The 59391-nt window shown below is 44.8% G+C and overlaps 2 protein-coding genes across 2 annotated transcripts; both read left to right on the forward strand.

The window, feature by feature from the left end:
* The first annotated feature begins 1120 nt into the window (after nt 1-1120).
* Nucleotides 1121-15046, forward strand: LOC142785289 (uncharacterized). Its single transcript, XM_075883752.1, has 3 exons — nt 1121-1278; nt 14045-14242; nt 14951-15046. Exons 1-3 carry the CDS (start codon nt 1135-1137, stop codon nt 15044-15046), a joined length of 438 nt encoding a protein of 145 aa, XP_075739867.1. The 5' UTR covers nt 1121-1134.
* Nucleotides 15047-16424: 1378 nt separating this feature from the next.
* Nucleotides 16425-51978, forward strand: LOC119182984 (sphingomyelin phosphodiesterase-like). The gene is made up of 10 exons (XM_075883714.1): nt 16425-16566; nt 17169-17399; nt 22178-22347; nt 29012-29122; nt 32834-32914; nt 34514-34601; nt 40256-40338; nt 42519-42711; nt 48070-48260; nt 51215-51978. The coding sequence occupies exons 1-10, from the start codon at nt 16429-16431 to the stop codon at nt 51321-51323; spliced, it is 1395 nt and encodes a 464-aa protein (XP_075739829.1). The 5' UTR covers nt 16425-16428; the 3' UTR covers nt 51324-51978.
* The last annotated feature ends 7413 nt before the right edge of the window (nt 51979-59391 follow it).

The following is a 59391-nucleotide window of genomic DNA, read 5'->3' on the forward strand; positions in this document are numbered from 1 at the left end:
CAGTGTTCGCTCCACCAGTGTGCATCTGCCGAAATTCGTTTGCTGTTCGCTATTTTACTTTCGTACTTATTGGCAACTTTATTAGAAGTTGAGTCCACAGTTTAGCATACATATATAAAATAAATAAATAAATAAATAAATAAATACATAAATAATATTTTACTTAAACTCATTCTCTGACGGTATATCTGACCCAACATAGGCGTGCCCCGGGGGGGGGGGGGGCAGACAAAAGCATTGCGGCCCTTCTTCACTACAATCGTAACTCTTTGCGTTATTAGTGTGTTCGGTTCATTAAGGCATCAAAAAGGAACGGCTGCTGCAGTATACTTCATACCCCACCTGCCTCTAATGCAGAGAATCCTGTGCACTCTTACGCTATAAAATAGAGCTCCATAGTTCATACAGAAATTTTTCTTAATATTGTTAACGCCGTAAGTGTTCGGCAGATTGTAACAAATCATTTTAGAATGTTATCGGTTCCTTTAATCACATTGCACGCAGGACGAGCTAAACGAGATGGTCTGCTGTGGACTGCACGCGACCACTAGCGATCGTACCGACTGTACCCTCACTCATGTACAAAATAGCCGACCCATTCGATCAGCGGATCAGACCCTCGACAACGAATGGTCCTGCTCACCGCTGTCGTTGTACAGCGAGTGTTTATATTTTAGTCACAGAGGTTCAATTTTAGTTTAGTTTATTACTATAAGTTCGACATTCGCTAACTGATCTAGTGGCTCAGTTACGGCCCCTTCAACGACCGCAGCGGTCTAGTCAACTTCGTGCTTGAATGCTAACGCGTAGGTCAGGTAATCGGATTCCGGCCGCTCTGGGAGAATTTATATAAACACGAAATGTTAGAGACCGATGTGACCAGATTTAGGTGCACGTTAAAAAAAAAGAAAGCACATGTGGTGAAAATTTACGGATCTCACAGCCACGGCATCCCTCGAAATCATACCAGTGTTTGGATATGTGGAAACGAAATGATTTTTATAACATTTACCCTCTGTGATTTTGTTCCTCAGTTAACAACCATTCCACAATAAATAGGTGTCCTGAGAACTACGCTTTCTGAAAAGAAAAATGTTACTCCGTGTCTTTTCCCAGGACATCACGAGGATCACGATGTGGCCGCTGCTGTTGCCACTGCTGGCGGTGTCGATGGCGGCTTCCCTCCCGGTTCTCGACGGGCAGGACGACGACGCACGGGAATGGCACTTTAAGATGAGCCTAACCAAGGTAGCGACGAAGCTCCGGGAATTCGTCCAGGTACGTCGAGAAGAGCTTGAAGTGACACGCTCTAACACCGCTCCGTTAGATGTCCATGTCACCGAAGATACGCTTTTGGCGTTGTTGGCATTGACTGTGAGCGAGAAATCTGGAAAATATGAAGGGCGCTTGAGCTTCGCTTCTAATAGGAAAACGCGACAGCTTAATCGGACAGTCTTCGTATCGCCTCCCCATTCGCTTGCCTGGCTTCGCTTCTCGGTAGACACCTAAACCGTGCTTCGACAAAAACCTGAGTGCAGACGCACGCCGGTTTCTATGTCCATGCATGTGGCGTGACAGAACACGGAAAGTTCCCCCGTGAGGTGAAGCAACCTTGCCGGTCACCTGACCAGCCGCTGAAGAACGTTCGAGATGAGCGTGCCACCACCAACGCCAAATCATATATATGCATAGCTCGCTGATAATAAGTTATAGGCTGCATGCATAGTGGCTGAGCGGCTAAACACATCGCACTACGGCGCGAGGGGTCATTATTTCGAACGCTCACTTAAAATGAATGTTTTTTTTATTTTTTTTATTTGCATCCGCCGCGAATTTTTCCTCACGGACAACGCTCTATTTTGCTCCCAACTAAAGACGCCTCCGGGGTCGGCCAAACTATGAACAAGCAAGGATGTCTTGTGATGACGCCATCACGTGATGTCCCGTTGGGTGGTATGAGCAGGACGTGTGATAAGTTAAAAAGTTTTCGCTGATCTTTGACGTCACAAAGACGTCGCTGGGTGACGTCATCACATGAAATTTTTTTGGGTCACTCGTGTGGACGCTGATGGTCATTTTCAATCTCGGCTTAAGGCATCAACAATTCTCACCACTCCGAAAAAAAAAACGGGTTGGAGGTGAAGTACGCCGTGTTTCGAGAGAGATTTCTCTCATGACGCACTAGATGTGCACACCCTGAAACCGCGCACGTAGGGAAGGGTGTTTCCACCCCAATAACAAGGTCTGAAGACGGCGGCACAGTGAAGCTCACCCAAAGGTGCTTCTCTTTGTTCTTGCTGTTCTTCTCCTTTATCTCTACATGCCCGGCTTCAGTTCCATACGGCGTGTGATAAAGGGTGTTACAGCTACACTATGCTTTGGGCTAACTGCTGTCTTCCTATAATCTATCGGCCCGTTTGAGAGTTGCGTGATGTCTCCATTGTGACACATACTCGTTTTTTATGGTGGACCGTGACTACATAACCCACAGTGACCACAAAAGACGCCGAAAAACCGAGCCCGTAAAGTGCTTCGCACCTTAAAATACGGGGCCCGTGCGAAGCGCGCTGCTAGTCACAGTGAAAGCGGGGGGAGCGGCCTTTCCGGAGCCTTTGTGAATTCTCTTGGGGGCAACTGCTGGAAATACAAACACGTGGCACCCATTACGCCTAAAATCAACGTAGATTTTGTGAAGTCGAGACGCACCGAACACGCCGTTACTTGTTCTGCAGAGGAGAAGCAATGTACCAGCGACACAGGCGTGGCGCGCGCTTCGTTGAGGTGGTGGTTGATGACGAAGAGTTGTGGCTGAGCCCTTTGTAATGGTTTGGATGCTTTAAACAACATGCGAGTTACGCAATTCGCATTGTGTGACGCATGGTCGTTGTTTGACTCTTCTACAAGGCTAAATTACACCTTCGCATTCTTGAAGCAGTGCTAGAAGACATATAGATTAGGAAGGGACAAACTTACGTGACTAGCACTGATTGATTGATTGATTTGTGGGGTTTAACGTCCCAAAACCACCATATGATTATGAGAGACGCCGTAGTGGAGGACTCCGGAAATTTTGACCACCTGGGGTTCTTTAACGTGCACCCAAATCTGAGCACACGGGCCTACGACATTTCCGCCTCCATCGGAAATGCAGCCGCCGCAGCCGGGATGTGAACCCGCGACCTGCGGGTCAGCAGCCGAGTACCTTAGCCACTAGACCACCGCGGCGAGGCACTAGCACTGACTCACAACTAATATTATTTATTTGAAATAAACATGTCAATACTATAAGTATTACTTCATAAAACACGTGCTAAGTAGAGAAGCAAGCTCTTTTTTCCGTTGGTTACCATGATGATTAATTGAAAAACGTGTCGCCCGTTCTTTTCATATGAAAAGCTTATGTCACCTCTCGAGCAACCGTGCATTTGTGTGATGACAAGACCTTCGTACCTGCAAACATGAGTGAAAACCCACACGTGCACGCGTGCAGCATTGCGAGGCGAGATGAGAAGGATCCGATTTCTTCAGCAAACTGGTTACGCTCCTCGATACGCACATTCGAAGATCTTCTGGTTTGCGCCACTTATGAATTCCGGCAAGCAAGAGGAATCTGGCTGGCAACTTTGCACATACAAGGCGCGTTTTCCTCGTCTGTCTTAGTTTTCCTCGTTTTCTTGGATGTTATTTTTAAACATTTTTTACAGTTGAGAGCATCCGCTCGTCCTGTGTGCCTCTACCTGCTTAGTCTACGTCTTTTAGCGCTGCTTCAAAGATGCATTTGTACCAAGCAGTAAAATTTTGTATCTTGTTGTGATATATTACAACTGTCAAAGCTATTTATGCGACGTCGCGTACACCGAATAGGGTGTGTTCCAAAAAAAGCTTTAAGCATCATCGTCGCTCCGGCAGAATACTCGGCTATCACACAGAGGACCAGGCTCGGAATCCCGTTAAGTGCCGCATACATATTTTAATTTTTTGTTTTTTTTATTCCGTGCGATAGTGGTTACGGATACCAGCGGTGGCGGTGGTGGACAGCTACAGCACCCAAAACAGCTCTTGTTGTAATCTCACAACTTTAGCCGTAAAAAAGAAAGAAAAAATCCTATACAGGATTCCAGCAGTGCGAGGAGTAAAGACCGATTTGTCGCAAAGTGCGCAGGCATAATTCATCATCCCCTTCACCAACAGCATGAACAAAACGTGCGTTGGTGCTCGTGTTGCCTTACAGACCCGTAGGTAGGACTTCGGCAATTCGTAAAATGAAGAAAACAAATGTTGCAAATAGGCACTTTGCAACTGCTCTTGCAATAGGCCTACATTGTAGGAGAGTTTAAAGAAGCCATTTCCACATACACGGACATTGGTTTCCTTTTAACATGGCTGAGGTGTTTTCCGAAATTAAGTGCATATGCTCTAATTAGTGCACAATGGAAAAATATTGTTCAGAACAATGACGGATGATAGAACGAAACAGAAAACAAAAAATGTAGTTGACCCCTCAGATATCACAATCGGTATAACACATGAAAGTGAAACGTGTCTTCAGAGAAGTGGTTGAATGTTGATTGTATGTTTATGCATAATGTATACTGGTATTTAGTGAATACAGTACCCATACATGTAGACGTAAGCATGTTAATTCCAGGTGACACATCTCCGTCACAAAAAGCAATGACTCGCGAGCGCGAGACATTTACAGGAGACACCGCACAGCACACGCCCGAGAATCGCGCAAACCCTACAGGAACTACAGGGGTTATCAAATTGTGCAAGCGAAACCAAACGGGTTTTTACCGAATCGTTTCGTGCTATCACGGCCCGCTTCAGAGAAGGGTGCACAATTTACGGGTCGGCGACCGTCCTGTGGATGCGCTGCGCATGCAGCGTCAGATTAGCGAGCGAAGTCGCACTGGTGTGAGAAGGTACGACCATCTTTGTGTGTGTATGCCAGTCACTTATGTCGCGATGGGCTCCACTTAAGAAACGCTAGATGCAGAGTTCTAAGTTTGAGCCGCGAACGCATGAAGACATTCTGCTTCCCCACGGCGTGTCCCTAGCCGCACTGAACTCATAAGCGTGAAGTCAGTAACGTTGTCGGAACTTGGAGAGGAAGCCACGCTCCACTGTGCCCAGTATATACAGACCCAACGCTACCTATCTGCGGTGGTAGGGCACCCTCATGCAAGCGTCTGCTCGAACGCTGGCATCGAGGCGCTGTATTGTAGTTCTGATACTACCTAAGCGTTCTCTGTCGCGGCTGGTTAGCTTCATAACGCAGTACTTCTCTGCTCGTAGGTGGTAGCACCACCCCGACAAACCAAGAGTGCAGGTACAGAGGGAAGGAGTGGAAGTTATAAAGTTCACGTCTGATGTACACTTCACAAATGCGCCTGTAGCGTAGTTTAAGATATATAGACAATAAAGAAACAAAGAAGCCCGTAGCCTAGCTGGTTCTGGGCTCGGCCCATAGAGGCACCAAGCACAATGTAATATATGAAATAAATAAATAAATAAATAAGTAAATAAATAAATAAATAAATAATTAGGAACGAGTGCTACGCGTCTTAACATAACGCAGTATTGTTCTTAGCTGTATGTAGCACGTCAGAATATTTTAGGGCCGAAGACCCTAAAGTCATGGCTCTGTCCACGCATGTTTTTTCGTGACCGGTTCGTAACCACCTAGTTGTATGAATCACTCAGCAGGTGGCGCCAGTATGAGTGACAGGCAGACGGACAGACAGAGAGACCGACGGAAGGATGAACAAACAGAGAGTCAGACATGCATACAGACAGAAAGACAGACAGACATATGAATGGACGGACCGATGGACGGACAGACAGACGGACGGACGCATGAACGGAAATACCTCATTGCCAATGACTGCATTGTGCAGCACATGCTTCCCGAATACTCATTCCGATTCATCCATATATGCAACCTACCACGATCCGAGGGAGGTGCATAGACTTGGTGTTTGCAAACTTCTCACTGCAGCCAGTACAAGAACCTTTCAGCTCCATTACACGGACCATAAAGCCGTAATATTGAAGTGACCTCGCAATCCATCCGCCATGACAACGAAGAAATGAAAAGAACAAACGAAGAAACGAAATAACAAATGATCAAGGACAAAATAAAGTTTGATTTGTATAATATACGCACTGCATTACGTCTTTCTGATGATGTACTTTTCACGGGAGAGTTGCGGTTTGCCGATGATCTCTTCCTCTAGAGCTTCGCCCACTTATAATCATTCATTCCATCGATATGGCGTGATCCCCTTTTAATACCACTACTCCGTCCGTGTGCCGACCTGTTGAGATGTCATCGTAAAGATGACATCTCAAAAAAGAACCCCCCCCCCCTCCTTACAGGGGGTACTTTTCTCTTTTACCTTTATATAGTCACTTATAGAGTGGCATTTACGACGGCGAATTCCCTCCAGGCGAGGCCTCCCATCAAAAGACTAGCGCAGGCCCGACCCTCCAAGCATAGAGATACATAATTCGGACCGCGACTGCATACCTATGATCGACAAAATTCGCATCCTTGGACTCATCATCCAAAGCAATGGCTCCAACTTGGTGATGCTGGAGAGCACACTCTAAGGCAAAAGGGTGTTAAAAGGGTGTGCGGTTCGTCCTTATGGGGACTAATGGGGCTGCCACAACCATTAATCTCTTTCAGGACTAACGGCACTGGGTCCAACAGTTAGTCCCCTCAAGGGACTAACATTTAGTCCACACATATACACCTTAGTGAGTAACCGTTAGACCCACAGTTCACCCCAAAGGACGAACATTTAGTCCTCACATTTGCGCCTTATAGAGCAACTGTTAGTTTCCACATTTACACCCTACCGGGCAACTGTTAGTCCTCACAGTTGCATTTTGCCGACAAACGGTCCATCCACTCAAATAGTCCAATCGAATGAACTTTTTGTCCCCAGTTCACGTTGTTTTTTGTTTATTTTTTGCCAGGCCTAATACTTTTTCGCCTGTTTTTCCTCACAGTGAGCAACAAATTCCACAGAAAAGAACACGCGAAAAAGTAGTAGCCACCTGCTTTCACAGTCACGGCAACAATGAGAGGCAAAAGTGAGACATCGAAATCTTTTATTTTTCTACATACACATGAAGTTTCCCCATTCTTTTAAGTGAATTCATGGTGAAGTGTACAAGTCTAGTCTCGTTGTCAAATCTTGTTCACTCCTTGGGGACGTCCTCCGACGGAAGCGATAGAAGACCGGCATTGCAGACGCCAGCGCACGCAGCCTCCTGCCTGTTGTGTTCCCACGGCAGCACGTACAATAATATAGTAAAAATAGTTAGGCACACGTCAAAGAAGATGAAGATGCACGCATATGACAAGTACGTGCACGTTAATACAAAAACAAGCGTTAAAGCATGACACACAAGTAACTTTATCTTCACATCTCACACAGCTCTTCTGAAGCTGCTCTGACGAAATAGATGGATGACGGGCATCGTAGACACCAGCGCACAGTCTTCAGCACGGTGTGTTCTCACGGCTGCACAATAGGTATGCAAAATAGTGAGTCACACGTGACAGAGGATGAATACAAAGAAATACGTGCAAGGTGAAATGAGAACATATGTGAGATATTACATGCTTATAATTTCACCGTGATGTCACACACCGTCAAAGACTCATTTCGATCCCCGTAGCGCAACAGCTTAGGAGCGGCGCCCGCAGCCACAACTTCGCGAACAACCATGCCGCTAACAAGTCGGCGAGTCCTAAGCGAGCGACGTCGTTCAGCTCTAGCAAACGAACGCGAGACCAAACACGGCACTGAACGCGGAGTGTCTGCCGCCAGCGAACTTCAAACAGAATAGCGAGCGTACGCTTGGCCGCCGCCACGAACAGCGCCGAGCTGGTTTGGAGCTAGCGCCGAAGAAATCGACAGTAATGCGGCCCTTTTCCACAAACTCGAGCGAGTGCAGCGCGCAAACGCGTGTCCGCCGCCGTGGCTAGCGGACGGCTCCGAGCTGCTTGCAACCGAATGGCGGGAAAGCCAACTGTTATGGCGACCAATTTTCAGTGAGTTCTGACGCTAGCGGAAGCCCCGCCAGCCCGTGCTGGGGCACTTACAGCGCGCGACATACTACGACCAAGCTCGTTACGAGAACCCGCAACGGGTTTTCGACGACTTCCTACACAGCGACGACGTCTCAGCCCAATATCGTCAGCACGGAGCTCATCGCGGTGGCGAAGACAGGTGAGCACTCGATGAGCAAGCGTACTGGAGGCTGACGGCAATGGCGGACTGAAGCACAGGTGAACTGAAGACGCCGAAGCTGACTTTCGCGATGTATTTCGAGCGTGCGATATATAACATGACTGAGCCCGTTGCCGGCAAGCGCGATCCGTATCCCACACGCGACAAGTAGAGTAGAATAAAGAATGATAACCTACTTGCCTGAGAATCCAGCGCTGTTTTCTGCCCTGAGTCGGACTGAAGTATGTATCCGACGGGCCTGTTATTTTTTCGGCAGCCATATTGGCCTTCCCAACTGTTGCTGTCGTGTGTTGGTCGTGATTATCTTGAAGCCAGAGATATACAGCGTGGCGTCGTGACCTGTCGAGGCTTGCTCCAGACTTCCTGGGTGCAGCGAAACGCTAAAGCCGCAGCCCATGCTCATCCAGGCGTACACACAAGCACTACGTCGTAATTCTTAGATCATCGAATCCAGGCGGCCGTGGTCGAGCACTCTAAGCGTGACGCTACGCGACCGCTACCGGCAAAATACGGGGAAAGACTGAGCCAGCAGAGGGAGAGAAGGACATGTGTTCTGTGGAGAAGGAGGGGTGGCCACCTTGGCAAGGCTTTTCGCGCTGCCTGCATTGCCCGGGTGGGTCATCCCAGTGGAGACTAAGTGGTTTCGCGCCGCACGCTTCCCTCTGTGGTTGCTCCTCAACGATCTATCCGTTCATCGCGCACGTCTATTGGGCTCCGTTACTCTTTTTTCGGTAAATTTGCCTCAGAGTGTATCACATTCAAGATTCGGAACGCGCTGAGAATGTTTCGGTGCATCATGAATAGGCACAGAATACTGGGCGAGGACAACGCCATCAGAATTGTCCACATTTTTGTTCTCAGTCACATCAAATACGTGGCTGCGATGCTTAACTAGAAAAAAGTAGAACGGCAAAAGCTCGGAGTACATGAACGACGCGCTTTTGAGACAACATTTGGGCCCTCCTATTATGCTTCCACTCCTCTCTTCTTAGAGTAAGCAGTGCATAATTATGAATGGCGCAAAAAAGACGGGACACAACATGACGAGAACACAAAAACGGGCGCCCGTTCTTGTTCTCGTGATTTTGCGTCCCAAGTTTTTTGCACAGTTCATAACTATTAACCCACACCAACTCGCGCAACTGTCAGTGCGACTGAGCGCATAATGTCTTTGCCTAAATAATTGAGACGCAGCTCACGACAAAGCTCGCACGTCTATGCAGAACCAAAGCGGGCGAGTACATTCTTGTCAAGCTTGCTCTGAACATTATAGCGGAAATGAACAGCGTTCAGAAGTTACCTAAAGTCATGCTAAAACCATTAACCTACACCCAGTCCATAATCATGGAAAAAGACTCCCCAGCGCCAGAGCCCTCGCGGCAGATGCCGCAGGATTTCTCAACCAGACAGCTGTCGTGGACGCAGCGCACATACCAGGAAAGCACGCCGACCCGGTCGTAGTAAATGATGGAAGTGGACGAACGCGCAACTCACGCGTTACACCAAGAGGCCGGACGTAGCCTAAGAAGCAGCGATAGCTCTAGCTCCCGCAGACCCGAGCTCCCCAACAATATACAGTGACTATAGAGCAGCCACTTGAGGTTTTGAAAAGGGCGGGATAGACAAGAAGACACTGCGAATTTTAGGCGGAAATAACATCACCGATCACTCAATGGTATGGTTCCCGGCACACATGAACAGCTTAGGAGTCTATACTGCGGATTCTTAACGAAACCACGCACGAGGTGGCGCGATGACTCATTGCCCATGTCACTCGGGCTTCCCTTGCTACACTACACATGGAGTGCAGGGATTAGCTTTTCACTTCAAATGAAATCATGAAGCACTTTTTCTAAGCCAGCGAGAGTTTTCGCTCCCAGAGAAGAAATTAGTGCGCAGCCAGTCGGTCACGTTACGCTAACTCAAGACTAACTCATTCCTCAGCCCCTGGCGAATGAAGTATATCGACCCAGACTACGATGGACAACATATGTGTGAACAGTGTCGTGAACGTCTAGATTTCAACTATATGCTCTGTGGTTGTGCATCGACTGACGTGCCATGAACAAGAAACAGTGGGCCAAAGTGTTCAAAAGTTCTTCTCTAGCAGACCAACTTCGGGCTGTCCAGGAGGCCCTCGAGGCGGCGGAGAGCTTCGAACTCTCTGTACCGACGTGGGAGATGCTCTCTACACCTTGCGTTTAGCCGAGTGTCCTTCAGGACCCCTTTTCGGGTGAGAAAGTTTCACCATCACACCACCACCGCACTAGTGGGTCTGTTTACTTCCAATATTGCCACCTAAACATTTGAAGGTGGCAACAAATTTCGGCGAAGTTTTACGCAGATCAAATTCAGGAACACAAATGAGCTTTTATAGGACAGCGAGTACACTAAAGAATTGTTTTTGCTTCCCGTGAAACATTTTGCTTCTGAGATGTGCATAGGAAACGTAGTGCGCACAGAACAGTGCCTTCAAAATGTGTCGCTTTATTACGTCCTGACTGTTTTTTGAGAAAGTTACTACTCCCGTAATTAGGGTGGTAATCGCCGGGCTAATTGTAACGGCTGACATATCGGACCCCTGAACTGCACCACAAAAGCTTGGAAATTTAGTGTTGGTCCTTGTGTCCTTTTGGTGCGTCAGTAAATCACGACTGTGGTCCAAAAAAACGAGGCAGAAACAAAAGTTGATAACGAAACCAATAAGGCATTTTCACATGAGGCATACCAAACAAAACTTGAACGAGCACACTCGGCAGTTATCCAATACAATATGACACCAATATGAACATACTCAAGTACACGCAGAAGAATTGGCGCAAACAACACCTGCTACGATGCAATCTCGTGCATTAGCTGACCAAGGCATCTATAGACTAAAATTTTCAACTGTATTCAGTTTGAATTCTTGGAAGAAAGCTTGAGTGCTTCTGTTCAAAGAAACACTCGCTCGAAGTTCAGCGCCGGTTGTCGTTCCACTGAGTCCACGGTTTCTCTTCTAGAAAGCTCTCACGTCGTTATCTGACCGCACTTGAATGTATAAACTTCTTCGCTGGAAACATGTCCGCCACTCACGCGCTGCCACTGCAGGTCACGATTTCGTCCACTGGTGGAAAACACACACTCACTGCATCACCTGCTTTGTCTTCGTAGGACAAGTTTCGCACGCTGGCGGAAAACTCCCATTTGATCTGCTGCTTCGCCTTCTCCCACAGTCTGGTTATGTAGGCTCGCCCTGTGTTCTCGAAGTTTCGTCGGTGCGCCACAGAGCCAAAGCTGGAGAAGAGGTGGAACCTTTCTCAAAATCTTCGCGACCCATGGCGCAACCAGGTAGTGGTTGCGCAACGGGTCGCAAAGACCTCACCCCTTCCTTCTCGCCCCTACCTTTTCGATATTTCTAGAGACCACTCGGCGATAGCTTCGAGGAGGTTGGTTGGTGTAGCGGCGGCGCTTTCGAGGGGGAGATGAGGCGCGGGCATGGCGTCTTTTGATGCTTGTTTATTTTTTGCACCGGCTTTAGTCGCGTCTGCCCGGCGTCTCAATTTCACGTAGCCGTTGGGATCTGGTGGTGGTGGTGAAAAACTTCATTTGTGTGAAGGCCAAGGTGTAAAATAACAGTTTAAAAATTGAAAATCAGCGTTGTGGGCGGCCGTCAGGCTGCTCGCAGTGTCGTCCAGGCAGAGCCTAGCCGCGACATCCTCCAGCCAAGTCAGCAGCCGAAAAGGCACGCGCTTTCGTGAGCGCTCGTTTGTGACAGATAGACCTTATGTTAGAGGCACAATGAATGCTGGGGAAATGATCATGCCTTTTTTCCGACATTAATTGCACTTTTGTACATCTGACGTTTCCCACAGCGCAATAAATAACCCCACTGCAAAACTTTGGCCCTCACGTCTCACAGTTGCGGCCTCCCTTGAACGACTCTTGCGTATATCTCTCAAGGATGCAAATGTTTAGGTAGTGTATTTCGTCTGGTCGACGTTCAACTATTTCAGGCATATTAATACGTAGATTCTTACTTATAGCCTGTGGCGCCGCTTTGTGTGTCACCAACCTCACTAGCGCTACTAGCACCACTCTCCTTTCTTTGCCAGATGATTGTTGAATAGATGTTCTTATCTTGTTAGCCACCAACACGTTCTGTTTGCACGCTGGCTTGCTCAGCGTCTCACATGGTGCCAGATGGATTGATATGTGAGGTTTAACGTCCCAAAGCCATTATATGATTATGAGAGACACCATAGTGGAGGGCTCTGGAAATTTTGACTACCTGGGGTTCTTTAACATGCACTCAAATTAGTGCACCCGACGCTACAGCATTTTCGCCTCTATTTAAAATGCAGTCGTCCCAGCCGGCATTCGACCCCATGACCTGCGGGTAAGCAGCCGAACACCTTATCCACTAGACCATCGCGCGGGGCTCTCATATGGTGCCAGAAGCCCGTACGAAGTAGGTCTAGTTTCTTTGGCCTAGCCAGAGGTCTTCACTGAACAGCTACGCACCCGTGCTGTCTTGCCATGGCTACAGCAGTAGCAGGAATACGTATTTGCTGTCAGCACCGAAGTCCCTGGATACGACGCAAGATATTTAGGTATACATAGAATGGAAACTTTGGGAAATCGACTACAAGCTCTATGCCACGGTGTCTGGACTACAAAATAGTAATATGGCGCCGTAAACGGAATTGGCACTATCGACCAGCGCTGTCAACATTGTGTTGAGCTCGAACAGGATAGCAGGTGAATGAAGGGAGCTGCAATGTGAACGCATGTCTTGTATTTCGCCTGCGCCATACTCCTTAAACATGTGAAAATGTAAGTTCCATGCATTGCTGCCGCAGCATGTTGGAACGCTAAGCATCGTTACAGTGCGGCCGTGGTCAATTGCACCAGCTTACACGCGCAAAACGTGTTTCACTTTCACGGCTACGCTCTACTTCGTATGCACCATGCATGGTCGCACTCGAAGCATTCCACCTCGGCAGGCAATCTTGTAACACCTTCCGTTACACCTTGTCTCCTTGGTAAATCATGCGGCCTCCTTCTCTTCCAACCTTTCATGAGGCTCATCCTTTATGCCTCCCATTTCAGGGAATGCCGATGAGAGCACCACAAGGTCCACAAAAACAACTCTGCTAAACACTTACTAGCTGATAACCTGTAGACAAAGACCTCCTCTACTCCTTTCAGTCATGGAATGTACAAATGTACACGCCGAATTCAACGGCACGTCATGCACCATGGGTTGCATCAAATGGCTTGAATTTTGGTGTGCACATTCTTGCAGGCCTCTTGACTCGACAACTGGCGATCATTTAACTATTTTGTGGTGCGTATTGCTGCAGAAAATCACTTTTATAGATGCGCTACCATGTTTCAACGATTGTTCGACGTGACGCGTTCCAGGACCAACGTGAAAAGTATTTTCTATTAGCTCGAAACAAATACACAAAAAATGCGCATGCATTTCGGGCCTATACTGGACTCTCTTTATCCAAGTGGTGAAACTAACTCGTGGCAGAATAAATTGCTAATTATTTTCGTACACAACATTTACAATAAAAAAAAAAACTCACACGAAATAACGCTTGCCTTCATTTTCTTACGTAGAATTCAATACTGAGTTCCTTGGCATTATGCCACGCGAAATTGATACGTTTCTGACAGCAAATCACAATTCGTGACTGAAGGGGCCACCGACGGCTCACAACCAAGTACAACACGCACGCGTTTGACTGCAACAAGCTCATTTGTGTATTTTGTGGTGTTCGCAGGGGGCTTCCCGTCTCTCTACGGACCACCACCACATGCCCAGCTGTGGCATCTGTAGCTGGGCTGCCGGCAGTGTGCTCAAAGATATACGTCGTGGTCTGTCCAAGGACGTGATCGCCGACAACCTGGACCATGAATGTAAGCTGTTTGGTCTCGCCGGCTCAGAACGCGTCTGCGACGGACTCATCAGCAACTTCAAGGTACGCTCCCCTCTCGTATTTTATCACTGCATAAGCCCGCGGAAACCTTTTAAAAAATGTTCTGACATTGGTTCTTGGTGTCCGGCCTAGGGTGAGGTACAATCTTTGAGTTCGTGCGCATTGTTTCACTCGAGAAGTGTTTGGCTTGTTACATTTACTATGAAGAACAATGCCTAAGTGACACAGCAAGAAGCACGAAGCCTACAAAATATTCACCGATTTGTAATCATTGAAGGACGTGAACTGCCGATATATATGCTGTCTTAAGCAATATATGCTCTGCTTCGTGTTGATTTGGTAAACCTAATTCATCCGCAATGAACAGAACTGAACACTTCCCTGGTGAGTTTGTTACACACATGTTTCTCTGAAAAGCTGAAAGAGAAAACAAGAGTGCACTCGTAGCCATTTGCATTCGTTGACGTGGGACAACGCCTCGCATCGGCTACCTTGATTATACCCTCCACCAACTTCGTCTCGAAGGGTTACGCTTATGCATGCCTTAGCACCCCAAAAAGCCATTTGCATTTGTTTCTGGATCTGTATGTATACTGGTATTAATTAGCGCAAGTGAAGGCACTGCAATAATTTTATGACAACCTAAGCCTTCTTTGACGTGCTTAGGCTTTGTAGCTTTGTTGAATGGCGGTGATTTGATACACCATTCATGTTTATCGTATCTTCTATCACAATGCTTTTGATGCACAGAGGGGTCCACTGTTAAAGGAAACACTGGTGCGCATGTCGTCTGCTCGGCGCCACCGCCAGCTGGCTGTGGCCACTCGCTTCGCGCAGGAGCAGTGAGCGCTGTGAGCAGCGCTATTTTGTCTTCTGCTACAGTTGCGGCCACACTCCAGATAACCGCGAAGGAAGCAAGCCATCCCGCGCATTAAAATGGTCTTCAGGCTACATTGCCCGCTAAGATGGCAAGCTGTTGCAAAGGTGAAAGGAGATTAGATTATGTGAAATACTACCTCTCTGATATTTTTGGCGGGGTAAGAAGCATGACTACTTTACGGATGTCGTTTTTCAGCATAGCTATATTAAAATATACGTTTACTTGTGGAGCGCGTATTTAATGTGCACTGATGCAGGTTCGAGTTGCTGCAGTGCACAACTCGATGCGCACTGCAGCAACTCGAATCTGCATCAGTGCGTAAGCTACACAATAAACTTACAAGCGCCTTTAACTGGCGCCCCCAAAAAGCTTTCTCGAAGCTGGCAATTCTTTGTCTAACGCGAATGAAATACGGCAATCCTTCTGATGTGTCAGGTGACATTTATTCGATTATAGATCATTCCCATCATTTTCTTTCTATCTTGGGAGAAAGGAACCATTTTCAAAATTTTGCGACTTCGGCCACGCTTTGCGTTGAGTTGAAGCACGAGCGCAACTGTAGCGGACGACAAACGAGCGCTCACTGCTCCTGCGCAAAACTAAAGTTGCCGCAGCCGGCCAGTTGCCTTTAACTGAGAACCCCTCTGTACCTAATTTTTTCTTGTGCATACCGCCATTGTTTGATGGGTAGGTCACTGCAAATATTAACACTAACCTTTTAGGGGCGAAACTCCTTAGGGTATGGGTCTGTCTGTCCTCCGTTGGTGTATGTAGCCACCGGTGGCACATACCCGCTCTAGAGCCGGTATATGCCACAGGGGATGTTAGGTGGAAGACGGTGGTACTTGGAGTGTTCACTAGATGGACGCATGGACAGACGCAAGGGCGGACGGACCGACAGACTAGCAGATGGACGGATGGGTGGATGGACGCGCGGAGCGAATATGTGCCACAGGGAATGCGAGATGCGAGATGGCGGTACTTGGAGTGTTCCTTAAATGGACACACGAATGGGTGGACAGACAGACTAGAAGGTAGACGGACAGATAGGCGGACGCACAGATAGATGGACGGACGCACGAACGCACGGGCAGACGGATGGACGCATAGACAGACGCATGGAGGTCGCGTGGACGGATGGAAGCAAAAATGAGCGGATAGACGGGAGCACAGACGGGCTAACTGACGCTTCGCCCGACTCGTCATCACTCACTGCGTGGATATGCTGTGGTTTTTTACACCTAATATTTAGTTGTTTGTTCAGCCTGCACTGCCAATTTCTATAGTAAACGAATCTTACGCGATACACAATGAAAATTTGCTAACGCAGGACGAGTTCTTCCACGTCATGAAGAGGACTACACTGAGCGCTCACGAAGTATGCAGCTCAGTACTTGGCCAAGACTGTGGGGACAAAGGGGCGCCCAACTGGACCATCACACTACCCAAGACGAGGAAGCCTAATCCCGTGCCTCCGACACCCCAGGTGCAGTATTCTGGTGCTCGCGAATTTCTAAGTCAAACGTGCACACAGCAGTCGACAGCCATTTACAAAGTATAGCAGGTAAGAATCGCTTCCGGGGTCATCTCCAAAAAGCTGTCTTTATAACCGATGTGGCAGATTCTGCTGTGAACAGCGAGAAAATGGTGCATGGGATACGGGACTCACGGACAGGCATCACAGCAGCTACGTCTTATAGCCGTCATCCTGCGTCCAGTTTTTGTGGTGTGTGCACAGAACGCGTGCGTAACATACAAGCAGAACCGCATGTGAGCTTTGGTACCAATAAGTCCTACAAAGGAGCATCGTGATCTGAAGATGAACGTTACGTTATAAGTTAAGGAGTTTTCAGACGTTTATTTAAGTGGTTTTTGACGTCAAGTTGGAACACCGAAGAAAGACTGATCCGTTAACGGAGAACATCTGCTCATGCAGTTTACGAAGGCTGCTGAACCGAAGGAGCGTGTCGTCACGAAGCCTACCTTCTTTGTAGCAATGCACTAGTACTAGTAATCAAAATACGGGAGTGTTCACTAAGAGCTTGAACTAGAAATTTTTAGGTTGAGTGTTTTGCTCTTCTCGAACAGCGGGATGCTCTGAAGCTGCGCTTTCTGCACGTTACTGACACGCACGTGGACATGCGATACGCGGAGGGCAGCCGAGCCGACTGCCCCGAACCCCTGTGCTGCCGCGAGGACAACGGCAAGGCCCACTGGCTGATCAACGTACCCGCTGGCCACTGGGGCTCTCTGCACAAGTGCGACTTGCCTGCCAGGACGTTCGAGAACATGCTCCAAGAAGTGCGGGATTACCACAAGGTGAGCACTGGGTTCTGTTGTCCTGCTCTGACGATGGCTCACAACCAATGCAGGCGACTGGGTGGGACTATATGTCCGTGAAGTTCTATAGGCACACATTACTGGAATGCATAGTAAGTAATGCAGTGATTAATATGGCTGAATTATAATATTGGCATGCATTAAGAGGTCTTTGAAGCATCGATTTGTTTATCTCTTTATTTCGGTGTTTTTTTTATTTTGCATGCGGAAACATTTTTGGTGATTAAAACACAAAAAGTACTAATGAGCAGATAATATAATTTGAGCAGATACTATAATGATATGAGATATGAGCAGATAATATAATGTTTTTCGAACTGCAATGTCTGGTGTTGAAAATTGTGATAAAATATGGTTTCGTAAGCAGATTTTTATCAGCTAAACATTTACCTGCAGGGGAAAATGAGACGCTCTAAATGTTCCGGATGTAGCAATGTTCATGTGAATAGGGGCATTGTTAGTTTTACAGCAGAAGAAAGGTAGATGCAACTGGTAGGGAAGGCTCTGTAGAAGCCCCCACGTTCAAAAAATGGCGTCTGATCAGCTGCTCATGAGGCTTAGCACCATCTCTGTGAGAAGGGAACACTTCTGGCGGAACAAAAAATAAAGCGGACGTGATGCAATAGCTGGCAAACAAGTGACTTCATTTCGTCTGCGCTAGTACAAACTTTGATCCCAAATTACTTTTCATAGGCCCGTGATCGCTAAGGACTCGAGTTAAGGCAATCACCGGTGAGTCCTCCACGAAGGCGCTTCAAGCCGACGCCAGCTGACTTAATACGGACGCATGACTAGATACTTATGTTTAAGTATACTACCATTCACTTTGCTTCGGTTTTACAAGGAAACTTATTATTCGAACTTTTATTTGGAGTTCATCTCATCCGCCGTAGATGAACTAAAGTAACCAACAGCGTATACCTGTCATACCTGCAGCATTGCTTATTTGCTTCACACATACGAAGGTTGTTTAGCATGCACAACACTTGTGTTCTTCAGTTTTAACAGAAAAAAATGGCACCTAGTAAAGCCAAAATTGTGACATTCCTTATTCTGGTGTCGTTGCTTTGTTATTGAACTCGAAGACTAAAAGTTCTGGCGGACGCGACAATATCCCTAACATATTTTTGCGTCGCTTTACAGAGTCCATTGCGAAATACATAGTCGTCATTCTTCGTGTCTATTTGTTTGAGTGGCATCGCCAGACGACTGATAGTCGGCATGGATTGTTCCTATATTAAAAAAAAAGGTGACCTTCTTGTAGTACAAAATTACTAATATATTTAACATCATCAGGTTGTAAGCTTATTAAGCGCATAATAAATAGCCCACAAACTAAATGAATTCTTGGAAGGATACTCCGTTTTAACAAATCATCAACATGGGTTTCGAGAACAATTTTTCTACTTACCCCGAATTAGTTAGTATCAATCACACTTTTGCAGTTTCTCTTGATACTAATGGCTGAACTGATATAATATTCTTAGATTATAGTAAAGCATTCGACACAGTTACACACGATAAACTAATTGTAAAGCTTCCTGGATCCCAGCCTATCTCCACAACTGCAACCAATATGTTCAGGTGGGAGGAAAATTGTCCGGCTGCCTTCCGGTGACTTCTGGCGTTCCGCAGGGGAGTGTACTCAGCCCCCTCCTGTTTTTGGTCGACATAAATGCCATTGTCAATGTTATTAGCACCCCTGTACAAATCCGCCAATTTACGGACGATCGTGTTTTCTTTAGAGAAGGTATACCTGCGTTAGTGACCAATGCGACCCTAATATTAACTTGGGCAACGTCTCAAAATGATGCGAACATTGGGGAATGCTTTTTAATGCAAATAAGTGTGTGTATCTCCCTCTAACGCACAAAAAATTCCCCTTAGACGACACATACAATTTACTTGAAGCATTTTTGCTTAAAGTAGCCTTCTATAAATACTTTGGTCTAACATTAACGAGTACCTTATCCTGGAATATAAGTAACATTTTTTCCTGCCGTTTTCCGGAAATTATGCCTTCTCCGCCCCAAGCTCAAGACTGCCCCACTTAGAGTCAAACTCCTGTCATACTTTTCTTTAATTAGGCCAAAACTTGAGTACGCATCCAGAGTTTGGGGTCCCCACTCAAAAATTAACATTCAAAACCTAGAAAAAATTGAAAAAAAGTCGTACGATTTGTTTACAGTAAATTTCAGTCAACCAGCTTCCACACTGCACAAAGTGCAAATGGTATTAAATTATTACAAACTCAGAAAAAAAAAACGTCGTCCAGATTTTTTTTATTCCGACATAGTAAACCACAGGCTATCCTTGGACACCGCAGCGTAGGTTTTCCGTTTGTTGAGCAGACCCACCTCGGCACCACTATCTTCATTTCCTAACGCCAATCTTCGCAAAGACTGACCCTTCTCGCTACTCCTATTCCCCACAAACTATAGCTGATTTAAATAAACTAACAGAAGAATTCCCCGAACGCCCGTGACTATTTGTACAGATACTGTTGTTCTTTTTATTACTTCCTTAGAATTTTATCATGACCAAGTTGTTAAATAGCCTTTTTTTATCCCCCCGTCTTACAACCAAGAACATTTTGTAAAAAACACTTTGCAACTTTTTTTTTATTATTGTTATGTATTTTGTTCACCTTGCTTAGGCTTTTTGTTCATAATATTTATAAATCAATGAATCAAAATGACATTTCAGTTTTATTGAATGGTCACAATAACTCAAATTTATTACACTGCACTCAATGCTAATAACCAAAAAAGTCCGCGGACATTACTTGCGTTATGTTTTTCTTTGCATTATGCTTCAATAAATTACCACTACGTGTTCGAATGCAGACATGCAACTTGTAGCGTCATAGATACTTTGGCGATCTGGTCCCCGATAACACGAATATAGTAGGCACTGCGTGCTCATGAAGGAAACCGGGCTGTAGCCCCGCCACGGTGGTCTAGGTACTCGGCTGCTGACCCGCAGGTCGCGGGTTCGAATCCCGGCTGTGGCGGCTGCGTTTCCTATGGAGGCGGAAATGTTGTAGGCCCGTGTACTCAGATTTGGGTGCACGTTAAAGAACCCCAGGTGGTCAAATTTTCCGGAGCCCTCCACTACGGCGTCTCTCATAATCATATGGTGGTTTTGGGACGTTAAACCCAACAAATCAATCAATCAAGGAAATCAGGCTGTAGGAATACTGATGAATAAAAGTCCAGCGAGCACTGTATTCCTAATATTTATCCTTGTTTATTATCTGGAAAACATGGGTCACCGCGCAAGCGTTTGTTGCTACGGTGTTCTTGCACAGCACATCGTCTCCGCAGGCCCCGATAAAAGCACTCGGCAGTAAATGTAATCCGCATCATCCGCTGCCCGTTGGACACTGCACTCAAGACGCTCACCAGCGATAGAGCAGCTCTGTCCCAATATCCTGAACTTATCATGAACTTCACAATGCATCAGCTAACACGGGTATTATTAAAGCGATTGAAATGCAAATGCTGGGTGATTTATGTATCAGCATACATTCGGTTGCTCTCACTAAGAATGAAATCGAGTATCTGGCTTTGACACAATAGATTGTGAGGTTGCGCTGTGGTGTGGTGTTGTACCCCTATAATAAGATGATGATTATCTGGCTGTGACGCAATAGGTTGCGCGATTGTGCTGTGATGAGCTCGCTTCTGCCATGAGTACATATTTCCAGCAATTGCGCTGATAAAATTTTAGTTGAGGTCAGCGCTCTTTTCGGTCATTGTCTCTTCTTCCGTAGTTACACACACACACACACACACACACACACACACACACACACACACACACACACACACACACACACACACACACACACACACACACACACACACACACACACACACACACACACACACACACACACACACACACACACACACACACACACACACACACACACACACACACACACACACACACACACACACACACACACACACACACACACACACACACACACACACACACACACACACACACACACACACACACACACACACACAAAGTAACGCCGGTTATGAAGGTCGGTTAAGGTTTTGCAGTTTTTGTAGCTTCTGAATTTTTAAACATGATTTCCCGCTGCATGAGCATCAAGTTGAGAATAATATGGCATCGAAGCAGCCTAATAGATGTCGCCTTTTCGTAACTCGTTGGTAGAGCGACTGTACTGGTTTCACAGTGAGCCCGCACTGTGGACATATCTGATCTTAGGATACTAATGAACAGCGGCGGACAAAGTTTGCTGATCTAAGCGTTAGATAGCTACGGATTTGATGCTCCATGATAAAGTTTTCCTGCCTTGTCAACTACTATCGTGAATTTAAACACGCATGCTGTTGGGACTGATCTGCGTTGTTATGCTCATCGTAATGATAATGCATGAAGGGATGGCAGGAGCAATCTATAAAATAGTGATAAACCTGTGCTTTGCCATTGTCTGCAAAGGCCTCTACGCTATCCTGAATTCAACGGGCATAAAAAGTTACTACAGTTCAAGATTTTTACATGATAGTATATGGCAAAAGAAAACTAGGAAGAAATAACGGACTGTGAAAAAACAAGCTACAAGAAGAAGGCGTTTTAAGGCACGACAGGATTCATGATCTAGATTCCTCCTTTTAGCATGCTTTTCTTTGTCCCTTGTTACTCGATGGTTTATTCCTCTGCAACGAGCACACGCATGCACGCAAGTCCATCTCAGTTGGATGCGATCGTCGCAGGTGGATTACGTGATATGGACAGGAGACATGGTGCCCCACGACGTCTGGAACACGTCCCGGGAGGGAAACATCGCCCTGGCAAAGTACACAGCCGACACCATCGCCAAGTTCCTGCCCGGCGTGCCAGTCTACCCGGCCGTAGGCAACCACGAGGGTCATCCTGCCAACTGGTGAGCAAGATGCTGTTGGTTTGTCTAACCTCCAGAGGTCATCCCTCGTAATTTGCGCCTTGACCTTAAAAGTAAGAGGCGCGTTGGAGGTGAATTCATTTTATGACATACTAATCGCATTACCTGGTCGTTACTCTGAGATTACTTTTAATCTTCTCAAATTACTCATGCTCAATTTTGAAATACCCAGTTTCTTATTGTTGACAATGTCTAAAGTATGAACGCATACACTCTAAGCCAAAACGGAGCAACAGGGGTATAGGGGTTGCTCCTTTCAGGGAGCAATTGCATTGCCACTCCCATTACTCTCCTAAAAGGAATAACTGCAGAGGGAGGAACCGTTGCTCTCCTTTCAGTTCCTCCTTCGGGGGATGAACAGTTACTCCCTCCAGTTCCTCCCTGCAGACCAACAGTTACTCCCACCAGTTGCTCCCTGCCGACCAACCATTACTCCCACCAGTTGCTCTTCTAAGAGCAACAGTTACTCTTTAGCGTTCCTCCCACGTGTTCGCAGTTACTCTCTGAAAACCAACTGCACATGCTTCCAGTTACTCCTTGGGGAAATGAGTATTTATCTCGAGTATGCTTGTCACACGCTTAACACATGGCGAGAGCTCCTTGGAAGAGCACTGCTTGGGTGCTTCTAACACAAAAAGTGGACAATATTGAAAGGAAAATAAATGCTTTATTGTTCTTTTTATGAGGCGACGTGTGACCACACGTAAAAGTAGACTTCGCCACACCACAGCCAGCACTAAACAAACACCATAATACATCAAAGGTTTTCTGCGTCATCCGTGGAAAAACAATCTTGAATTTCTAGCATAGGGCAGTCTGTGTCATCATTGGTGAGAGAAGGGCAACTTCTCCAATGCTGAAGGACTCAATGTTTCGCAGCTGGTGTTTCCATCAGACTAGCGCAGCACAACGTCACCGCAGGCATATGTGAAGCATCTCATTGCTGCAAGAAAAAAAAATAGAAGTGTGAGGTTAAACATGCCAGAATCAATTCATAACAATGAGTCACACACACTGCAGCAGCGCTTATATTCTAGGATGTCTACTGCAAAACGAAATGTGAAAAAAAGGAAGGTTCGGCCAAACGTTACTTGGCAAGCCATATAAATGCTGATGTGGTAGACGCTCTTCACATGATGTCTTAGACAGCAATATTCTGGAAGAAAATGTGCAGCACCTCAACAAGGCATATTTGTAGTAGTTAAAGATACCCTTAGGTTCAGTTAACTTGTTTCCTATTAACAGCGGAGTGACATTTCTATGAGCCCATTCACCAATGGGCATTCTAAATGAGGTCATGTGTGTGGCAAATGACACGTACCGTCCGCTCATGATAAAATACATATTTAGCTCGTGCACATAGTTGCTCTCAATTCTACTGTTCTATCATACGCTGCTGCGTCTTGAATTGTGCAATACCTGTAGGCACAAGCCAAGCATGCAAAGCCTGCTTGAAAGCAACCATTTGCAGAGGCTACATGATAATCTTCAGTATATTTCTTTGTACCTGACGCAAACGGCTGGACAAAACTATAGACAAAAAATGTAGACCGTGCTACCTTCAAAAAATGCTTTAAATTTAGAAAACTAGGGTGCATTTGTTCACTCGGTTGACGAGTCACAGCCACGAGATATGTAAACGAAGCAATATATCTTAAGGCATGCACAGATATTCTGATTCTTTGTTTGACAGTGTCACAGATAGCTTGCCAAACCATATATATTTGAGAGCAACAAGATGTGAAGCTTTTATTACTTCAACGTCTTGTTGGTTCACAGCCAAACAGGTTACTGCTTGTTAAACAAATTGGAATAAGCACACCATGGTTTCCAAAAAAAAAAGCATTATTAGAAGTTAGCTCCCGGTGTGAATGCCTGCCGATTTATTTTGTACTGCCTTTTACATGTGCCACAAAGACATTCGTTGAGGATGTGCTACCAGTCAAGCCAAGATCGCATACTTGGTCAATGTGATGGAAATACAAACATTAGAAACACTGCCACCTCTAGTAAGAGCATAACACTTCAGTATCTTGGACTAGCAAAGAGGTGCACAAGAAAGTTAAGCCCACTCTTGCGGAACTTTGAACGCGAATATTTCAGAGTGGGGGAGGTCAACATGCTGTGGCACTTTTAAACCCACGAAACATCCGCAGAAAACAGGGTAAAGGCAAGTCAAGAAACGCTGTTATGAAGGCCTGCGCCTGGACAGCTTTGTGAATCTAGGCCCAAGTGTTATGCTTTGTGCAAGCCAAAATCCATGTAAATAGGGAAAGCATACTTTTAGGAGTACCAGCGTAAACAAATCTTGGCAGTTGGCTTTTTAGTACAAACAGCAATCCCTGCAATGAAAACATAAACATTTTATCTTAACGGTAACAGTGTGAGCACACACACGGGCCAGCGGAGCCATGTCGAATTGTCAGTGCCAGTGTAACCACGTGTCACAATGAACTATTCTCTGGCCAACACATGCACAGTTTGCCCCTAAAAAGCGATGCTTTCATATACGTAGTACAAAAAGTCTGCACTTACCAAAATTCACTTGCTTTCTGTACTTTAGCATCGTTGGGAGCATCTTTATCTGCAGTATAACCAAATTTGTGTCATATCCCTGAAAAAAAAGTAAAAGACATGCATCAAATATTGTTTCATTTGGTAGCAGTGAAGTCAGGTTAAGAACAGCCAAGTGGGAATCAGCCTAATTATGTGCATGCGGCAAATCCCAAACGGCGTTATTGAGGTTGTCAAAATTTTCGTCGATTGGTATTAACGTCGATATGTGACTTCAACGGCATGCCAAGTTTTCACAGCGCATAAAGATTTCATGATGCAGAATAATGACAGCGCTAACGAGAACATACAGCATTTATGATTGTCCTTTACAATATTCAGTTTTGCTAAGGTTTTGCATCACTAAAAAAATCTGAAAGATTTGGGTCATTCCTCCTCCAATTGTTCTGTCAATACGTAAACTTCTCGCTTGATGGTGCGCTTATAAAATAGTACGTTCAGCGCAGAGGTGAAGCAAGTGACGCAGTGATGTGGACAGATTTTTGTTTTTTTTTAGGCGTGCGGAGAAGGGGGGGGGGGGGGGTCGGCTTATCTGAATAGGCTGGGCAAGCGAATATGGTCGTCAATTTGGGCTCCCTACGCCCGGCCTAAAAAAATTCTGTGCGCAACCGCCTGGCTATGCCAGTGAAGTGATGCGACAATGATTTGTTCATTTACTGATTTACATACACTTTACATCTCTAAAAAATGCGGCCCAAGGCCCCAACACTCAGCCGTTAACATTACATAAAGCCAATGGTAGAAAAGTGCCAGTATGAATGCAGCTACAACCCCGCCCCAATGTTTTTTCAAGCGAGGTAGTGTTGCGGAAATGAACTTTTAACTGCAAAAGTACACTGGCACTGCAGTGGTGACAGGGGAAGCAAGAGGGTATGCAGGCGGTAATAGAAGTAATTTAGTCCGATACGGCTAGCAATGGATACGGTGAATAAGAGCAAATCATTTCTCTTTCATTAGCGCAACCACTCAACAATGTATTGTAAGAGCATTAAATGTTGCTGGAAATGCCACTCACCTGCACGCTGATGCATGCACAGTCCTTTGTCCGACGAGCGAACAGGCTTGCAGATAGCTGAAGACGTGTTTACGATGTGTTTGTTCCACCCAGCAGCAAAATCCACAACTACTTCGCGCTCCATAAAGATAAATATACACTAACCTTCATCACGAATAAGTAGAAACGCAAATCTGCGACACACACACACGATCAAAACATAGCTCACAAGCCCGCACGTCCATGTGCTCGCCAACCACAGACCATATGAAAATGAGTAAGTATTGCGAACGCGAACCTAGTTGCGCCGAAAAAAAAAAAAGGGTCGAGCAGTAGCAGCACAGGCGTCAGCGCAATAATTTCAGTGTGTTCTCCTAATACAATTATAAAAAAAAAACTGAGGTACACTAAAACTCATAAATAAATATAGAAAGTTGAGTGTAATTTTTATTTAGTGCTAGTCAACATAAACACTGAATAAAAATTACTTTGTAACTTACATCGTTTGCTCCACTAGCGCCACACTTGTCGTGCGGGCGCAGATGGCGCAGATTTGTCATTCTGTCCTCAAACTACACGGTGAAGCGTGCTACTAAGTGTATAGCTGATGAGAAGCGCGTCTGGGTCCGCTTTTTTTTTTTCTTCTCCGATATATCTGGGCGGGGGGGGGGGGGGGGCTCCTTATGCACGTGTTTCGGTGCTTGATCGACTTTGACGCCCTTACTTCGCGGACGAACGGCGTGTCTAGGCTTTTTTTATCGTTGTTTTGCACGTGTTTCGGCGTTCGGTCCGCTTTGACGTGCCAACTCTCCATTCTGCTGCTGCGTGTGTTAGGTATTTGCCGCACTGTATTCTCGGGCCTTCTGTGTTCAGCCAGCGCTGCTATCTTATTATCTACGGAAGCTAAAATGAATAATGAATCACTGTTTTGGTTTGGTGAAGTTTGGCACACAGAACAAACAATAATCTGGCCCATGAATATCAATGTAGGCGGCATGCATATTTGTGTGCGGTGTCCTGCCGGGGAGTAACCGTTGCGTGACGAGAGCATTTACAGCGGTTCCTCCTTCCGTTGCTCCCTTACAAACTTAAGATGAATACAGTTGCTTCCCCATTCTCAAACAAGTCGGCCATCTTGTTCCGCTTGGTCTTTTCGGAGAGTAACAGTCGGTCTGAAGGAGTAAAAACAGCCGTTGCTCCCATTTTGGCCATTTTTGGCTTAGAGTGTACACATGTGCAGAATTTTGAGAAACCACCGATTGAATTCTTTCCTTTACGATGGGACACATGTATAGCCACTTTTTCCACATTGCATAGAAGGCACGCGGAATACACAGAATGTCCACGCTATTTCTAACGCGAGTCTGCATTTTTTCTCTTTTCTCTCTCTCTTTCTCTTTAAAATAGCATGGCGCAATTTATAAGCACGCGACCAAGCGGAGGTTGCTGTTTGAGTACGTCAAGGTATTTTCTCTGTTCTTTTTAAATGCATAAATAGCCATGTATAGTTGCCTACATACTATCAAAGCTGGACGAGAAATGCCAGTGAGAAGGTTGCTAATAAGTTTGGAAAGCATCAGACCAGACATTTCATTACTTACTATATATTGAGTATTCCTGTTTTTCAGCTTACTACAGATTCCCGCGAAATACAACGAATGCCGCGTGACATGCCCTCTTTCACGCATATATGCGCGCCGTGACTGCAGTGCTTCCTGACAGCACAAAAACGATATGCTTTCCTTGCGATGGTTTATGATGGCGATATACAGATGCAGCGGTTATTGTTTGCGTTCCCGTTGGCAAACCATGCATTGTCGCACTGCCACTACCGAGGTCACTGCTCTGTCGAGGGAGTACTCTTAGCTGATGTACACAATTATTTGCTCGCAAAATGTTTGGAAGCGTTGAAGACGCGCGAGCGGGCATATCACATGGTGATTTTTTAAATTTCGTGGGCATCTGTACTAAGCCGAAAACCACGAATGCTTTATAATAGATAAACAGTTATAATGCATTTCATCAGACGTTTGGCCAAGTGCTCAACAACCTTCTGCTTGAATTTCTCGCCCAGCTTCGTTGCTTCAAAAAATAGGCAACAATATATGCCTAATTAGGCATTTAAAAGTAATACAAAAAATGTCAGAACGTACTCCGAATTAGCAACGCACACACACACACACACACACACACACACACACACACACACACACACACACACACACACACACACACACACGCACATATACATATACATATATATAAAGAACAATCTACTCATTGTGTAGACCAATGTATATGGACTACCCCTGTTAGGACATGGGTCATTGTCAACTTATATTGATTCTTTCTGTGACGGAGGAATCAGGCATATTTCTGTCAATCTTCTGCGAAACTTCCCTCGCGGTGCGGGCCCCACTAAACAGCGCACCTTCTCAAGCTGTACATTGCACTGAATAGCTCTCATTGTGCGTCCGCTCACTTTTCATGTTTCGCGTAAGTTTCATAGGTTTCGCGTAAGTTTCATAGAGTTTCGGTAAGTTTCATAGGTCTCAAAGCATGTTCCATCAAAACAGCAAAAGGAATGCATACCTGGGCGGAGTGGTTCAGTTTTATAGTTGAAGTAGCGCGAAAGATGAAACGCAAGCAAAAAGAAGTACACAGGGCATAGTACTGAACTAGTACCTGAGGCTTGTTTTATTGCAAACGCGAAGGTGTGCGAATACGATGCCACAATTCCGTGCAAACTTGTTTAAAAAGGGCGATTTGGCACTCTATTAGCAAGACGCATGCAGTAGTACTCAATGTTAAGCTAATCGGTTCGATTTCATTGCGAAAGGTTTTAACTGCGCTAACACAGGCGCAAAAAGGTAAAAGAAAACTAGACGGTCAGTTTTCTCTCCTGATTTGAATGTATGAAACCAGTGAAACGTGCAAAATCCCCCCCGCCCCCGCCTTCTCGCAAATGGGCCTGTTTTTGTGTGTGCCACGCAAATGTAAAAACAATGCTCCATTAAAGTCGAAGTTGTGAGTGTGACTGTGCGGACACCATTTCATATTTTTACTCGCCATCCACAGTTTCCCGCCACCCGAGGAAAAAGGAAACATGTCAGCCTCTTGGATAATCGACGCCCTCGCTGATCAGTGGTCTCGATGGCTGCCTCCCTCGGCCACCGACACTGTACGAAGGTAAGCTGGTGGCAGAAACGCCTCTCAACACGTTATTCAAAGGCAGTTGGGTTGCCTCACATTTGTTCGCAAGCGCTGGAGGATGTATGACATTATGGCGTCAATAAGAATACTGTGCTAACGCAGGCTGGTCGGCAATACGTACTGATGAAAGAGCACATATGATAAGCAAAAAAAGAAAGAAAAAAAAGCAAAGGCAGTCATGTTGATCGTCTTATCATCCTTTGTATTGTTTAGGTACGCTGTTTCTTCGCGTATTTTTGTAAACATCGTCTTGAGATGCTTCGAGCAGCTATGTACGGCCAAGATTATTATTTTTACTCTTCATGGTGCTGTGAAGTCTTTGGCTCCTAAAGAGACACCAATGTACAACATTATATCAGTTTAGACAGATGAATTATTTATTCTGAAGTCTGTTGTGATTATTGAAATCAAGTAAATAAAGTTTATTTTTCACTCTGTCATGCCGAAAAAAAGGACTGTCAAAAAACTAAGTTTACAAAAAAATTGACAAGTTTCCAGCCTCGCGAAAGAAGATACGAATCACATGCAGCTGCGCATGTTAACTGGTACCTTTAAATTAGGAAGCCTACAAGTACATCGTTGCTTAACTTATGCCTGCACTAGCCTTTATCTTGATATAAAATGCTCCTAAAGTGATTTCAAAGAATAAAGAACCAGTTTAGAGGAGGGAAACTACAGCCTTGACAACAGTTTGAAAGATAAGCAGTGGTGGCGCATTGAACTATATCGAGGGCACCCAAAAAAGGCAAAGATTAAGCAGGAAGCGGAAAACAAAATTTATTGTCTTTTTGTTTTTTAGGTAAAAAAGTAAATGACCACCCTTTTTATTTTGGGGCGGGTGCGTATGCGCATACGCGGGTGCCTCGGCTGGATTTTTATTTCATGACTGTTCCTTTTAAACAGAAGCGAACGAAAGATACCGGGACTGATATGTGGCGTTTAACGTCCTGAAATTAAGATATGATTATGAGAGATGCCGTACTAGAAGGCTCCGGAAATTTCGTTGACCTGGGCTTCTCTAACTTGCACCCAAATCTGAGCACACGGGCCTACAGCATTTTCGCCTATAGCAGTGAAAATGCAGCCGCCGCCGCCGGAATTCGATTCCGCAACCTGCGGGCTAGCAGCCGAGTACCTTAGCTACTAGAAAGAACATCGCAGCGGGGCAAAAAGACCGGAAGTCGCGTAGGGCTGCGGGGTGTCTCGTTATCTTGCGCCCGCTTGCTTTAAGCGTGTGAATACGTCCAGCAGCATGCTGAAACGCCATTCGGGACACAGCACCTGCGAATACAAAGGGTACGTGGTACGGAGAGGCATATATTCGCAGCTGGCACAAGTAAAAAATATTCAAGAGTGAGTACAGAGAACAATATTATTTATTGAAAGCAAAACAGCAATGATGTTTCAATGAAAAAATAAATCTATCGTGCAAGAACCATTATTAAGAGTTCGCAAATAGCACGCCTACGATTCAGAGGCTGAACAAACAGAAAAGCTTGTATGAACTATAATTGCAGAACAGTCGTAAAAATTAGTGTAAAGTGTTTCAGTGAAAGCTTCGAACTTCCGCTTTTGCTTTCGCTGAGCACGGCTGATCACTCCCACTATTTATTTCATTACTGCATATACCACGGTCAAGCTGAGGACACAAGGAGGCGGGGTTTTGCGCCAGAAAATCACGTTGGAGAGAAAGTCAACACAAGCGTAAGAATTCCAACACGTGTAGGATTGGTGCTAATGTAACGCAGTACACAAATACACAACGCCGAGAGCGGTAACGAGGCCTCAGAATGAAATCCCGACAAAAAATAACAAATATGCGCGCACTGGCAAAAAAAAATCCTCCTGCAATCATCGTAGAACTTGCACAGATTGATGCCTTCGCCGGTATATCGCCCCGCCGCGGTGGTCTAGTTGCTAAGTAGATACTCGGCTACTGACCCGCAGGTCGCGGAATTGAATCCCGGCTGCTGCTGCATTTCCGATGGAGGCGGGAATGTTGTAAGCCCGTGCGCTCAGATTTGGGCACACGTTAAAGAACCCCGGGTGGTTAAAATTTCCAGAGCCCTCCTCTATGGCATCTCTCGTAATCACACGGTGGTTTCGGGACATTAAACCCCATATCAATCAATCAATTCGCCTGTAGAACAGTTCTTGCAGCCTCTTATAGCAGTTCTGCGACTATCTACAACAACTGCAGAGACGTGTATGGGAGAATAAAAAGATGCTAGAAAGAAAACGGAACGCCGAAGATCACGCCAGTCGTCGGATGAAAACTAACTGCGAATGTTCTCGTCAGCAGCCCCGGTCAAACAGAGGTGGCGTAGGTTTTTACGTTCCGCCTACGTCACGATAAGAGAATCCACATTGGAAGTCACATAGTAGGTCGATGATGTCGAATGTGTGAAGTATGTACCGCGATCACTGTACAGCAAATTTGAATGCTCACAAATATACCACGCACAACGCGGGATTCAAGCGTTACCGTTCAATGGTGCAAAAAAGAGCAGTATATTTTTGCGAAAATAGTGGTTATCTTCACTTTGAATTTCGTGCTTGCTACAGCATCTCTGGGGAAGTTTCGGCGTCCGCGAGGAAAGACTTCAACAAAGCCACTCTGATTTTGTTTTGGTCAATTTATCGTGGTCAATTTTATTGCCCCCGTTCGGCGATGGGTGAAACTTGAGACCTGCCGAAGCCAGGCGAGCCGAGATGAAATGCGCTTAGTCTGGAGCGGTATCCTAGGGCCTCCAAAAAATTGGTTCGCAGCCACACGCAAAAAACAGGTGCTACCAGTTGCCCTTATATATAACGCCAGTCTTTTGTCTGGTCGCCTTTTCATGCTCGTTAATTTTTAGCGCTTATTCTTTCAGTTTTCGTCGTCTTATCTTCTTAATATTGTCATGTGGTTTACAACAGCAGGACTAAGTGATCCAATTCAGGCACGCGTCTTTTCAAAGGGCATTACAACTCAAAGCATTCAAAGTCTTACTGATGGTGATCTTGACGCCACACCTTTAATCTCTCGTGACCATTTGTAGCAAACGTGCCATCATCAGTAACACCCCCGGACCCCAATGCTCCACAGACAAATCCTTGTGTTGATTTAGTTCATCGAAGATGGGTGGCTTCGGTCATTCGAAAGCAATTGTTTTCTTGCGGCTATCCTGCTTTAAAGACGCGCTCCATGGAAGTTGTCTCAAATTACTTGAAGATTACAGTGCTCGTTAGCCAACCTGACGGTCACGCATTTAGTTCCGGCCAGTGCACTCTCGTTTCGATGGGGGCTAAACGTGAGAGGCCTTTGTTCTGTGCGTTGTCAATGCACGTTAGATGATATTAAGTGGCTAGAGTTCTTGGAGCCCTTCAGCACGACCTGCTTCATAACTAGATAGTCATTTTGAGACGCGACACCGAAGATATAATAATAATAATAATAATAATAATAATAATAATAATAATAATAATAATAATAATAATAATAATAATAATAATAATAATAATAATAATAATAATAATAATAATAATAATAATAATAATAATAATCTTACTATTATTATTATTATTATTATTAATGTTGATAAATGTTTGATGGGTTGTATCTATGTGTCTATGAAAGCAGCGTATAAAAAAAAGCTTGGAAATGAATAATACCAACGCGAATGCTAAATTTTGTCTGCATTTTAGGGCTGGTTACTATTCAGCGAGACCGTACCCAGGACTCAAGATCCTCTCTGTGAATACGAATTACTGCAGCACCTTGAACTGGTAAGCTGTGTTGATTCCACCACCCTGGACGCTCCATGTTTCGAAGCAAACAACTAGTCCCTTGTTTTGGCTAATGTTGTTCAATGAGACTATACAAGATAACTTGTTTAACCTCTGAGTTATTGAGATGCGGCGTGACGAAAACAAAAACGGGTGAGATGTATGTATGGGGTTCCCAGGTCAGAGCAAGCATTATAACAATTTTGATACGTTATCAAAGTTTACCTACCTTGTATTTGCAGTTACAGTATTTGATATGGCGAATATTGGATATTTGGTGTGTCGTTTTACGATTAGCTAGTATATTATTAGTTGAAGTCAAGAAAGAAGGCACGGGTAAAGTGTGTGATATGGGCAGGCGTACTAGTCGATATGCTTGGCATTGGTTTGTGAAATATATGAATGAAGGGACGATAGCTTGACGCATTATTTGAACACTGTGAAGGTGATATGGCTATTGCTTTAAAGATAGTGAATGGGCTTCAAATATATAGGTAGGAGCACAGCATTGCTTTACTTTTACCAGCAGGCTCATAACGAACTAGTACACTCGGTATGTGATGACAAATGTATTTTGACAGAATTGTAACGAAGTCGTGCTTCTGCCAGCGTTTTATTCTGATAATTGTTTTTATAACTTTGTTTTTTGATGTGTGTCTTTCCATGTTTGCCATCTGTATTTTGATCCCGCGAACTCAAGTGGCGTTTTGTTGCTATTTTTTCAAGTTAAGGCAGCTGCGTCGTGCCACTTCGACATGCTTTTATACATTGTTATGGGCACTCACTGTATACATGCGTGTTTCGAAGTAGATGGTATAAGTGGACGTCGTGCACAAGTGCTATGAGACTTCAGTAAACAAAATTATTTTATATACACCATTTTGTCGTTACCGCTTGGTAATATCCTATATGTACTTAACAACTTTCATTACAATCTTTGTATTTAAGGAGTGACAGAACTTCTTCACGTATAATTTGTATCTTCACTAGTAGCTCTTGCGTTTCTATTGTTTATCATAGCGTTTAAATCTTTCACGGCAGAAGTATAGCTCTAGTAATTATGCCGATTAATGTGTCAATAAGTCAACGTGGTACCTTTGTGAGCGCTCGGGCTGACCCGCATCGCCACGCACTAGCAGACATTATTTTAAAATCCAGAATTTATGGGGCTTTACCTATCGAAACCTCGTGGATTATGTGAGGTGCAATATCTTTCTCATAAGAGGGAACTTCGCATTCATTTTCACCATTCGTGGTTTTTTTTAGCATGAGCCCTTAGTTCGTGGGTGTTCTTTTATTTTGTCTTCGATTAATACGCACCAGATGTGACCGGGAATCAAGCCAGCCTTTCGATCTAAGCAGCGCAACTCTTGAGTTACTAAGCTACCAAGGCGGGCACTTGCTGCCATTTCCTGGATGTAGTGCATCATGTCTGTAATGCGCACGACGTGCTAGACTGTATACGCGCTCGTATTTTCATCTCGCCGTGCAACGTGGTGCGGAATGGATTTGTTCAGCATCGCGTAAGAGAACTTATCCAGATCCACGCTACGCATTGTTTCCGCATTTCCGTGCATTCATCATTTTCTGAAAACGCAGGTGGCTCCTGATAAATGCCACGGATCCGGCGCAGCAGCTCGCATGGCTCGTGGACGAACTACAAGAATCGGAAGACAAAGGCGAAAAGGTGAATACGAATGTGACGTCTTCGGAATATCGCACTGTCAGCCTTAATGTCATTTGTTTCGTACAAACTACAACGAAGAAGGCTTGTGAAATAATTGTTTACTTCGTTTTTCGCCTCGAAGTTTTCAGCTAGACATGATACCCCGCTCAGTGATGGATATACGAATATTCGAACAGTTCTCCTTTCCCAAGTCTATAGCGAAAAGGAAAGAGATCAATACGAGCCAGGTGGAGGCCTTTCGATCGGTGGTCTTGACAACTAGCAGTTGCTCGTCTCGGGCTCTCTGCTTGAGGCGGCGCAGAAACCATGCTCTTCTCCGTCCAAAGTTCGCTAGTTCAGCTTCTGTATCTTATTAATATGTATATGTTCTAAATATTAGAAGTGTATATAGACGTAGAAAATAAGCAAACACCCTTCCGAACGTTTTCCATGGCTGTTGGGTGTATAAAGGTGCGCATTCGTCGTCATGTACACATTCCTAATATGGAAGCTTGCTTTGTAAATCCGCCTTTCTTTGCTCGAGCGTGGCTGCTGGGACTGCGTTACCAGACAGGTAAATGCACTGATTTCTGAATGATCCCTTGATAAGAACTTCAGGTCCTCTACTCTTTGGCACATCAACAGTACTCGCTACTCATCCCACCACCACCTAACGCATGCTCCTTGCACGTTGAAGGCTGCTATACTTCGCGACCTAACGTTATTCAGCGTGATGGTGCCAGAATTTCGAAACGCTGCGGGAAGTTACAGAATGATGATCCTTGGGAACGTGGCCAATTAGCGATGCGAGATTGTCTCAGCCCACACTGCACTTCGCCCGCTGTAGAAGAATGTAGAAGAGTGTAGTCGGTGTGGGCAGGCACAGGCAAGAATCTCGCTGCTGGTGCATCGAGCCAAAACCGCTATGGCATAGAGCTCACCAATAAATCCTCGTGTACTAATTGAACGCGTTAAGTCAGCCAAAATGCGATCCTTGCCACGAATGGACTAAATAAATGGAAGAGGTAAAAGGTTGACGTTTTTGTTAGATAGAGCTTAAACAATCTAGCATGCGGTGAAGCTAATGAGGTCAAGTGGGAAATTATTTGTTGTTCTTAACTGTAGCATATTTATTAGGATATACACAGAAAGAGATTCACGTGGACTAGTGATAACTTGGCAGTGGTAGGAACCAAAACTGCAGCCCACAAATGTGTTTTATGAGGTGTTTCATGGCGTATGAGAGCAATTCCGTGGCACTGGCTTATTATGCAATTGAATTCAATGCAGGATGCCTTACACGAGAACATGTCAACAACTGTTTAAGTTGTTTGACGCCTTGCTCACTTGAGGAATTTAGGGCAGGCCATGAAGAGTTGTAAAACTTTCATTTGATCATATTCAGGTGTTATTCCAAATAAGTGGGCTTAGTCAGCGCAAGCCAGGTCGGAACAGTGTACTGTGACGGCTGCTAATGGCGAACAATGACATAACAAGTAAGCCACAGTTTCGCCAAAAGGGTGAAGCAATGAATGTGATAGCAACATACTCGAATGTTTTACGAACCAAGGCTAGTATTTTACGAGCAACAGTAAGTGCAGTAAGCATGCGCTAGCTATGTAACCAAGTTTCCGGCGGCACTGGTACAGTAGATGACTCCAACAAGGAAACACACAGTAAAGAGAATTACAGGCCACGTATGTGGTTTTTTGAGTGCCACACGTTTCAGATGCTTCCGCTGCGTATCAGGCTTGAATAGCTTACGACAAATAGATTGCAGAACCTACCAAACGTGAACAGCCGCTGGATACCTAACTGCCTCTCAAGAAGCTTTTCCGGTGGTTAAGTATACTCGTGCGCATGCAGTCAAGTGCAGTTCGTGACTGTAGCAGGGTTGACTGCACAAAATCACTTTCAACGAAAAGGTGAAGCAATGAATGTGATAGCGATAGATCAGTGTTATACGAAGTGAGGCTGGAAGTCGATTCATTTAGATCCAAACTCGCGTAACTCTACAAAGCGCTGGTTTACGACAACATAACCGCTCCAGGTACACTTTTGGCATCGTTTATTTCGTGCTGAGAGCGCAGCCTGTAGAAGCTCCCGCCTGCTGTGGAGGCACAAGCCATGAGTTGATCATTGCCGTGTTATCGCGGCAAGCATGAGCGCACCTCCCCCCCCCCCCCCCCATTGTTTGCTCATGAGCTAAGCGTACGCGCAGACGACCGCAGCTGAAAAGGGAAGAATTTCGCTCCACAGAAAGAAAAGGCTAGCTCATCTTTTGATTGATATGTGGGGTTTAACGTCCCAAAACCACTATATGATTATGAGAAACGCCGTAGTGGAGGGCTCCGGAAATTTAGACCACCTGGGGTTCTTTAACGTGCACCCAAATCTGAGCACACGGGCCTACAACATTTCTGCCTCCATCGGAAATGCAGCCACCGCCGCCGGGATTCGAACCCGCGCCCTGCGGGTCAGCAGCCGAGTACCTTAGCCACTAGACCACCGCGGCGGGGCAAGCTCATCTTTTCCTATATATATATATATATATATATATATATATATATATATATATATATATATATATACAAACATATAAGTGAATGACGGTGACTCCAGCGGTGGCGACGACAGCGGAAAAAACCAGCCGAGACTGTTCGTATAGTTGCTATCGCAATAAAAGGAAAGCGTTGAATGAACAGCATGAAATTGACATTTTCAGCGAACGCTTTTGTTCCCGAGAAAAGTGTTGCTAAAAAGGGGGAGAAGGACTTGCTGAGAGTTTGTTTCGAGGCAACAGGAATTATTGCTGATACTGGCCTGAAAACATTGACACACTTCGTGCATCAGGTTCTTTACCTTCGTGTAGGTTGTTTTCCCATTCACGTGTCTAATAAAAATCGTATATGACACATTTGAAAGAAAGCTGCACAGTAAGAATTTTGTTTCTAAAAAGTACACAACGTCCTGTGACTTCAGTTTGTGACAGCCTATATTACGCAATAGCGTTAAAAAGCTCGTCTCGTAGAAAGTCCGGCGTCGGTGTCGTTGGCTGTGAACGAAAACTCATCTTACGCATGACCAAATGTTGAGAACAATGGAACTAAAATAAATAATAAAAAATTTTGGATTAGAGAGGGCATCCAACCAGGGTCATTTGGGTTCAAGTGGGGATCAAACCCACATCGTTTGTGTGGCAAGCGAATGTCATACCACACGTCCACGCGTCTGCTTGTGAGCACAGGGAAAAGAACTTCCTCTGCTTGAAAATGCAGCGCAAGTATTTTTCATGCTTTACAAACATACGTGTCCTGTATACATGCTTGAGAACGCAACATGAAATATATCAGTAATAATGCGTGGTACGAGCGCCCATGCCAGCGGGCGTTAGAGCACGTGACTATCCTAATGGCTTCGTTGTTTACAGCCGGTCAACCACTTTAAAATACACACATGCTACGTCGCCTATTCTCTTGAGGCCACGTAGTGGGTGCATAGCAAGTTCGAAAAGGTTTCATGCACCAAGTGTATGAAGTACGCACTAGGAACAGAATGTCACTATCACGTTCGACTCCTAAATGCAAAGCTTTAGGGTATTCTAATTTTTTGCACCATTGCTGTGTGTCACAAAAAAGCAAGCAAGCAAGCAACCAAATGACCAAACAAATTATGTTGAAGCTGAAACGTTATTTTTTCAAAAGCAAAAGCTAATATAAATATAGAGCTTCATATCCACAGTGAGAGAAAAAAAGTGAATAATACGATAATTTTCAATAGGTGTAAGTTCAATGTTCTGTCAATTTATTAGTCAGAGCGCTTACTGTCTTGAACGAGTAGTCTAAAACAGCGAGCGTCCAGTGGAGGTGAAACGCTCAAGAGAGTGCACAAAAATAAAAGGGATGAGTATGAGAAAAATCTTAGTTTGTGCTACGCTCCATTAAAGGACTGTTCGAGAAGATGGCGTTTATAAATATGGCTTTCGTTTGTCCTAGAAGGCTATGAGTATTCCGGTTACCTTCACGTTTATGTGGCTGTTTATAGGCGTGCTATTGAAAAATTGCTCATATGTGGCATTCAGGAAAGTTTTCTACTTGGTTATGGCATCAGTATTACAAGTGCAATATGTCAAGTGCATTGAGAAAGCAGAGGGTCAGTGTGGCACTGTGTTGTGGATGGCAACAGTATTGCTGAAGCCTAAATTTTAATGTTTTTACTCACCGAATCTGCGCGGTTCTTCGAACGTACGTCATGCAGATACAAAGCAGTGCAGTCTGCAGAAATACTGATGCCATGCATTTAAGGACAGGTAGCATCAGAAGAGTGGTAAGTTGAGCGAGTTGTTAATGATCTCGAATGTAACTGCGCAAAAAACGAACGTAAACACGAAAAAAGATAAAAGAACAGACAAGCGAAGACATCAACTGAAGTTTTGTTGCAAGAACGAGGCTTTATAATTGACAGAATAAAAAGCAAGAGGAGGCAAAGGGGGAGGAGAAAAAAAAGGCATGAGGAACCACATCACCGAAAACCTCGACCACATCAAGCACAGCACTCCCGTAATGCAAAACCAATGTAGCTCAAGTCTTTATCATGTATGGCCACTTGCAATAACGCTTCAGTTAATAGCATGCGCTTGTCTTTCATTTTCTCTCCTTTAGTGTTCCCGTCTGTTTTGCGCGCAGTTACAATATGGATCAGTTCGTAACCACGAAACAAACGAAATAGGTTCTTCAACAATAATTCGCATTGCCGTACGCAAGGATCTACGTTAAGGGGAACAGAATGTTACCGAAGCACTCCCCCATCTCGTTCCCTTTGGTCGACTCCGAAAGCAAATTAGCCGCTCAGTGGATGAAAAAATGAAAATGAAACAGAGACGCGTTTTTACCTATGAATATTTGCTCTCAACGTTGCCAAGACTGTTTAAACCTCAAATCTGTTTGCCCAAAGTGAGTGAGCATGATGATTCAGCACTGCAATTTTCACATACTATGGTATGTACGCTGCGATTCGAGGACACTAAGATTATTAATAATATCTAGGGTTATAACGTCTAAATATCACTATGCGAATATGAGAGACGCCGTGTAGAGGGCGCCGGATATGTTAACCATCTGGGGTTCTCTAATGTGTACCTCAATCTACGTACACGTGCCTAAAACATTTCCGCCTCCATCGGATATGCAGCCACCGTGGTCGGGTTTCGATCACGTGACCTTCGGGTCAGCATTCGAGTGCCATAGCCAACTGTAGACTATCGTGGTGGGGTTCATTCGAGTATACTGACTGATAAAAAAAGGACCCTATATTGCAAGCAGCACTCAGATACCACTGAAGCAAAATACATCTAAGCTTGAGCTCCTGTTTAAATTACCGGTAACCAGGAACGCCATATACTCCCACGGCAACACACCTGTATGCTGGAGTGAAGTCTGTAACACAAGGAAAGTTAGTTGACCGCCGAAAGAAGACAAAATATTCTTGTTTACTGTCATGATTGCGCTTGAAATTTTTTGTCGTTTCTTTGTCCCGTTTTGCCAGAGCGTTGCAAGTACCACTGGCACTGAGGACTCGCGCTTCAATAATGCTCCATTTTTCCCAAAGATGAGCATTCAGCGTCCATTGTTTTTGTGACGACGTAACATCCTGATACCTCTTACGGCATCGCGCAGGTTCACATCATCGCGCACATTCCTCCTGGTGGGTCTGACTGCCTGCACGTATGGAGTGAGAACTACCATCGCATCCTGGAAAGGTAAATCAGCTACGTGGCAAGCATTTTAGTGCTACATCAGAGAAATACTAAAAAGTGACAAACATAGCGTTTTCCAAGGGAAAATTTTGCAACTCTTAGTGCGTGAATCTTGTTCACAAAGTTTTGCGCAGAGAAACTCAGATCAGCAAAACTTGGTTCAGAGTCGTAATAGACTAATGTTGCCTCACAGTGCGTTTGTTGGCGAAAGTCATTGAATAGTCAATAAATAAATCCGGCTGATGTGTAAGTCCGAAACCATGATATTACGTACGTATTATGCCGCAGCGTTGGCGAAACGTTAATGTACCCCTTTCTAATGAGGTAAGGTATATGTTTGGTGCCCATGGGCGACCGCCTACCCATCTTTAATTTTTAATATTTAGAGCAGTACTCCGACCAGGCGCTTGGTAGGTTTTAGGTACTCTGGACTAAAGGTGGGCCCGCAAAGATGCGTGAGGGTGGTTTGACGCATCTTATCCAAAAAAAGCCTGAGTGGAGTGGTTTAGCATCCACCGGTCCTTTGCATGGTAGAAAATTGTTTCCGCCTAGAGCCCACCCATGAAATAAAAGCAAGAGCACTCGATTGATTGATTTGTGGGGTTTAACATCTCAAAGCCACTATATGATTATGAGAGACGCCGTAGTGGAGGGCTCCGGAAATTTCGACCCCCTGGGCTTCTTTACCATGCACCCAAATCTGAGCACCCGGGCCTACAACATTTCCGCCTCCATCGGAAATGCAACCGCCACAGCCGGGATTCGATTCCGCGACCTGCGGGTCAGCAGCCGAGTACCTTAGCCACTAGAGCAGTGCTCTTGCTTGCCCCACCGCGGCGGGGCAAGCAAGAGCGCTCCCGATGAAGTGCTCATCAGTTGTAAAAACATTGCTGTGAATTCGCAATATCAGATTGCGAGACCTAGAGTATTATTCACCCGCTTTTCTTTTGCAATCGCGTCTTACGAGATACCCATTCAGTCATGCACCGGCATTTTCAACAGAATCATGTGCAGGTAGGTAGGCGCAAATAAGCAGAGAGCTTCATTTCTATGACTAGTATGCACACTGTGACTATCGACTCCTGAATAATTCTGGAGGTGTGATTCCGAAACTATAATCACGAGTTCAAGCATGAAACACTTATAAAGGGGCCGTGGAGTCCAAGTGCACACAGAGCTTACCCCATAGTTCTTAGCGGCCACTTGCGAGTATATTAACCGCAATGTTTCCAATCGCGCTTGTCCATGTTTTGTGGGCGCTGAGCCTTGCACATTTTGCTTCTACCTAAGTGGGCGTGATTCTGGCTTTTCGCCACGCAGGCGTGGCCCGGAGCACTATCACGTCAGTGGCGTGATGAGGAAGCTTTATATGACGGAAAGAAGTCAAGGTTCAAGGGCCCATTTTCTTTGTTACACACAATAATAAAAGCTATGAGACAATAATGCAAAGGAAAGATTTTCTTCGGTATCATTGTCTGTCAATTTTCAAGCTTTATATGGTCACTCGAACGAAATCGCAGTGTTCGGGCCTAAGTATCTGTTAACAATGTCGTATTTATATTTTGACCATGGAAGAGCGGCATTAATTTTCTCAATGAATAGCTAGCTGCTCACGGAAAGAAAAATTCCCGAACAATGAATGATATAGGCCGTAGTTTTACCAATAACCCTATATTGTTATCAAAAAGCTGGCTAATACTCTGTAAGGGACGGGGAGGGGGGCAGATCGTGAAAGAACCCAAGTGCTCTTACAGCGAACATGAAAGCTCTGACCCAAAGGAATCCAATGAACAGCACGGCAGCAGGTGTTCCTTTATGTCCACGTGCAATAGTTTTGCATCGCAAGGTTATTTTTTAAATTAGGAATCTTCACCAATTAGCTCAAACCGAAATTTTGCTAATGTACTTCATCGACATTTCTGTTCTCGCAGGACTTCACAGTATTCACATACATGTGTTTGAAGGACGTTGGTCAACATGAAGTGCGGGAATTAACCTGCGGCTAATACGTATCGTGGTGGCCGCCCGTGATCCATCGTCTTTCTTAAAAACGGAAACAAGCACCCTATCAAAACGCCGCTTATCTGTACCTTTTGAAGTACTTCAAATGCTTAGCTTAACGGAGAACACCATTTAATAAACAATACACAGAATACTCGATTTTTTTACGTTCTTTTTCGCAGGTATGAATCTACCGTCTGCGGCCAGTTTTTCGGACACACGCACAATGATGAGCTTGAGGTGGCCTACGACTCCACGGACACCAAGCGAGCGCTCGGGGTGGCTTATCTCGGACCAAGCCTGACAACGTACACCTCTGGACACCCAGCGTTCCGAGTTTTCACTATGGACGGCGGTTACCCCGGAGCTTCCTGGGTAGGTGTATTGAATGATTTACCATTGAGCTTTTTTTCTAGCTTGTGGTGATCGGTTTGCGAAAAGCTTACCCGGCGAGGTGATCGGCAAGGGACGTGGCATACTCCACGACCAAGGCTCACAAAGACGCCGCGCTCGGGTTCGACTCTAGCTCCGACACGGTGCAGTGAAGGCACTCGATGCAGGTAGTCAAAAAACACGGGTTCATTAACCCGATATGCAGCACAGGGCGACAACGACGGGATCAGGGGCTGGGTACGAGCTAGTTAGTACAGCGACATTTTGGGAGCGGTAAGCGCGCGAACGCGGGAACAAGAAGATGGAACACACAGCACTCCCTGTGTCGTCTTCTTGTTCCCGTGTTCATACGCTTAACGGTTTTATAACTATCACAGGATAGCGAGCCACTGGGGAAACTCTGCAATACCGATTGAGTACACTCGCGTGAGGTGTACTCGATCGATTCCGAGCTCTCACACGGAGGGGAACAACCGAAACGTGCGAGAGAGAAGTCGCTTGCTGTGGCAGAACATGACTTGTTGCAGGCGTGCGAACATCTGCGGTGATGAGCCAGTGCCACACGGCAGCAAGCTCACGGGAGAAGGCGGCCATTGAAGACTGGTTGAACGCCGTGTCATGTGCTAACATTACTGTGCCTAGAATACCGCACTAACCCGACGTGTGGCCAGCGTTGTCCGGACATGTTAGGACAGGTGTTTCCATGCAGGGAAGACCAACGCATAGCTTGCAGCCTGCGAAAAATTGGCCCCGTATCTGCATTTAATCTGCAAATGTCCTCGAAAGACGATTGTCTTGCGTGTAGAGAGAGTGAAAAAAAAACATTTATTGGATGCTCTGTGCAAGAAAATCGGTGAATAGTATTCTGGAGGCGCTGTGTTAGAGTGCCTCGAGTGCGCAGTGGAGGCGAATGACCGCATCAAGTCACGTCACACGTGAGACATGAGCGCCATCTGGCAGTTTAATTCAAAAACAAAGGGCGTGGCTCTGAGACGGGTGTGTGCGCCCACCTCAGAAGTGATAAGGTGTAGAACGTAAGGCGATGGGTAGGTGCCACCACCGTCTCGTTTTAGCAAAGCGTTGGAAACACTTGCCTTTCCGTGCAAGCGTTGGATGGTGAGCGCAGCGTGATAAGCACTACAGTTCTTGAAATTACTTAAGTATGCCTTTTCTAATAAAAAGTTCACATGCAGAGTATATACGTGTTGTTATGATGCCCCAAGCACGCGCAATGGTGGCTTTTCAATCGACTTTTCCACAAGTATGAACGCCGAATCTCGAGCAACACAAATGGGCACTGCAAATGGGGTCGGCCGTTTCAAATACCCGATGCTGTTGAGAGTGAATAAACAGACAAATGTACACAGACAGACAGACAGACAGACAGACAGACAGACAGACAGACAGACAGACAGACAGACAGACAGACAGACAGACAGACAGGCAGACAGACAGGCAGACAGACAGGCAGGCAGACAGACAGACAGACAGACAGACAGACAGACAGACAGACAGACAGACAGACAGACAGACAGACAGACAGACAGACAGACAGACAGACAGACAGACAGACAGACAGACAGACCGACCGACCGACCGACCGACCGACCGAAATTTTCACGTCGAAGGTCCCCAAGAAAGACTATCGTCAAGAAAAAACGTGGAGGCGTAGCCGTGGTATTCATGTCATGAATTTACAACGGTTCCCAACGCTTCAGCCACGTGGGGCCTGCACACGCGCATGTCGGGAAACGAGGTGCAAAAGGAGAGGGAGCGCTTGACTTCCACGAGCTCACACCTGTACAAAAATTTATACGGATTTCTCTGACGTTGTCTCGCGGTCATTTTTCTGTCTGGTGAGTGCAACTGAAACTAACGCCTCACCAGAGTGGCCACCCTACAATGTAACCTTTATAATGCAGGTCACATGCAACTTTGACGTAAATGCGGTCACGCTTGTATTCCCACGAAGCGCTTATACAACTTCGAAAACGTTTACGTTAAAATAACAAGGCATGTCTCTGTATAAACACCCTAGTTCATGAACGGTACGCATAAAATTTGTAACGTACGTGATCAAGTCACGTGAAGTGAATTTAATAGCATAGTCAACCTACATGGTTAGAAAAATACAGCATTATTACTGCGGCATACGTCCACTTTGAAAAAAAGTCTTAACCTGCACTTTGGTGTATTGCTTAATGCGACAGAGTAATGCGAATTAAGACAGCCAGTAACCTCGATCTCATAAGGTAGCTCTAAGATTGTCACCATTTTTTTCTCGTGCCATGTAAGCATATGGCGGCACACGGTAAAACATGCTGTCATGACGCTGATTCATTTGGGAGTCTCAAGGCCTTACTTGGGACCAAGCTTCACCTTAACGTACGATGCGTAGGAAGCAAACAAGATTTTGTTAATCTTTTTTTAAGACAACTGAGATAATGAATTGGACGTCTTAGCATTCACTGAAATGTGGTTTTGTAATGAATTCTCAGTTAGCGTTCGAGGATACAACTGCACAACAGTGTCAAGACCTAACAAAAGAGGAGGTGGCATTAATGTGTACTCTAAAATCCACTTTGTTTATGAGGTTATTCCAGAATACTCCTTCACAGATGTTTACTACAAATGTGTGCTTGTGAAATGCCCAAATACGATGCTGGTTTTTTGGTTGATACTCGAAGCGGTGCTGTAGTGCCACTTATCGAATTTCTTTAGCGTATGTTAGAGCACTGTTCATACATTGGTTTACGTACATTATTTAGTAGATTCTTCAACATTCAGTTCCTCTCTGTGGAGCCATATACGCGAAAGTTATGTGATGTTTTGTTCTTTCTTTTGGTTGTCGAAGTATCATGCATATACCCTCAAGAATAAAAAGCCAATCCAAAACTTTTCTTCCAATACTAATCATTATTATTTTTAATTACCCATTTTTTAGTTATGGCTTGAAACCCAAAATATGAGCACTGAGATGTAGAGCAATTCCAGAAACCACCGACAAAAGTGTTTCCTGTATCATACGTCTAGCGCTGTTATTTTTACGCGTTGTAAAGAAAGTATATAGCAGCACTATAGCAGTGCGCTCGTGGTCCATCACACGGCTTCATTTTACGTTTAGCGGGCTTTCTTTACAATGTGGAAAAAATAACAGCGCGAGACGTATCCTACAAGAAACAATTTAGTTGGTGGTTTCTGAAAGTGCTCTTCACCTCAGTGTTCATATTTCGGGTTTCCAGCCCATAATTGGGAAAATGAGGTAAATAAGAATTATTATTATTTAGTATGGGAGGAATAAAAAGTAGCTTGAGCACCTATAGGCTATTTCGAGTAGTTTGCGTTTGGTTCAGTTTGCCTCCTAAGTGCCTTTAAATTTTAAATTCTTGGCTCGAGTTATGTGGGACACCCTGTATAATGGAGAATATAGAATAAAAGTTACCCTCGATAGGGCTCTTTCTTGACTTTAAAATAGGATTTCATTCCGTTAAACATGAATTTTTACTGCCTAAACTATCCAGATACGGTGTCAGAGGTTGTGAACAGACACTGTAAAAAAGAAATCCGTGTGTAATACACCAACGTTGTCAGTGCGAAATGTGAATTCGATAAAATTACATACGGAGTGCCACAAGGGACAATGCTTGGTCCACTCTTGCATAAGCGACATAGTAGACATACCCCTACCACCGGACAATATTTTGTACGCCAACGATGCGAATGTATTCTTCTCTGGGTGAGATATCGACGACCCTAAATGTATAGCGAATCTGTGGTTACAACCTATCTACATAGCTTAATGTAAACAGCTTAGCTCTGTATGCTAAAAAAAAACAAATTTATTCTTTACAAAACATGCACTAACAAAAATATTATTAACTTTCAGGCACAGCCTATTGATCGCGTCACGTCTCTCGGATTCCTCGGTATTTTCTTTCCCGAATATTTAGACTTGTATGTGTATGTAAATTATAAAAAAAACATCTCACGAGCAGTTGGCATACTCTGCACGTTACGCCACTTATTAACAGCCTGGTTAAGAAGACAGATTTATTACGCAGTGACGGATTCACGCCTTGGCTACTGCTTTCTGATGTGGGGAACAACGAAAACTAACCTCAGCTAAATATACAAACTAAAGAAAGCGAGCGCTGCGATTATTTTAACTCTTGCCCTTTAGTTCGCACACGGTCCCCTTTTTGAAAAAAAAAGCATGAAATGCTAGCCGTTAATATTACTCAATATAAAAATTATCAATGATCATATTTCTTGAAGTTAAATCTATCCAAACGAGCGGGATCGCAGCCATAATTTACGACACATGAGCTTCAAGAAAGATACACTTCGTATTAAATACGGTACTTGAGAGCTGACTTACGAAATTCTCCACTTCCTTAATGAGCACCCGAATATGAAAACGTTAATTTAATAAAGCTCCTTCATTTATATCTTCACACCTCCTTCGAATGATCTTCCTATCTTGTGTAACTTGCATATGCGGCACATGTCTGCATTTTTATTTATTTTTTATTTTGGTAGCCATTTTTGCGCATAAGTGGTTTCTCATCATTCTTTGTGAGCTAATTACAGATATGTACATATTTTTGTGTCTAATGGCTTGATGCATGAAAGAACTTATAATGTTTGAACTCTATCATCTACATTCGTTTTTGCTTTGCCATGTATAACCGCTTATTTATGAGTGTACACAGGGGATTGACACTTTGTCAGGCTTTCTTTGCCTTTACGCCAATCTCCTAGGCAACTATGTATACTGATTGTCTTAAATAAAGTACGATATTTTATTAGCTGCGGTGTTGGCAGGTTAAGTAAGTACTTCCGTAAATATAGGAGGAAAAAAATTGGGACGCGGGCAAAAACGCTGACTTGCACTTGGGGCAGGCGATGATCATGACGAGGTGCTTGAGAATAAATTGGAAATGAACGCTGTTTTCTATTTTTTGTTTTTTTTTCTCTTCTGAAATATTTCCTAACGCTTAGACTGACGCATCTGTCCCTACTACCGCAATAAACGTGCATATCGCCAGCTACAATGTTTTAAATGACGAAGTATAGGAATGGTGTTTCCGTTAATGTGCCTCTACAGCACGATTATAAACGAGTGCGCCCATGTTTGTTTCTTATTTTGGATTATACAGCTCATCATTAGAGAGTTATTTTGCGATGGTATTCACTTAGCTCGTAGCGATAGTGTGATGTGCGATAAGTCGTTGGGCGAGGCTTTTACGGAAGCACGTTGACTAGGTTTTTTTTTGTGTGGGTGTTCAACGAGTCCAGTTTCTTCTAATAATTTTACTGAACACACCGTTTTCCCTGCAGTCACTCCTGGACCACGACACGTACCTGCTGAACTTGACTACGGCCAATGCGCATCCTGATTTGCCACCAAAGTGGGAGCTTGAGTACAGCGCGCGTGATGCGTACAACATGACCAGTCTTCAACCGCAACAATGGGACGCTGTGCTCAGGAAGATGGAACACGACGACAAACTTTTCGACAAGTTTTACAGGTACGCTGACGGTAAACTTGCTAAGAATTCCGGAGTTTTACATTCAAAAAACCGTTATGAGTTTAGAAAGCATCAGGCAGTAGTAGGGTGTAACACCTAGAAAACCAACCTGCCTGAATCGCCGTTCACGTGTGCAACGCTGCTTGTTCTCCTGCAATGCCACAATGCATGCGACCCTCCCGTAACTATAGAGTCGCATTAAGTTTGGTGTGGCCGAAGGTTAACTGTAGAGTCGTGAAGCGTCTCTTGATCTCGAATGCTTTGGCTCTGGCGTTACCTATTGTGCCAGCCCCTAGTAATGCCCCGTCAATATAGAAGAGGTGAGCTCGGGAAAACGAAAAAAAAAAGTGGACCCAATACTTGACGTGTCAGCCATGACTACGATGTCCTCCATCGCATATTCTCTTTTCGTTTTTGGCACAGTGGCCAGCGCCTGGCAGCATTCATTTTTGAACGCACCTAACTCTCGCAGCGACCTTGGATAAGCTGGTAATGTTTTGTGACGTTACTATGCAGTAACGTGCCGATGCACTTTCCATGGCACCTGGTCGCAACACGCGGTAGAAGGAAGTGTAGCGGTACAGGCACCTCCATTCCATTCTCGTTCCATTCCGGGAAATCAGAATTTGCCGCAAGTGAATTCTTTTCAATTCGTCGGAATAAAAAAATAATTTAGCCCATTCACCCTCCCGCAATGGCCGGGTACTTCAATACCATTCCTGTCGTTCCTCAATGTGGCAAAGACATCTTCATAGTTCTATTGAGTTAAAATGAGTGCTCCATGAAGCTGATCAGATGCATTAAGAGCTGCAAGGTTACCCAAAACGCACTACCAAGATCAAGGGATAGTAGCTTTGTTATAGATATCTCACGCTGTACAACCACCTTGTTAATTCCCATGGGACAGTTTTGTCGCTAAATTTAGTATTTGCATGATCACTATGTTTGAATAAATTTTGATGTTTTGATACTTCTTAGGGATAAACGTATTAATGACGACATTGCCTGTTTTCATGCTGACAAAAGTAGTGTTCAAGAAAACTAACCAGTGTTGCCACGCGTTCAGAGTGGTCGGTAGTACGGAGAAGACTAAGATTCGTTTAATAGGGAACATAACTCTATAAATTGGCTAGAATTAGTTGGAACAGTGCACCGTTCGGGTACCCTGGGCCTTCGCATCAAATACGGTGCACTGGCCTGCAGTGCTTGTAAGTATTGACGATTGTCAAGCGCGCCAAGAAAGCATGGCTGGAGTGAGCAGAACTTTCTTTGTTCGTCTGTGCGCAGGTCTGCAATGACAACTTTGTAGCAAAATTTATTTATGTATTTCAGGTACTATAAACTGCTCGAGAGATAAAAATCAGACTGTGCATAGAATATTCGCTACTTCCTTGGGGGGGGGGGGATAATTGGGAACAAACGCGCAGGGGTTCGTTTCTCCGTTCAGTATCTGCTGGGATAAGGCATTTTTTGTACCGTAACTTATGCGTCGGTTTCTCTTTTACAAATTGACAAACTTGTACCCACTTTTACACCCCGCCTGCCTTTGGCTCTGTCATTCTAAAGGTGTACCTAGAGAATGCGTCGTGGCCTTCAAATTAAATATGTATATATATATATATATATATATATATATATATATATATATATATATATGTATAAGATGCACTCAGCCTACTCGTCTAATTTGAGAGGGATGTTACAGTATATGGTGTAACGAATGAAATATGCTTCTCCCCAGTGTCCTATTTGATTGGCGATGTCAAGTTGGGTTTATGCTGAGTCGTAGCAAACAAGGGGGAAAAAATGCAAAGAAACAGGAAAATGGTAATAATGGAGTGACCCCAACCCGGAGCTATAAGGGTGCGACGACCTCTCAGCTCGAGACTCAGAAACGCCTCGTCCAGCGAGATACTGCACGCAGCAACAGTCACTACCAGCTTCCGGAAATTAGAAGGGACCACACACCTTTATTTTATTATGATCACCTCGAACAAATATTTTATAGAAGAACAATAGACCCGGCATTTAGTCACTAGTTCTCTGGCAATCAGAACGTCATAAAATGTGCTTAGCTCTTCTCGTGATTTTTATGTGCAGCAATCAAGGCCGGCGAAAGTTGCAAAAAGAAACCTTCTTTTGGTTTTATTCACCGAAATTTTGGAACGAAGTGTTATGTGGTAGATGAGCGCTTCGCCAATTATTTCTCAGAACCTGAAGTATGAATGGACATCTGCTTCAATGCTTGCTTCATAAATACAGAACAAAAAGAGATATAAAACAATTGCTGTGTACGTAACTATATATGTGTGCGGCGTTTCAAGAACATGAACTACTAGAAAGAGGTGCTTCGGAGCAGCGCAGTCTATATAAGGACAGAATTGTTCTAAGTGCGTAGCTTACAGATGTACCATGCATGTGATCAGCCAAGCTGTTTTAAAAACGTTACTTTCTTGTTGAATTCGAGGTTCAGACTTAATAATGTTTCAAGTTTGGAAAACAGTGCGTAGACGAAAACTTGCTTTATTTAAAAAAAAAGACGCAATACCATTCTCGGTCTATTCCGTGCAAAAGGCGCTTATTTCATTCCTCTGACCATTGTTACCATCCCGTTTCGGGGTTGTGAAAGTGTTAAACGATTGCTTAGTCACTCTAATCCCGGAGTTGCAACTCCGCAACATTGGTAGGAGGCGTGGTCTACGCCATCGTTTTCCCCAGGACACTCTCTAAGCATTAAGAGTGACGTTTCAGGCATAAAATTAGAGAAGATGTTTGCTTGCACAAAGTCACAATTCTCATCTGATGAATAGTTGCATAGTTGTCGTGGAAAACAACATCGTGGTGGCTAGTTAGCTTAACAGAAGCTCTCGAGCTAGAGATATGATCTGGCAGTTCAAGCAGTGTTGGAGCAACCGCCGTCACAAAGTAACAGTGATATGTTACTGCGTTTACAGATTCTACCACAAGGGGGCACCAAAGAAGAAGCGCTGCAAACGTTCGTGCCGGAAGAAGCTTTTGTGCGAGCAAAGGACTGCCATATCGTCTGATCTCAAGCATTGCTAAGGAATCTTGCAATAATGTGCAACATATCACAGTGTTTCCTAAAATTACCTATAGGGGACTCTGGTGCTGCGATCGTTCAGCGACCATGGGAATGATGGGTAGTACACAAATTTGCCTAGTATTCGTACCTGCGGGTGGCGAATCGTACTTGCGGCTTCGTTTATGGCTGGTTACAGTTTAGTTTTGAAGGAAAGAACGAACCCTTTTGAACTTTGTGACGTGATTCTAAATGGTAAGCCTAAAAAAATAAGGTGTTGAAGCGCGACCGCTGACCATTTGCTGATTTGATTTTTATTTCATGAGAAAACACTTCCAAGCCACATGAACACACACGAAGCCAGAAGAAGGCCAGATGTACGATGATCAGACAAATAAGTGTACTACCCATCCTTCCCACGCTCGCTGAAGCACCATGTGTTGCAGCTGCCATAGACACTGGCACCAGAGTTCCCTCTAGTGTATATTAGGAAACTGTGCGCAGCAGATGACAGGTGGCGAAAATTCGCTTTACAATAGCGCGCAATTTTCAAAAAAGACCGACGAAAAGCCTATCAGGACACGGAATAACATTACACGTGTATCTTACAGCCAAAGGCCACAATGCTCAATCATATTATATTATTCATTCGCACTTTGAATCATATGTCATTAAACATCAAATTACAAAAAAATACTTTTGTTCGTTTGTGTTAGTATGCAGTGCATGTATTGATTTTTGTGTTCGAAAAACTTCGTGTCTGTTCTGCGTGTTTGTTCTAATTTGCTGTCAAATATATTTCATATCAATATGGCAAAAGTAAAACACCAATCTCACAAATGCGCAGTGTGACAGCGCATGTCAGCTACCCCGTCCCCGAGATCCGAGAAGGCCATTTCCTTCGATGTTTGGGAAACTGAAGTCATACTCGCGCCATTGCTGCCCTCCAGTTGCATTTGCCTCTCCAATTACTCGTGTTCGCTGATTACCCCCATAAATAAATAAATAAATAACACAGCCGTGCAATGTTCATACAACGATTTGCAGCCACATTCGTGGCAACGAATGGCCGAATTTTCATCGCTGCCCTTCTTCAACCTGTTCACAAGCTCACGCAGACCGTGGTATAAGGACCGACCTGTTTGCCCAGTGTAATGCCATCCACACGATAGTGGTAACTTGTATACGACCTTCTTGGTGCAGTCAACATGCTTGCTTCGGTGTTTTAGCACGGATTCTTCTTTTTTAGGCCTAAATGATTGGTCTGGTGGTGATGCAAAGTTTAAACAGTTTTTCAGGGGCAGACATAATTAAGGCAGACACGTACGCCGGCCCTCGCGCGCGCGAGAGCTGGCTTTTATTATGCGCTGGTTAACCATCGACAACGTACAAGCGCTACTTACTTGCTTATTGCATTGTTGTAATATTTTGGTGCGTATACTGCTGTATTTGTCATGTCGCAATGACGAGCATGATGTGGACGTTGTTCATAAAATATTCCAAAACGATGACTGCTATGTACGATGCAGTTGGTTAGTATAGCCAGCGACGTAAATAAGATATCAGCGGTGTACCATCAGTTTTACTAACGTGCTAAGAGCCATCGCTCACATGACTAAAATTACAACGATGAGCACCCTTTTTCCGAAGGCACCAATCTACCTCGTCTGGTAAGTTATCAGTATCTCGCTACTTTAGCAAAAGTCTTTCTGCATCTAACTCTGCAAATCAAGTCGCTCTACATTTACAGAAGCGATTGGTATGTTTTCAAATAATAAACTGTTGCTAATTTAAATTCGTTTGAAGCGCTTCGTCGCCTACACAGGGTCGGTTCCTTCGTCCCGGTGGTTTCATCGCGTTCGCTTCATTGAATGAAAGCAGCAAGGCGGAGAATCAACACTCAGCATAGAAGTTTGTTGTTTTTTGTACATTTGAAACATGCGGGAGCATCGTCTAGTTGCTTATGTTGTTTGTGTTTATCTCTGGCTCTGTGCTGTTTTATTGTGCCACATCACAAAAAATTAACTCAGCTAACCTTGCCTTTGATCAAAGACAAGTTTCTACGCCTGCTGTGTATGTAAACTTCTTTGGTATTTTTTTAGGAGCGAAGCTCTGTATAGCGGCACCCGTTCGTCCCAAGTAGCCATTGTAGTGTGTGAAAAGTATAACATTTTGACCTCCGAGGTGGTGCCGGTGAGAGATTTATGCTGTGCGTTGTTGAACAATAAAAAATAGTGCTCAATGTACATGCCATTGGCTGCTAATGGGGAATGAGAGACTGGAGCATTCGGCTTTTAGTTAACGCGCTTGCTGCAATCCCCATTAGCAGCCATTGGCATGTACATTAAGCACTATCTGACAAGAAAGGGTTGCTACGTTATACTCGCTGGGTGTAATCTCCTTAGTTTTAGAAAGGTTTAGCGAGCGTTGAGCCGCAGTGCCATGAATACAATGAACTAGTATATACCATGAACTCGAGGTGGTTAAAGGTGGGAAGTAGATACGAAGCGCAAGCTGTAAGAAAGTAAAAGCCGTATTCTCCTGTCTCTCATTTCCCATTAGCAGTCATTGGCATGTACATTGAGCGCTATCTGACAGGAAAAGGTTGCTACGTTATACTCGCTGGGCGTAACATCCTTGGGTTTAGAAAGGTTTATCGAGCGTTGGGCCGCAGTGCCATGAATACAATGAACTAGTATATACCATGAACTCGAGGTGGTTAAAGGTGGGAAGTAGACCCGAAGCGCAAGCCGTAAGAAAGTGTACGTGTGCCACCTCTCGTTCAGTCCTTGGAATGTCCGCTGGATGGCTGTGATTCTATATGAGGAATATATGATGAAAAGATGCGAGATGGTGGTACTTGGAGTGTTGAATAGATAGACGAACGGACACACAGACAGATGCATGGATGGACGCATGAAAAGACGTACGCACGGACGGGCAGATGGATGCATGGACGGTCACACAGACGGACGCATGAACGGATGGAAGCAAGAACGAAAAGACGGACGAACGATTCGCGCCACTCTCCATCATTCAATTCGTGGATATGCTGCCAATTTTTTTGGTTTTTCTTTTTTCTTTTGTTTTCAATATTATAGATACGCATACATATACGGTGCATGACATCGACGCCGACGTCAACAACGGCGGCAAAATCTAGCCGAGAGTGTGCATTTATTTGCTATCGCTGTAATAACAGAAGGGACGCTATGCTCTGACGCGTCTCGTGTTAGCTTCAGCGGTTTCGCTGCATCGTACAACTCGATAAGTGCGTCACTAAAAAGAATGTTTTCGCAACATTGAAAACTGTCTTTGCCTTCTAGAGACCAATTCCACCGATTTTATTTTCTGAAAAGTTTGTGCGTTGCCTCGAGTGTTTCAGCCAGACAGGGCAAGGACTTAGCCTGAATGTTCAGAAGCTCTCAGAAAAGGTGTAGCTGTCCAGCGTTCTTAGGTTCAGGCACTTTCAATACGGCCTTAACATTTTCTTTCGTCCACTTCAGTCCTTTTTTATTAATCACATAGACGAGATACTCACGCTTCTCAGAAGCAAATTTACATTTTTATGCGTTTGCGCAAACGCCTTGCCTATAAGGTGCTCTAGAACACGGTTAGTATATTGCGTGCGTTCTTCTCGTGTTTTTGCCGGCAATCAGAACGTTGTCCAGGTAGCATGCGGTTCTCAAAATTTTTTTTTTTGGATTTAGGCCATGGTCGACTTAAACCACGCAGGGGCGCTTGCGACGCCGTAAAGAAGACGTCTAAATCGAAACAAGCCAACGTGTGGGTTCAATGTTAGAATTTCTTGTGACGTCTAATACAGCTCGAGTTGCGAATATGCTTTAGAAAAATTCAAAACAGTGAAAGCTGCACCTCCTGCCACCAACGCAAAAATATTTTCAGATTAGGGCAGTGCGATGTAGCTAAAGGTGCGGGTTTACAGTCACACAATAGTCATCACAAAGTCTCGCACTTTTGTCGCCTTTAGACACTGTTACTACGGGCGTAGTCCAGTGACTGTCGGATTCGGTAGATAATGTCAGCGGGCTGAAATTTATGAGCTCCGTTTCTACGTTGTCGTAAAGTGTGCAAGGCACTGGCCTCGTTTTGCGAAAAAACTGACCGGGCAGTGTCTTTCAGCACCAAGCTTTCTTTGAAACCTGTTATAACGCCTGAGCCTCTCTTAATCACTTCAAGGCAGTTTTGCTTCAAGGAAATTTCAGTCTACACCATATTTATTGAGAATCCCTGTCGCCAGTTCAACCCAACTTGTGACAACTAGTCCAGGCCCACCAAGTTTGGCATGACATCACTCACCACGTAATTTTGCGCAATTATTAACGGTAAAGTGTCATGCTTCCTTGAATCGGTTACCCGAAATTCAACAAGTCCGGTTACTGGAATCCAACTTCCATTGTAGACTATTACCTTACGTTAGTCTTGCCACAGGGCTTGTGCGAAATCAATTTCCGGAACTCGCCTTCATTCTTTATTGAGATTGCAGCTACTGTGTCGACTTGTATCTCCACCTGTCTGCTGTCAATCAACACGCCTAAATTGTACACCCTGGCCTTATGCATCACTTACATTTTGAACGAAAAAAGTTTCTTTAATGGTAGCATCTACGTTTGTCATTTGTCCCCGAACTAATTTTAGTTAGGCATAATTTTGCCAAGTGCCCCGTTTTCGAACGTTTCAAGCAATAAATTGCTATGGAAATGTGGACACTTCATGACGTGTGAACAACCACATCTAGTACAGGCTAAATCGAACCTTTAGGGTGGAAAGTTCATACCTTGTGCAGAAGGCTTCCATTACCAGTTGACGTCGTCGTCTGTGGCACAGGCGGTGTTGGTCGCGTTGTTGCTAGGGGATTGCTTTATGTTCTGTCTTTCCGTTGCTTCCATTCCAAGCATTGTGCTGTGAGCCTTTTCGAAGGTGTGGCTTTTCTCGTCCGTTGCGAGAAGCTTGTACCGAATGGAGTAGTTGAGTAATCTCACAATGAAGCGAATTGGCTCTTCAAGATACGCCTCTTTAATTGCCTCTCCCGACTTGCCTCTTCAAGGAACTTGCCGAAGTTGCACATGGCTGCCAGCTCATTGAGTTCCACGACGAAAGTCCTGATGCCTTCACCTGAGCGTTGGTATCTCTGGTACAACTCGTACCGTTTCACTACCACAGAATGCTTGAGCGTGTAGTGGTTTCGCGGGGTCTTCACGCCACCTTAATAGGTGGCTTTTACCGGAGTCTCCGGAAAAAGCAGATTTCGAAGCGTAATAAGTGCGGCCTGTTAGATAAGCATCAAGAACACCTGCTGCTACTTTTCCTTGTTTATCCCATTAGCAGTTGTAAATGCTTTGAAGCGTTGAAAGTAGACTCCGAGGTCACCTTACTCCAGTGAAAGCTCCGGCAGGTGAATTAGAAACCCACCACTGTCGACCCTGCCACTGGGCGTTCAATCCGTAGTTTCATCTTCAACATCATCGTCGCCATTGTTGTAACTTGAAGAAAAAAAACGAACAGAAACCAGAGAAAAGGCTTGCTTCTTCATTCGACGCATCAGTGGCGTCTCAGAACAACGAACGAAACATGCGACATTGATACATTGAGCCGCAGGTTCTTCATAGATAGCGCACATGCGTTATATCACGGACAGGCACGCAGGCAGTCAGCATGGTGGCCACACCGATTTTATCACACACAACATTCAGCTTGCACCAAGCTGAATGGCATCATGCCTGCCATTATTCGTATGTAACTGCACGAGCACTCTCGCACCTCGACCTCTAACGATGGCTTAATTTTGCTGCTGTTCAAGTAATGGCTCGTTGATTTGTGGTTCGACTATTCACAAAGCTGGTACACCATTGACGTGAACCGTCATCACAACAGCTCAGGATGCTCACAATGGCACACAAGAGCAGTGATTCTGTGGGTGAAAATGATTACTTACACTGCGCATAAGCAGTGTAGTGCATTATTCCATGCTGCGTGTTGAAAGTCTTCAAATGATCTTTGTAGCAGTGGTACACATGTCCTGATTGTTGTCCAGTTGCTGGTTTCATGTCATCTATCTTCCTGTTCCTATTTAATGATTGCACCAATTAGTCACAAAGGTACTTTTGCAAGTGACAGGAGAAGTCGTTGAATTTTAAGCGCATAATTACTTTATTACAAAAATATGACAACCTGTGCAACACGTTGAGGGCCATTTGACTGCTCAATCACACTGACATGAATGAATACTTTTTCAGCAACCAGTGCACGCAAAAGCGACTTTGCATTTCGAAATTTTAAAAGAGGTTAACAGTATACCTCTGCCTACGTGGAAAGTGAGAGGAGTAGAGATTCATAGGCAAAACGATTCAGAGACACAACAGGTCACTCTGACGAAGGCTACCCCGACTTAACATATACATAGAAGCATACACACAACAGCTCTACAAATAAGCTTGGGAGTAAAGACGCTCCTCCAAGAAGAACCATTTAAAATTATCCAGAGCCTGGATGTTTGTGTTGTACCTTTTTCAGCCGTGAGAACACTAAATCCACGTGCAGATAAAACAAACACCAAAGCCACGTGCAGACAAAACGAACAAAGAAACAATTACTTGTATATGTAAACAGGTTTTTATTGATGGAGTAACCGCATGGTAAATTGTCTCAGAATAAGCTAGCAATGTACCCCCTTACGCGGGCACTGAAAACGCACAACTATAGATGGAGAGATCAGCGAAGTGGTATGGACAGCAGCTTCAAAGAAGGTTATTGTGAAATTGGGGCACACTCTAAAATGTCCAAAAAGCGCGATGATCTGGAATCTCGATGAGGCTTCTCTAGAGCAAGTTATAATGCACATGAATGAGGACTGGGAATCAGGCACAATTCGCCAACAAGGAAAACGGCTCATATTGTTATACATAAACAAGGTGCGTGGTTCTCGATGGGTCCACCTGGTGGACTACCCAGTTAGCGGAGTGCGTTTAGTTAATCGAAAAATAAACGGCCATCTGTGACGTCATGGGGCTCTTGATCAAATCGACGCAACAACCCCACTACTATATTCCCAGCGTAAAGAGAGAGAAACTGGGCGATATATATAGTACGATCACTTAAAAAAAAACTTGACTTGCCTCAAGTTGCATATGAGTGTGTTCACCTGTTTGAGAATAGTATAGGAAATGCTTTCCGAACATACAGGTGCGTTAGATGGGTGACCACGTTAAACTTGTAGCGCGCTAGTGCTGCCCACAAGAATCCAGCCAGGAGAAGATGACGACGACACGCCAAACACGAGACGGCTGCGCCTGTCCAAGGCTTTCACTTAAGATCCTGCCGCCCGCTTCTTGGCCGATCCCACTTTGTGGGTGTGTGCCAGAGTAACAAGGATCATTATCATTATCATCACCATCATCATCGTCATCATCATCATCATCATCATCATCATCACCATCATCATCATCATGCTAAACTGCTTCTGATGAAACACGTAGTTCGTGGTATCACATCATCAACATCTGTCTACCTGTTTCCACAAATTTGGGACCCGGACATAACCTGATCACTCTCACTTCCCGATTTGAACTGACCTCAGCCGCTTCGTTTCGCCTACAGCTGCCAGAAACTCGAGCACAAAAGTTTTATCCTTTTTCCCGAATTCAGGCAGTTGTGACCTCTAATCAGGGGCCGTTATCATCTCCGCAACCCCTCGATCGCTAGGCTTTTGCTCTCAAGCTTCCTGAGTTGTGGTCGTCGGACTTTTTGATTCATCACCGTAGAGTCATTATTTCGTTGTCGTTGGGTCACCTCGCAGTTGACTTGTATGACTATGTCGTCGGAGTGCTTTCGCCTCTTATAGCATCGGTTGTCCCCAGGGTTGTCTCCCCTTCAACGGATCTTTAGGAGACACTGATAAGGCGCACTACGGACAGCGAACAACATCAACTCGTTACATTAGAGGAGCTTTGTTATCGTACCACTACTGGCGTACTGCACAGCATAAAAATCTTGGCGCCAGATTTCACTGCGCCATTAAACAGCGCATTCTTTCGCAAAATGTTTCTGCAATGCCTTCCGACGTAGATGTGT

This window comes from Rhipicephalus microplus, unplaced genomic scaffold, assembly GCF_043290135.1.
Source record: "Rhipicephalus microplus isolate Deutch F79 unplaced genomic scaffold, USDA_Rmic scaffold_20, whole genome shotgun sequence".
Lineage (NCBI taxonomy): Eukaryota > Metazoa > Arthropoda > Arachnida > Ixodida > Ixodidae > Rhipicephalus > Rhipicephalus microplus.

Excerpts from the sequence above, each read along its gene's own strand:
- LOC142785289 (XM_075883752.1), top strand. The coding sequence starts at position 1,135 with ATGTGGCCGCTGCTGTTGCCACTGCTGGCGGTGTCGATGGCGGCTTCC. Across the intron at positions 1,279-14,044 it reads AGCTCCGGGAATTCGTCCAG|GGGGCTTCCCGTCTCTCTAC; the intron begins GTACGTCGAGAA and ends TGGTGTTCGCAG. Across the intron at positions 14,243-14,950 it reads GACTCATCAGCAACTTCAAG|AGGGGTCCACTGTTAAAGGA; the intron begins GTACGCTCCCCT and ends TTTGATGCACAG.
- LOC119182984 (XM_075883714.1), top strand. The coding sequence starts at position 16,429 with ATGAAGAGGACTACACTGAGCGCTCACGAAGTATGCAGCTCAGTACTT. Across the intron at positions 29,123-32,833 it reads GCCACCGACACTGTACGAAG|GGCTGGTTACTATTCAGCGA; the intron begins GTAAGCTGGTGG and ends TCTGCATTTTAG. Across the intron at positions 48,261-51,214 it reads CTTTTCGACAAGTTTTACAG|ATTCTACCACAAGGGGGCAC; the intron begins GTACGCTGACGG and ends CTGCGTTTACAG.